The sequence below is a fragment of the Coregonus clupeaformis genome, chromosome 19, assembly GCF_020615455.1.
Source record: "Coregonus clupeaformis isolate EN_2021a chromosome 19, ASM2061545v1, whole genome shotgun sequence".
Taxonomy (NCBI): Eukaryota; Metazoa; Chordata; class Actinopteri; order Salmoniformes; family Salmonidae; genus Coregonus; species Coregonus clupeaformis.
In genome coordinates, this window is record NC_059210.1 from 44,000,139 (window position 1) to 44,072,227 (window position 72,089).

General features: G+C 45.1%; 1 protein-coding gene across 1 annotated transcript; it reads left to right on the forward strand.

The window, feature by feature from the left end:
- Positions 1–384: 384 nt before the first annotated feature.
- On the forward strand, positions 385–40,569 carry LOC121531952 (hepatocyte growth factor-like). The gene is made up of 18 exons (XM_041837546.2): positions 385–529; positions 2,210–2,366; positions 9,193–9,305; positions 9,681–9,795; positions 10,739–10,881; positions 11,995–12,115; positions 12,575–12,693; positions 29,736–29,901; positions 32,073–32,206; positions 33,070–33,157; positions 37,910–38,046; positions 38,154–38,186; positions 38,297–38,402; positions 38,558–38,632; positions 38,906–39,055; positions 39,157–39,263; positions 39,389–39,531; positions 39,651–40,569. The coding sequence occupies exons 1-18, from the start codon at positions 481–483 to the stop codon at positions 39,828–39,830; spliced, it is 2,136 nt and encodes a 711-aa protein (XP_041693480.1). The 5' UTR covers positions 385–480; the 3' UTR covers positions 39,831–40,569.
- The last annotated feature ends 31,520 nt before the right edge of the window (positions 40,570–72,089 follow it).

A 72,089-nucleotide genomic window follows, 5' to 3' on the forward strand; every position in this document is an offset into this window, starting at 1 on the left:
ACTTGCACAATTGGTGGCTGACTAAATACTTTTTTCCCCCACTGTACATGATCCATGTCTCATGGCTTAAAAATCATTATTTAACCTGTGTCCTCCCCTTCATCTACACTGATTGAAGTGGATTTAACAGTTGACATTAATAAGATTTCACCTGGATAGTCTATGTCATGGAAAGACCAGGTGTTCCTAATGTTTTGTTCACTCAGTGTACCTTCACTACTCAATATGTTGTTAAACAGTGAGTGAGTGTAGTAGAGGAGTAAAGTGGGAGGAGAGCGCTGAGAGAGAGACAGAGAGAGAGAGAGAGAGAGAGAGAGAGAGAGAGAGAGAGAGAGAGATATCCATGGTGTGTTTCTACTCAGAGGCATCTGTGCTGTAGCTGAGTGAACAACCCCAGTCCCTCTGTCCGAACGAATTCCACCGTTACTATTATTGGGATATCAATAATAGTTTATATCGTGAACAGCCTTAGCAGCAACTATGTGGATTTACAACATTATTTTTACTCTCTTAATCGTCCGTTATTCTGGTAAGTTTGGGAGACAGTCGCCAGGGCATTTCAGCCTTTATGGTTGTAGGCTAATTGAGATTCATCAGTTTGTTGTTTAACTTTTCTCCTCTCCCTCTCCACACCTGGCATGTTGCAAAATCTTATGTTACGTAGTCTAATGTGGAATGGTGGATGTGATTTTCTACAAAACAACACATAAAAAAAACCTGTGTAAAATCCATTACCTTTCAAGTTAGCTGCCCAGCTAACAAGGAACGTAACTGAGACATTTGTTACATTCCCTGTAAGTCTTCCAGAGGTACTGAATGTCATAGCCCGTTTGGGACATTATAGGCACATTCATAACGTTTCTAATAAGTATTATAGAGGTTATAAATATCAGGTCGCTATACAGACATCATGGGAACATTAAAAACGTTCCTTGGTAGTCCATGAAAGTTTCTGAATATCATGTTATTTTGGAGATATCCTAGGAACATTTCATAACGTTACATTTAGAGCTATGGTTTGTCTTCATATGATAGAAATACATTTTGGAACATCGTCTGTATGTTTCACAATAACGTTATCATGACTTATGTGGGGACTAAAATAACTTTGTGGTCACGTCCTGGAACGTAATTTTGTTAGCTGGGTGGACAACTTTAAACTGTAAAAAAATGTAGACCCCATCTCTATACTTTTTGTGATGCTTCTACAGCAAACGTGCGTAACATCTTTTTTTAAAGCCAATTAAGAGAAGAACCCTGTGCGTGTTATGTAAAACTATGTTTATCGAGCTGAAGCGTGAGACATAACCTCTTTGGTAGGAGCGCGTCCGGTCTCATGTCTCCCACCGCAAAATGTGTTGGTGAAAATAGGCTAAATTCATGCAGGTTTCACTCAGGATAAACACTAATTCTAATGCTTCTAGACGAGTCTAACGTGAACTCGCTGATCCCGGTCAGCTTTCACTATTTAGAAAGAAAGTAATGTTTGCTATAGGCAATTGATAATACTTGTATAGGTTTTCTTCCAAATTGTGGCTCATATTAGGTCATACGTTTATGCACTTTTTTCTCTATTACTTTTATTGAGGAGGAGAATACTGGAGTATTAAGACTAAACAGAGATAGCTATAGCCTGACTGTCTGCTACTGGGCTGTTTATGTACTAGTCAACACAGCATGGTGTGTGTGTAGTGGGAGGGGAGGGGGGGGCGGCGGGGGGGGGAGACAGAGGGTGGAAAGAAACTGTGTGTGCATGCGTGTGTGAGAGAAAGAGAGAGAGAGAGAGAGAGAGAGAGAGAGAGAGCGAGACGAAGGGTAGGGGGTAAGTGAGTGTGTCTCAGCTGAAACGGAGGAGAGGAGAAGAAAGGGAGGTATCTGTCAGTCCGTGAGTGTGTCAGTAAGGGGACAATGAGTGATGAATGTACATCCCATTAAGCCATTCATATTAATGGTAGTAGAACCAGGCTAATTGACACCTCGTGATGCTGCTGGGTTTGTCTCAGTCCTGATGGGAACATCAATACAGCCTCACTGGCCAAGGGGTGGACACTGCATTCAACACCTTGTCATACTGTGTGTGTGTGTGTGTGTGTGTATGTGTGTGTGTGTGTGTGTGTGATGTGTGTGTGTGTGTGTGTGTGTGTGTGTGTGTGTGTGTGTGTGTGTGTGTGTGTGTGTGTGTGTGTGTGTGTGTGTGTATGTGTGTTAGAGTGCAGGAGGAATGCATTACAGGACTACCAGAGGACTGACGGCGTGCGATTGGTCCATTTGCCAGACACTGCCCTCCATACTAAAAGCAGGAAGTTGAGCGTTGTGAAGTGTGCCCGTGGCTGCAGCCACAACAAGATACTACCATTCACCTGCAGGTAGGTATTGTGCCTCTGTGACCAACTCCTGGGTTTGAACTATAGCAACAATTTCTGCACCTGTAGCTTCACATGCTGTGTCTCTGACCACGTTTACATGCAAACCAATATCCCGTTATTATTGGGGATAGTCAAGTATTCTGTTTTTGAGTTGATGCATATATATCCTGTTTACAATAACCCGAAAAAGTTTGTATCCCGGTTATGAGAAACCCGGATAAATGCCTGGGATATGCTGATCTAAGACGGGATACTGTGGCATGTACATTTTTTTTCCCGTTTACTGTTGTTTTTGTGGTCTGCACAGGCTCAGTTTCACATATCATGGGTGTTGTGTGATGATGTTTTCATCTGATTGTCAAACAAATCACTTCAAAGTAGACTACCTGCACAGTTCGATCCCCCATAATTCCATAATAATTTAGCCTACTATAATGAATTTACTGTAATTTACTACTGCCGACTTTCACCCCTAATTTAGACAAGTTTCTGCTTATCATTTACAACATTTGGTAGGCCATTTGTTTGTCAAATATAGTTTGATACATGCAACTTCTCTTCTGTCATAACTTTTGTTGCCCCAGAAGACTAAATAAAGTAGTGCTCACCAGAATAATGTCTTCCATTGATAGTTAACACCGGTAACAGTGGCAGTAGGTGCAGTTTAAGATGAGGGAGGAAGATAAAAAATTTTATGAGCATGGCCTTATTTCTATTACAGCATATTGGATGACTGTCATTCATATTCCATTCACCCAGCTCAATGTAAGATTGATAGGTTTAGGCTACTACATGATACGCACATTTTCCCTATACCCATCATGAGGTTGCTAGAACCTAGCCTATGAATGAAAGTTTACAATGTAGGTGCACAGGTCAAGAGAAATGTAAGTAATCAAGGTGACAGACATTGACACAATCTTGCCTGCATCTAGCTGATCTAGGTTGTAATCATTAGTCCAACAGTTGCAAACAAGAGTTTCTATTGGACAAATTCAGGAATGTTTATCCTGGTTTCGTTCTGTTTGCTTCCGTTTATCAACAGAATTAACATGAACATTATTAACCATTTAGCAGATGCTCTTATCCAGAGTGACTTACAGGAGCAATTAGGGTTAAGTTCCTTGCTCAAGGGCACATCGACAGATTTTTCACCTAGGCAGCTCGGGGTTTAGAACCAGCGACCTTTCGGTTACTGGCACAACGCTCTTAACGACTAAGCTACCTGGCGGTATGAATACACCCCAGATCACACGCAAACACAGTTCACTTTCATAGCAGCCAGATCGTTGTATAATTCCTTCTCGCATCTACACGCTCTCCTCCTCTCACCTTTTCCCTTCTATTGTGGACTTCAGTGCACAACACATCACCTTTCCAAGCCAAACCTTCATTTCATAACCGCTAACCACTACACACAGCCTACATCGTTGTCACCATATTAGCTAACGTCAAGGCAACAACATAGCTAAACCCGCTACAATCATGCAGTACAGTTAGCAAGCAGTTTAGCAGTTACACCAGTGGGCCCCAGTGGCAAAAAAACAAAAGCTTACCTTTTGTTCCAGTGTTGGATAGCCATAGCCAGCTAGGTAACATAACATCCCTCTCTGTTTGAGCTGGGTGTTTGAGTAGGCTAAACTAGCTAGCTGCATTTGCTAGCTAAGTAAGTGAAAGTAAAAAAAAAAAAAAATATATATATATATATATATATATATATATATATTGTGACGTCACGAGAGGCTACACAGCTTTCAGCGGGATTGCTCAAGTAGTGCAAGGAGACAAGGTTCAAACAAAACAAGGATTTTATTATAGGTCTTGGGAAATTAACGAAAATATAACAAAATTCTGTTCTCTTGTGGCTCTTTAAGGGTTAACAGTTCAGGGATGTCTCTTCCACATCCAAAATCATAATTCTCACTCGCTCAGATAACTTTTCCCCAGCCTTACTGTAGTCCACGTTGCAGCTAGTGGCCAACCCAGCAAAAAGTCCTTCCAAATGTCTCTCACGTATTTCCACAGGTGCATATATCCAACGGTGAGTATTTCCCAAAGGTAAGTATCTCCAAATCCTTATATTCCTCATGGAAGTGGACGTGCAGCACTCTTGTCCTCTAGAGAGCCCAGGTTGGAGACTGTGTCTCTTCCCTTCCCAAACCTTCAGCTCATCAGCTCCTCATTTGTTTCAGCTGCGTGGGAAGATTGGTCATAGAGGGGTGGAGTTCCCGACCATACCAGCAGATGGAGCCATAGCTGTCTGGGTTTGCAGCCACCTCAGGGGGATGTAACGTCCCTCCAGGACACAGCCTCTCGTGACATCACACATCCCCCTCCTCGGGACCGACGTCCTCGTCGGGGTAAAGGCAGCGAAGAAGGCATCACGCCGGGAGAGGGCGTCCGCATTGCCGTGGTGCTTGCCAGACTGCTCTCTCTTCAACTCCTCCAACTCTAGGACCAGGGACTCCGCCTCCTGTTGTCTCTCCTTGAGTTTCTTACTGAACGCATCAGCCTTGGTTTTAGCAGAGTTTAGCTTCTGTTGAGCAGCTTTCAGTTCCTTCTCTCTCTCTGCCTCCGCATTCTTCATCTTGTTCTCCAACACCTTGTACTTCTCCTCTGCCTTCTTCTGGACCTCCTTACTACTGCGCAGGGTCTCCTCACACTCCTCGATGGTCCTGCGCAGCCTCTCCAGCTCCTCCTGTTGCTTAGGGAAGGAGCTCTGTTGGAGTTTAGCCTGGAGGATATCTAACTCTTCTGTCTTCATGTCTAACTGTTGCTTTAACAAACGATACCTCTCAGCGGTCCCCTTCAGACCAGACAGTTCTTTGTCCAGATTCTGTAGCTCCGTCTCTGTGTCGGTCTGGGCACCTGCCATCCCTATCAGAGCCCGGGCGGGAGTGAGTAACTCGGAGGATTGCACCGGAGCCTTCCCAGGATGAGTCTTGCCTCTCCGTTTCCGAGGTACTCGGGTTATCCTCTCCTGAGACTCTCTCCAGAGCGGGTAAAAGGCTGGGCAGTCTCGTCCAATTAGGACAGGAACGGGAGGGAATCAACCACCCCGCCGTCGTGTGTATGGTTCCCCGTGTGCTGGTCATTGTAAGTTCAGTAATGGGGTATTCTCTGGTGTCCCCATGGACACAGGAAACTGGGAAGACTTTCCCCGGGGTCAGACACGTTGGGCCCACCAAATCCTTACGCACCAGGGTGGCCCGGCTACCAGAATCCAGTAAGGCCTCCACATCATGGTGATTCACAGTTACCGGGCAGGTGGGGGGTCGATCTGGGCCGCCATCTACGACTCCCAAGAGCGAGGCAAAACGGTGTGTGGGTGCTGAGCTGGAGGACTCCGCAGTGGGCATAGGTTCATCGGCTGGTTTCCCACACTGCCAGGAGATATGTCCCATCTCCCCACACCGGTAACACTGTCGAGTTTCCCCCTCCTGGTGTACTCTTCTTGGACCCGTCTGGTTTCTGGCTCCCCCTGGAGCCGGGATAAGTCCTGACGTGGCTGGGTTCGAGACCTTGGGGTCCTTTGGACGGGTTCTTCCCCTTTGTGGTGGGGCCGCACTCCTGGGGTCTTTTCGGGAAGCATTCAGCATCTCCGCTGTGGCCTGGTACTTTTCCACAGCTTCCACGGTCAGATCAGCCGTGGTCAAGGCCTGTTGACTGATGAACCGTTTTGCCTCATAAGGCAGGGCGCGTGAGGGTAACGATCCACCACAACGGCCTCCACCACCGCCGCTGCTGTATTCCTCTGCGGATCCAGCCATTTCCTTGCGATTCGGACAAGTTCATGCATCTGCGCCCGAGGAGGTTGGTCTGGTTGGAAGGTCCAGCCGTGAAAGCGCTGGGCCATACCAAACTTTGTGAGTCCATCTCTGCTGAGGATCTCAGACTTCAGGGCATCATAGTCAGTAACCTGGTCAGGGCCCAGGTCCCGGACAGCATTCAGCGATTCCCCGGTTAGAAAGGGGGCTAACAGACCAACCCACTGTTGCTTGGGCCAGGCTTCCCTAGTGGCCGTGGCCTCAAATGCATGCAGGTATGCCTCAATGTCATCGGTAGCTCCCATCTTAGATATAAAGTCACTTGCCTTTATTGGGCGGGTATTTTGGACCACCCTCTGTCTCTGCAACTGCAATTCCTCTGCCTTCAGAAGGTTGGCTTTCTTTTGCTCCTCCAAGAGAGCCACGTTTACTTGCATCTGGGCTTGCTGGCCAGCAACAAGGGCTTTCAATATGTCCTCCATTTCAGTCGGCGGGGAGCCTACGGCCAACTTGGAAAACTGGGTGATCAAACCTTCGGTATCCTCCTCTGACATGCACTATTAACGCTTGAGCGTGCCCGTATTCTCCACCATCTGTGACGTCACGAGAGGCTACACAGCTTTCAGCGGGATTGCTCAAGTAGTGCAAGGAGACAAGGTTCAAACAAAACAAGGATTTTATTATAGGTCTTGGGAAATTAACGAAAATATAACAAAATTCTGTTCTCTTGTGGCTCTTTAAGGGTTAACAGTTCAGGGATGTCTCTTCCACATCCAAAATCATAATTCTCACTCGCTCAGATAACTTTTCCCCAGCCTTACTGTAGTCCACGTTGCAGCTAGTGGCCAACCCAGCAAAAAGTCCTTCCAAATGTCTCTCACGTATTTCCACAGGTGCATATATCCAACGGTGAGTATTTCCCAAAGGTAAGTATCTCCAAATCCTTATATTCCTCATGGAAGTGGACGTGCAGCACTCTTGTCCTCTAGAGAGCCCAGGTTGGAGACTGTGTCTCTTCCCTTCCCAAACCTTCAGCTCATCAGCTCCTCATTTGTTTCAGCTGCGTGGGAAGATTGGTCATAGAGGGGTGGAGTTCCCGACCATACCAGCAGATGGAGCCATAGCTGTCTGGGTTTGCAGCCACCTCAGGGGGATGTAACGTCCCTCCAGGACACAGCCTCTCGTGACATCACAATATATATATAGCTCTCTCTCGATTCTCCTTCATTTTTGAAGAAATTAATTTGTTCAAAACTGTTCAACTATTGTCTTTCTCAACTACTCACCACATTTTATGCACTGCAGTGCTAGCTAACTGTATCTTAATATAGTCATTCTCTGATCCTTTGATTGGGTGGACAATATGTCAGTTCATGCTGCAAGAGCTCTGATAGGTTGGAGGATGTCCTCCGGAAGTTGTCATAGTTACTGTAAGTCCATGGAAGGGGGTGAGAACCACGAGCCTCCTAGGTTTTGTATTGAAGTCAGTGTACCCAGAGGATGGAAACTAGCTGTCCTCCGGCTACACCATGGTGCTACCCTACAGAGTGCTTTTGAGGTTACTGTAGACCTTCATTGCAAAACAGTGTGTTTTAATCAATTATTTCGTGACGTGAATATATTTAGTATAATTGAATCTAAAAATGAAAACTTTTTGATTGTTTCACTATTTTTATGAAATTAGCTGAGGATGGTCCTCCTCTTCCCCCTCTGAGGAGCCTTCACTGACCGGTAAAGTTGTCTGTTTCGTTTAGGGACCGGGGAGAAAATGCAATAACTACAAAACAATGGAAAGATTGGTCCTGTGCGAAATGTCCAAATGTCATCAGTTTGACCGGTTTTAAGGAAATGAAAAGCTGAGAAAATGACGAAAAAAGTTTCTGATAAGACTTAAATTCGTCTTGGGTGCATATTTTATGTGGTTGAAATACTGTCTGCTTGCATAACACATTACACGTACATTTGCATTTTCTCGAGAGATGCTGAAAGAAATAAACCATATTTCTCCACTCCTGTTCCTGAGACAAAATTAATGTGTTTTATAATTTCACTGCAGGAAAGGCATAGCCTAATTCTGCAGGAGTTAATATTATATTACACTACATGTGAGAGGTTATAGGCCTACAGTCAGTGTCCATATTTCAGTTACTATTCCATTTAACCCATACTTAAATTAGGAATATTCTGTTAATTCATGGATACAGGAATACTAATGAGCGGGATATCAAAGGTGCATGTAAACGGCTTATCCCAAATAAGCCCTTAAGTGGGATATGAGCTGCTATCCAGAATACTGTGTGCATGTAACTGTCCCATCTTATGATGTTTTGGCTTCAATAAGAGTTGTTTTCCACCTGTAGTTAGATAATGTCGCTGTCAATTTTTGCCCATTTTCTTTTTTCTTTATTGAATGCAGTAACTCCCCTCAATGTACTCTGCACATTTTATGACTCTAGAACCAAGACAATGTATTCAAAATAGCTTCTGAAGTTTCATAATTGTGGTCTTTTTTTTTATTTCCTGAAAAGGTTATATTTAGGAGAAAATAGGTTTTCATCAGACAGCGACAATATACTGTATTTCTTGTCCAAGTCAGCCCAAACTCTCTATAGTAAACATGTGGGTTGGGGTCAATTCCATTTCAATTCCAGTAAATTCAGGAAGTACACTGAAATTGAAATTATTTTCAATGAGGAACATTTGGAATTGGAATTTGGTTTTCTTTTGACTGGAATTTAAATGGAATTGTCCCCAACCCTGCTTAGTGTAATACACTACCACTTTGTAATGAGAAGTCTGGTTTCCCTTAGTGTCTTTCAGCAGCAGCATGAGTCTGGTATGCATGTCTAGCTTTGCCCTGACAGACTCAGTCCTCTCTGCAGTAGCAGGCTTGGGTTCAGTTATATTTAAATTCAGGACACATACTGTATAGTCTGCATGTTAATTGTAAGTCACTTTGGATAAACATGCCTGCTAAATGATTATATTACATCAATTGATCAATATTCCCCTCTCTTCCTTCTCTCACTCTCTCTCTCTCTCTTTCTCTCTCTATCTAGAGCGTTCCTGTATGATCAGAAAAACAGGAAATGCCAGTGGCTGTCATTTGACAGGAACTACACAGGAGTCCATAGCCAACACAACTTCAACTACCAACTCTACCAGAAGAAAGGTACTGTACACAATCTCCCTGTCTCTCTCTCTTTCTGTCCTCCAGCCCTCTCCCCCCTTCTCTCTCTCCAGCAGTAGAAAGGCACTGCTTACAAGTGTCTAAAGTGTCTCTTTCTCCTTGTTCTCATCATAGTTTGGTACCCGGGTTAGTAGTGTTATGTATGTGTACAGTAAAATTGAACAGTATGGTGGATGTGAGACCCAAACTAACATGCTCTGTCAGATGAGTAAAACAGAAATGTTCTTACAAACAGTCCTTTTTTTGTTGGCTGTCTTCTCTCTCTCTCTCTCTCTCTCTCTCTCTCTCTCTCTCCCTCTGTCTCTCTCTCTCTCTCTCCCTCTGTCCCTCTCTCTCTTGTTCTCTCTCTCTTTCTAGCCTATGTGCAGGAGTGCATAGTGGGGACAGGAGTGAACTACAGAGGGAGGAGGTCTGTAACAGCTAGTGGAATCAGGTGCCAAGCCTGGGCCTCTCCTATCCCTCATGAACACAAGTAAGCTAGAACCTGTGTTTGTGCATGTGGTGTGTGTGTGCGCCTGTGTGCGTGTGTGTATAGTGATACATTAGCTGGTGATTAGTCCTAAGGGACCAGTCATTCATCAGTTGTAGTCCTCTCTGACACTTTACACAGTCAGGGATCATTTCCTGTTGTAGTCTAACTGTTTATGTAGGGTGTGTGTGTGTGTGTGCGCGTGCGTGCGTGCGTGTTCAAGAGAGTTTATACTATAGAGAGAGAGAGAGAGAGAGAGAGAGAGAGAGAGAGAGAGAGAGAGAGAGAGAGAGAGAGAGAGAGAGAGAGAGAGAACACAGGGAGAGAGAGAGAGAACACAGGGAGAGAGAGAGAACACAGGGAGAGAGACACTCGTGCCAGAAGTTCATTAGAGTAGCACAACCATCCACCCCTTCCTCTTGTTCTCCTCCTCCTCGCCCTTCTCATCTTTTCTCCTCCAATTTTCACCTTTCTTCCCTGTGCCATCCCAAGGTATTAAATTACTTTGAAAGTATTTTTACTGAACCATCAGAGAGAGAGATGTTCTGTTAAGGCTTGGTATGTCAAGCAATTACAGCTAAACTGTGTGCATGTGTTCTTTATCAGTGAGTTTACACTGGGGCACATACACACACACACCTCCATCACACCGTTACCATATGTTGCATTATGTTGCCTAACTCTGTGCCTTCCGAACTGTTTTAGCTGTGACCCATATAAACCCTTCCAATTGATCATGTGACTCAGCAAACAAAACCTCAATTGAGTTGTTCCTCAGTCAATACGTAGATGTGTATGACTCAGTGTTGTAACACATGCCATGTTCTACGCTACACCATGGAGATTTCCCTTCTGCCTTTCAACTCTGCACCAGATAGAATGAGAATATGTTTGTGATTGAGTGAGATATTGATGAACACTAATTGAAGTCCTTCTCTCCCTCCAGTTTCCTACCGAGGAGGAACAGGAAGAAGGACCTGAGAAACAACTACTGTCGTAACCCTGACAACGCTATTTCAGGACCATGGTGCTTCACTACAGACCCCAACGTCAGACACCAGGACTGTGGAGTACCTGAGTGCTTACAGGGTAGGACACACGCATGCACATACACATACACACACACACATTGACCACTGTCAACAACTAGTGGCTCTAACATGGTGGATTCTCTCCCTCAATGCCCCTCATTGATGTCCACTTAACTGTGGCAAACTGCAGCCAAGTGGAATATCAGGTGCGGTCTCAGTAATGTAGTAATTATCAACTGTTTGTGAATTGGCCTGAATTGCTGCATGCAGAAGTGTGTTTCAGTTTATGTTGTCGATTCTCATTTAATCTTTCCCTGGCTTTGTTAATTGTTTTAACCCAAAGGGACTCAGTTTGCTTTTTTGCTTTTCAGTCAATACATAATCCATGTTCCTAGTGGGGATTCTGACTAGTAGGTCAGTTAAATGGCTTTCTCAAAATAACTAATACAGAATGCCTCATTTAGGCATGGAGCAGTTTTCCCACCACAGCCGACGGGCTGCACCATTTATCTGTACTGTGATCCCTTCTCCCTGTGGCACTAGATCATGGCCTGTGGTATCTAGAACTGGATGACGCAAACTGTCACAGGAGAAATCACTGTTTCTCAGATAGTGTCTAGAGGACAAAGGTCCTCTGTGGATAATAACATGTATCTAGTTAATAAACAACTGACAGTGATGTGATAAGGGGTGTATGAAAATACACAGGACAACCAGAGATGTGTGTGGGAGGGAGGAATCCACAAGGTTGTTATAAGAGAAAAAAATAAAAATGACTGGAAAGGTTCATTTGAAAGAAAGTTTCCAGTAATGAGGAACACTGGGACATCACACACACACACGCACACACACATTCATATACACACATACTGGGAATAGTAGACTCATAAACATCTGTTTCTAATCTGATCTGCTCTGCTGTTTACATTGCTCACACACACACACACACACACACACACACACACACACACACACACACACACACACACACACTGATTGTTGACTCATTTGACTTAAGGGGAGACATTTTACATTACCTTTTAAATAGTTGGGACAATTATCCAGAAACAATTGTGGTATTGCACCACATGCTGTTTATGTAGTATCTGCATAAATAATGTCCATGGCATGTTCAAATATCACCTGTGTGTGTGTGTGTGTGTGTGTCCAGTGGAGTGTGTGAGCTGTAACGGGGAAGGCTACAGAGGTCCTATGGATCACACAGAGACGGGACGGGAGTGTCAACGCTGGGACCTAGAGGAACCACACAAACACCTCTTCCACCCCAAGAGGTAACACTCACACACGCATCCATGCGCACATGCGCGCACACACTCAGTATGAGGTTGAATATGCATTACAGAAACACAGGGATGACTAAAGACGTGTTAACGAGTCTAACACTAATCCACACCACCTGCCGCTGGGGCAGGACACACACACACACACCCTTCAACTCTGTGATGAAGAGGTTCTCAGCACCTCTGAGGCTCTGTTAGTATACCTGGAGGAGGAATTAGATGCAAAACACCTGCAGTGACCAGTATACTCTGCCCATGTAGGCCCTATGGCCAACACACACATATTATAGATACACACACAAACGTATAAATGCGCTTGCACTGATGCAGACACACGCACGCACGCACACACACACACACACACCGGCATACCCATTTGCTCACTGCTCATATGTATCTACATCTGTCCCAATGACTTTTTGAAAACCTTCACTTCTGTTTGGGTTGTAGGTATCCTGATAAAGGCCTAGACGATAACTACTGTAGGAACCCAGATGGACGTCAACGACCGTGGTGTTTCACCCTGGATGCACACACATCCTGGGAGTACTGCAACATCACAGCCTGCCGTGAGTGTGTGTGGGTGTGTGTGCATTCGGAAAGTATTCAGACCCCTTGACTTTTTCCACATTTTGTTACGTTACAGCCTTATTCTAAAATGGATACAATTATTTATTTTTCTCGTCCATCTACACACAATACCCCATAATGACAAAGCGAAAACAGTTTTTTTTTTTTTTTATTACAAATGTATTACAAATAAAAAACAGAAATACCTTATTTACGTAAGTATTCAGACCCTTTGCTATGAGACTCGAAATTGAGCTCAGGTGCATCCTGTTTCCAGTGATCATCCTTGAGATGTTTCTACAATTTGATTGGAGTCCACCTGTGGTTAATTCAATTGATTGGACATGATTTGGAAAGGCACACACCTATCTATCCCACAGTTGGCAGTGTATGTCAGAGCAAAAACCAAGCATGAGGTTGAAGGAATTATCCATAGAGCTCCGAGACAGGATTGTGTCGAGGCACAGATCTGGGGAAGGGTACCAAAACATTTCTGCAGCATTGAAGGTCCCCAAGAACACAGTGGCCTCCATCATTCTTAAATGGAAGAAGTTTGGAACCACCAAGACTCTTCGTAGAGCTGGCCGCCCGGCCAAACTGAGCAATCGGGGTAGAACGGCCTTGGTCAGTGAGGTGACCAAGAACCTGATGGTCACTCTGACAGAGCTCCAGAGTTTCTCTGTGGAGATGGGAGAACCTTCCAGAAGGACAACCATCTCTGCACCACTCCACCAATCAGGCCTGTTTGATAGAGGCACTCCTCAGTAAAAGGCACATGACAGCCTGCTTGGAGTTTGCCAAAAGGCTCCTAAAGGACTCTCAGACCATGAGAAACAAGATTCACTGGTCTGATGAAACCAAGATTTAACTTTTTGGCCTGAATTTTTTATTTGTTTTTATTTAACCTTTATTTAAGTAGGCAAGTCAGTTAAGAACAAATTATTATTTACAATGACGGCCTACAACAGCCAAACCCGGACGACGCTGGGCCAATTGTGCGCCAAACGTCACGTCTGTAGGAAACCTGGCACCATCCCTATGGTGAAGCATGGTGGTGGCAGCATCATACTGTGGGAATGTTTTTCAGCGGCAAGGTCTAGGAGACTAGTCAGGATTGAGGGCAAGATGAACGGAGCCAAGTACAGAGAGATCCTTGATAAAACCTGCTCCAGAGTGCTCAGGACCTCAGACTGGGGCGAAGGTTCACCTTTCAACAGGACAACGTCCCTAAGCACACAGCCAAGACAATGCAGGAGTGGCTTCTGGACAAGTCTCTGAATGTCCTTGAGTGGCCTAGCCAGAGCCCAGACTTGAACCCGATCGAACATCTCTGGAGAGACCTGAAAATAGCTGTGCAGCAACACGCCCCATCCAACCTGACAGAGCTTGAGTGGATCTGCAGAGAAGAATGGGAGAAACTCCCCAAATACAGGTGTGCCAAGCTTGTAGCGTCATACCCAAGAAGACTCACGGCTGTAATCGCTGCCAAAGGCGCTTCAACAAAGTACTGAGTAAAGGGTCTTAATACTTATGTAAATGTTATATTTAATTTTTTAATTTTTAATAAATTTGCAAAAATGTCTAAAAACCAGTTTTTGCTTTGTCATTCAATGGTATTGTGTGTAGATTGATGAGGATTATTTTTTTTAAATCCATTTTAGAATAAGGCCATGTGTCCATGTGTCCATGTAAATACCCTGTTTTTTTGTGATTTTTTTATTTTACGTATATATTTCCCTATTGTCACGCCCTGGCTCTGGGGACTGTAGTATGTTGAGCCAGGGTGTGAGTTTTCATTTGTGTTTGTTCTAGTTGTTGTATTTCTATGTTGGCCAGGATGGCTCCCAATCAGAGACGGCTGTAGCTCGTTGTCTCTGATTGGGAGCCATACTTAAGTAGTCGTTAGGCATTCATTTGGTGTGGTTTCTTGTTCCGTGTTGGTTGTGAATTAACCAGGGACGTCACGTTTTCGTTTTGTTGTTTTGTTCGTGTGATCATTCAAATTAAATAAATATGTTCGCATTCCATGCTGCGCCTTGGTCCTCCTCTGTTCCCGACGAACGTGACAGAAGAAACCACCAAGACTGGACCAAGCAGCGTGTCCAGGAGCAATCGCCAGGGAGATCTCTAGCAGATCTCCTTCGCCTCCTCGACTGGGTCAAGCCGGGTGAGGAAGAGAAGGGCCGGACTTGGAAGCAGAAGGGCGAAAGTCTGGCGAGGGACATGGAGATCTGGTCCACGGGTAGGAGAGACGCCCATAAATTTTTTAGGGGGGGGCTCACGCCGTGGACGACGGGGCAGCAGGGGGCCGCGATGGAGCGGTTAGTAGAGGAGGCCGCCAGGTTACGGGGGCCACTGGTCACAAAAGGGGAGGAAAGTGTAGAGGCACGGCGAGAGGTACTGGGGTGTGTTACCAGTCCGGTCCGGCCCGTTCCTGATCCCCCGCGTGGGGCCAGTGGTGTGTGTCCCCAGTGCGGTCCGGCCTGTTCCTGTCCCTCGCACCGAGCCTGTGGTGTGCGTCGCCAGCCCGGTTCGGCCTGTTCCTGCTCCCGCACCAAGCCAATGGTGCGCGTCGCCAGCCCGGCCCGGCCTGTTCCTGCTCCCCGCCACAAGCCAATAGTGCGCCCGTCAGCCCAGCCCCCCGCCCAAGTCAGTGGTGCGTCGTCAGCCCAGCTCGCCCGGCTCCTGCTCCCCGCACCAAGTCAGTGGTGCGCGTCAGCCCAGCTCGGCCCGCTCCTGCTCCCCGCACCAAGTCAGTGGTGCATTTCGTCAGCCCAGCTCGGCCCGCCCTGCTCCCGCACCAAGTCAGTGGTGCGCCGTCAGCCCGGCTCGGCCCGTTCCTGCTCCCCGCACCAAGCCAGTGGTGCGCCCGTCAGCCCGGTCCGGCCCGCTCCTGCTCCCCGCACCAAGTCAGGGGTGCGTTTCGTCAGTCCGGCTCGGCCCGTTCCTGCTCCCCGCACCAAGTCAGTGGTGCGCTTCGTCAGCCCGGTCCGGCCCGCTCCTGCTCCCCGCACCAAGTCAGGGGTGCGTTTCGTCAGTCCGGCACAGCCCGTGCCTGTTCCACCGGTGCCTGGTTCAGCACGGGTCAGCTGCTTCACGCCGGAGCTAGAGCAATCCGCTCCACCAGTGTGCAGTCCAGCTCCGGTCAGCAGGGCCAGACCGGACCAGGGGTACTTTGGGGGGTTAGAGAGGGAGTGGGGATCATGCCCGGAGCCGGATCCGCCGCCAAGGTGGAGTGCCCACCCGGTCCCTCCCCTGTGGTATTTGGTTGGCGCGGTCGGCGACCGGGGTACTGTCACGCCCTGGCTCTGGGGACTCTAGTATGTTGAGCCAGGGTGTGAGTTTTCATTTGTGTTTGTTCTAGTTGTTGTATTTCTATGTTGTCTCTGATTGGGAGCCATACTTAAGTAGCCGTTAGGCATTCATTTGGTGTGGTTTCTTGTTCCGTGTTGGTTGTGAATTAACCAGGGACATCACGTTTTCGTTTTGTTGTTTTGTTCGTGTGATCATTCAAATTAAATAAATATGTTCGCATTCCACGCTGCGCCTTGGTCCTCCTCTGTTCCCGACGATCGTGACACCTATCACACTTTTCATCCTTCTAAATATACTTTTCTGCAACCCACCTCACTCAATGTAGAACAGATTCTATTATTTACTCACCTTTATCTAGAATCTCCAGTTGAAACTAGCCAGCCAGCTAACTAGCTAACTAGTTACTTGTTATTAGCCACCGTTAGCGGTTTTCACCCAGAACATCGGATTTTCTGCCGAAATAACTGAATCACTGGACCTTAACACCGGATCGCAACTAGCTAGCCGCAATTGAATGGATGTCGAATGGATGTTGCTGTAGGCGAATAACCACTGCCCCCGAAGCAAGAATCAGTTAGCCTTGAGCTAGCCTCGAGCAGGCCCATATCCCGGCTATCTACCTCTCTGTCTACCGGACGGGAGTAGCCAGCTAACCAGCTAACTAGCTACTTGCTATTAGCCACCATTAGCGGTATTTCACCATTGTCCTTGGCCTGCACTACATACCAGCCAGCTCTAGCCTGGACTATTATCGGCCAGTCTGCACTGTCTGCTCAGCGCGTTATCACATATTGCTGTTCACTGGACCTTATGATCACAGCCTGCTAGACTGTTCCTTTACACGGTACCCTGTCCTGTTTATCTGTTTAGCCTCAGCCCAAACTTTATCGCCATTACCAGTTGTTGTCTTAGGTCTCTCTAATAACACCTGTGATTGCTTTATGACTCTCTCCCATGCCAATATGCCTTGCCTATTGCTGTTCCAGTTAGTTCTGTATTTTCACTGTAGAACCCCAAGTCCCTCTCAAACTGCCTCAAATAGTTCCTTTGTTCCAGCCCCCATACACGCAGAGACCGGCTCAATCGGTGCCTCCAGTGATGCTATCTCTTTCATTGTTACCCAACGCTTAGGTTTACCTCCACTGTACTCATATCCTTCCATATCTTTGTCTGTACATAATGCCCTGAATCTATTCTACAACGCCCGGAAATCTGCCCCCTTTATTCTCTGTACCCAACACACTAGAAGACCAGTTCTTAAAGCCTTTAGCCGTATCCTTATTCTAGTCCTCCTCTGTTCCTCTGGTGATGTAGAGGCTAACCCAGGCCCTGCAGCCCCCAGTATCACTCCTACTCCCCAGGAGCTATCATTTGGTGACTTCTGTAACCGTAAAAGCCTTGGTTTTCTGCACGTTAACATCAGAAGCCTCCATCCTAAGTTTGAGTTATTCACTGCGTTAGCACACTCCGCCAACCCTGATGTTCTTGCAGTGTCTGAATCCTGGCTTAGGAAGGCCACCAAAAATTCTGAAATGTCCATCCCCAACTACAACATTTTCTGTCTAGATAGAACTGCCAAAGGGGGTGGAGTTGCAATCTACTGTAGAGATAGCCTTCAGAGCTCTATCATACTATCCAGGTCTGTGCCCAAACAGTTTGAGCTTTTACTTCTAAAAATCCACCTTTCCAGAAATAAGTTTCTCACTGTTGCCGCTTACTACAGACCCCCCTCAGCCCCCAGCTGTGCCCTGGACACCATATGTGAATTGATTGCCCCCCATTTAGCCTCAGAGTTCGTACTGCTTGGTGACCTAAATTGGGATATGCTTAACACCCCGGCCGTCCTACAATCCAAACTAGATGCCCTCAATCTCACACAAATTATCAACGAACCTAACAGGTACAACCCTATATCCGTAAACATGGGCACCCTCATAGATATCATCCTGACTAACTTACCCTCTAAATACACCTCCACTGTCTTCAACCAGGATCTCAGCGATCACTGCCTTATTGCCTGCGTCCGTAACGGGTCCGCGGTCAAACGACCACCTCTCATCACTGTCAAACGCTCCATAAAACACTTTAGCGAGCAGGCCTTCCTAATTGACTTGGCCCAGGTATCCTGGATGGATATCTATCTCATTCCGTCAGTAGAGGATGCCTGGTTGTTCTTTAAAAGTAATTTCCTTTCAATCTTAAATAAACATGCCCCATTCAAAAAATACAGAACTAAGAACAGATATAGCCCCTGGTTCTCCTCAGACTTGACTGCCCTTGACCAGCACAAAAATATCCTGTGGCGTACTGCATTAGCATTGAATAGCCCCTGCGATATGCAACTTTTCAGGGAAGTTAGGAATCAATATACACAAGCAGTTAGGAAAGCAAAGGCTAGCTTTTTCAAACAGAAATGTGCATCCTGTAGCACTAACTCCAAAAAGTTTTGGGACACTGTAAAGTCCATGGAGAATAAGAGCACCTCCTCCCAGCTACCCACTGCACTGAGGCTAGGAAACACTATCACCACCGATAAATCTACAGTAATCAAAAATGTCAACAAGCATTTTGCTACGGCTGGCCATGCTTTCCACCTGGCTACCACTACCCCGGCCACCAGCTCTGCACCCTCTGCTGCAACTTGCCCATGCCCCCCCCGCTTCTCCTTCACACAAATTCAGACAGCTGATGTTCTGAAAGAGCTGCAAAATCTGGACCCCTACAAATCATCTGGGCCAGACAATCTGGACCCTTTCTTTCTAAAACTAGCCGCCGAAATTGTTGCAACCCCTATTGCTAGCCTGTTCAACCTCTCTTTCGTAACGTCTGAGATCCCCAGAGATTGGAAAGCTTCCGCGGTCCTCCCCCTCCTCAAAGGGGGTGACACTCTAGATCCAAACTGTTACAGACCTATATCCATCCTGCCCTGCCTTTCGAAAGTTTTTGAAAGCCAAGTTAACAAACGGATCACCGACCATTTCGAATCCCACTATACCTTCTCCGCTATGCAATCTGGTTTCTGAGCTAGTCATTGATGCACCTCAGCCACGCACAAGGTCCTAAACGATATTATAACCACAATTGATAATAGACAGTACTGTGCAGCCATCTTCATCGACCTGGCCAAGGCTTTCGAATCTGTCAACCACCGCATTCTTATTGGCAGACTAAATAGCCTTGGTTTCTCAAATAACTGCCTCGCCTGGTTCACCAACTACTTCTCAGATAGAGTTCAATGTGTCAAATCGGAGGGCCTGTTGTCTGAAACTATGGCAGTCTCTATGGGGGTGCCACAGGGTTCAATTGTTGGGCCGACACTTTTCTCTGTGTATATCAATGATGTCGCTCTTGCTGCTGGTGACTCTCAGATCTACCTCTACGCAGACGACACCATTTTGTATACATCTGGCCCTTCATTGAACACTGTGTTAACAAATCTCCAAACGAGCTTCAATGCCATACAACACTCCTTCAGTAGCCTCCAACTGCTCTTAAACACTAGTAAAACTAAATGCATGCTCTTCAATCGAACGCTACTGGCACCCGCCCACCCGACTAGAATCACTACACTCGACGGGTCTGACCTAGAGTATGTGGACAACTACAAATACCTAGGTCTCTGGTTAGACTGTAAACTCTCCTTCCAGACTCACATTAAGCATCTCCAATCCAAAGTTAAATCTAGAATCAGCTTCCTATTTCGCAACAAAGCCTCCTTCACTCATGCTGCCAAACATGGCCTCGTAAAACTGACTATCCTACCGATCCTTGACTTCGGCGATGTCATTTACAAAATAGCCTCCAACACTCTACTCAGCAAATTGGATGTAGTCTATCACAGTGCCATCCGTTTTGTCACCAAAGCCCCATATACTACCCACCACTGTGACCTGTATGCTCTTGTTGGCTGGTCCTCACTACATATTCGTCGCCAAATCCACTGGCTCCAGGCCATCTCTAAATCACTGCTAGGCAAATCACCGCCTTATCTTAGCTCATTGGTCACCATAGCAACACCCACCCATAGTATGCGCTCCAGCAGGTATATCTCACTGGTTATCCCCAAAGCCAACACCTCCTTTGGCCGCCATTCCTTCCATTTCTCTGCTGCCAATGAATGACTGGAACGAATTGCAAAAATCTCTGAAGCTGGAGACTCTTATATCCCTCTAACTTTAAGCATCAGATGTCAGAGCACCTTACCGATCACTGCACCTGTACACAGCCCATCTGAAATTAGCCCACCCAACTACCTCATCCCCATATTGTTATTTATTTTGCTCATTTGCACCCCAGTGTCTCTATTTGCACATCATCTCTTGCACATCTATCATTCCAGTGTTAATACTAATTGTAATTATTTTGCACTATGGCCTATTTATTGCCTTGCCTCCATAACTTGCTACATTTGAACACACTGTATATATATTTTCTGTTGTATTTTTGACTTTATGTTTTGTTTTACCCCACATGTAACTCTGTGTTTTTATCGCACTGCTTTGCTTTATCTTGGCCAGGTCGCAGTTGTAAATGAGAACTTGTTCTCAACTGGCTTACCTGGTTAAATAAAGGTAAAAAAATAAAAAGGCTGTAATGTAACAAAATGTGGAAAAAGTCAAGGGGTCTGAATACTTTCCGAATGTACTATATGTGTGTGTGGTATGAGTAACTACTCCAAATGTACAGCTTCCTGTACCTGTCATTTATCTCTACATGCCCTTACAACTGTCTTGTAATATTATAACTTTTCACACAAACACACACGCTTACAAACACACATGCGTATGCACACACACTTTAGAAAGCTCAGTTACTCTGCTATATAAACCTCCTGTCAGACACACAGACACAACACTAGGGTCACACGCACTATGCTCCAGTTACATACAAGATGAGTGGTGTGTGTGTGTGTGTGTGTGTGTGTGTGTGTGTGCGCCTGTTTATGCGAGAAAGGGAGAGACCGAAAGAGATCTCTGCAGTCATCACATCTCTGCTTGTGAGCTGAAGTGAAGTGGGTCTATAGAAGGTTGACAAAGAAGAGCACTTTAAGGCTGTGTGAGTGTGTTTGTTGTTTCTTTGTTGGGCTCTTCTCTGCTCTGTTAGTCATCAGCAGCACTGGAACTGGAACTTTACAAGATAGCATCTTATCGGTTGGACTCTCTCTTTCTTTGTCTCTCTTGTGTAGTATCTGATACAGGCCTTGGAAGTCAACCCAGTCCAGTTTTATGGTCTAACCCTTAAACATTGTGTTAATGAAACCAAGGCAGAAGAAAGACGTAGAAACAAAGAGTTGAATTGTTTTGGCCTTTTCTATTCCCTGGTCCTGTCTTTATAATCCTCACCAGTAGCACTCTATTGTTAGACAGATCCACAAAATACTGTCTGTGGAGAGACAAAAGGCTTTTTATTTTATTTTATTTATTTCACCTTTATTTAGCCAGGTAAGCCAGTTGAGAACAAGTTCTCATTTACAACTGCGACCTGGCCAAGATAAAGCAAAGCAGTGTGGTAAAAACAACAACAACAACACAGAGTTACATATGGAATAAACAAAATGTACAGTCAATAACACAATAGAAAATATATATACAGTGTGTGCAAATGTAGTAAGTTATGGAGGTAAGGCAATAAATAGGCCATAGTGCAAAATAATTACAATTATAATTTAGTATATAACACTGGAGTGATAGATGTGCAGAAGATGATGTGCAAATAGAGATACTGGGGTACAAATGAGCAAAATAAATAACAATGTAAATAACTAAGCAATACGAACTCTGAGGATAGATGGGGGGCAATCAATTCACATATGGTGTTCAGGGCACAGCTGGGGGCTGAGGGGGGTCTGTAGCAAGCGGCAACAGTGAGAGACTTATTTCTGGAAAGGTGGATTTTTAGAAGTAGAAGCTCAAACTGTTTGGGCACAGACCTGGATAGTATGATAGAGCTCTGCAGGCTATCTCTACAGTAGATTGCAACTCCGCCCCCTTTGGCAGTTCTATCTAGACGGAAAATGTTGTAGTTGGGAATAGACATTTCAGAATCTTTGGTGGCCTTCCTAAGCCAGGATTCAGACACTGCTAGAACATCAGGGTTGGCGGAGTAAGCTAACGCAGTGAATAACTCAAACTTAGGGAGGAGGCTTCTGATGTTAACATGCAAGAAACCAAGGCTTTTACGCTTACAGAAGTCAACAAATGATAGCGCCTGGGGAGCAGGAGTGATACTGGGGGCTACAGGGCCTGGGTTAACCTCTACATCACATTTACATTTACATTTACATCATATAGCAGAGCAACTTACAAATTGGTGTATTCAACTTATGATAGCTAGTGGGACAACCACTTTTTATTTTTTTAATGGGTGTGGGGGGGGTAGAAGGATTACTTTATACTATTCCAGGTTTTCCTTAAAGAGGTAGGGTTTCAAGTGTCTCTGGAAGGTGGTCAGTGACTCCGCTGTCCTGGCGTCGTGGGGAAGCTTGTTCCACCATTGGGGTGCCAGAGCAGCAAATAGCTTTGACTGGGCTTGATGGGAACTGTGCTTCCGTAGAGGTAGGGGAGCTAGCAGGCCAGAGGTGGATGAACGTAGTGCCCTCATTTGGGTGTAGGGTCTGATCCTGAAGGTAAGGAGGTATCGTTCCCCTCACAGCTCCGTAGGCAAGCACCATGGTTTTGTAGTAGATGCAAGCCTCAACTGGAAGCCAGTGGAGTGTGCAGAGGAGCGGGGTGACATGAGAGAACTTGGGAAGGTCGAACACCAGACGGGCTGCAGTGTTCTGGATAAGTTGTAGGGGTTTAATGGCACAGGCAGGGAGCCCAGCCAACAGCGAGTTGCAGTAATCTAGACGGGAGATGACAAGTGCCTGAATTAGGACCTGTGCCGCTTTCTGTGTAAGGTAGGGTCGTACTCTGCGAATGTTGTAGAGCATGAACCTGCAGGATCGGGTCACCGCTTTGATGTTAGCGGAGAACGACAGGGTGTTGTCCAGGGTCACGCCAAGGTTCTTTGCAATCTGGGACAAGGACACAATGGAGTTGTCAACCGTGATGGTGAGATCATGGAGCGGGCAGTCCTTCCCCGGGAGGAAGAGCAGCTCCGTCTTGCCGAGGTTCAGCTTGAGGTGGTGATCCGACATCCACACTGATATGTCCGCCAGACATGCAGAGATGCGATTGACCACCTGGTTATCAGAAAGGAGAAAATTAATTGTGTGTCGTCTGCGTAGCAATGATAGGAGAGACCATGTGAGGATATGACAGAGCCAAGTGACTTGGTGTATAGAGAGAATAGGAGAGGGCCTAGAACTGAGCCCTGGGGGACACCAGTGGTGACAGCACGTGGTGCGGAGACAGATTCTCGCCACGTCACCTGGTAGGAGCGACCTGTCAGGTAGGACGCAATCCAAGAGTGAGCAGCTCGGAGAGGGTGGAGAGGAGGATCTGATGGTTCACAGTATCAAAGGCAGCGGATAGGTCTAGAAGGATAAGAACAGAGGAGAGAGAGTTAGCTTTCGCAGTGCAGAGAGCCTCCGTGACACAGAGAAGAGAAATCTGACTGGTTTAGATCAAGAAGGTCATTCTGAGAGAGATAGCAGGAGAGTTGGCTAGAGACGGCACGCTCAAGAGCTTTGGAGAGAAAAGAAAGAAGGGAAACTGGTCTGTAGTTGTTGACATCGGAGGGATCGAGTGTAGGTTTTTTGAGGAGGGGTGCAACTCTCGCTCTCTTGACGGAAGGGACATGGCCAGCGGTCAAGGATGAGTTGATGAGCGAGGTGAGGTAAGGGAGAAGGTCTCTGGAAATGGTCTGGAAAAGAGAGGAGGGGATCGGGTCAAGCAGGCAGGTTGTTGGGCGGCCGGCCGTCACAAGTCGCAAGATTTAATCTGGAAAGAGAGGGGAGAAAGAAGTCAAAGCATAGGGTAGGGCAGTGTGAGCAGGACCAGCGGTGTCATTTGACTTAATAAATGAGAATCGGATGTCGTCAACCTTCTTTTCAAAATGGTTGACGAAGTCATCCACAGAGAGGGAGGAGGGAGGGGGAGGAGGAGGAGGATTCAGCAGGGAGGAGAAGGTGGCAAAGAGCTTCTTAGGGTTAGAGGCAGAGGCTTGAAATTTAGAGTGGTAGAAAGTGGCTTTAGCAGCGGAAACAGAGGACGAGAATGTAGGGGAGGGAGTGAAAAGATGACAGGTCCGCAGGGAGTCTAGTTTCCCTCCATTTCCGCTCGGCTGCCCGGGGCCCTCTTCTGTGAGCTCGCAATGAGTCGTCAAGCACGGAGCAGGAGGGGAGGACTGAGCCAGCTGGGAGGAAAGGGACATAGAGGGTCAAAAGATGCAGAAAGGGAGGAGAGGAGGGTTGAGGAGGCATAATCAGGAGATCGGAGGGAGAAGGATTTAGCAGAGGGAAGAGATGATAGGATGGAAGAGGAGAGAGTAGCGGGAAAGAGAGAGTGAAGGTAGGAGGAAGAGAGGAGGAGTAGAATAAGGATACGGCTAAAGGCTTTAAGAACTGTTCTTCTAGTCCGTTGGGTACAGAGAAAAAAAGGGGCAGATTTCCGGGCGTTGTAGAATACAGTGAGGGAAAAAAGTATTTGATCCCCTGCTGATTTTGTACGTTTGCCCACTGATAAAGACATGATCAGTCTATAATTTTAATATTAGGTTTATTTGAACAGTGAGAGACAGAATAACAACAACAAAATCCAGAAAAACGCATGTCAAAATTTTTATTAATTGATTTGCATTTTAATGAGGGAAATAAGTATTTGACCCCTCTGCAAAACATTATTTAGTACTTAGTGGCAAAACCCTTGTTGGCAATCACAGAGGTCAGACGTTTCTTGTAGTTGGCCACCAGGTTTGCACACATCTCAGAAGGGATTTTGTCCCACTCCTCTTTGTAGATCTTCTCCAAGTCATTAAGGTTTCGAGGCTGACGTTTGGCAACTCGATCCTTCAGCTCCCTCCACAGATTTTCTATGGGATTAAGGTCTGGAGACTGGCTAGGCCACTCCAGGACCTTAATGTGCTCCTTCTTAAGCCACTCCTTTGTTGCCTTGGCCGTGTGTTTTGGGTCATTGTCATGCTGGAATACCCATCCACGACCCATTTTCAATGCCCTGGCTGAGGGAAGGAAGTTCTCACCCAAGATTTGATGGTACATGGCCTGTCCATCGTCCCTTTGATGCGGTGAAGTTGTCCTGTCCCCTTAGCAGAAAAACACCCCCAAAGCATAATGTTTCCACCTCCATGTTTGATGGTGGGGATGGTGTTCTTGGGGTCATAGGCAGCATTCCTCCTCCTCCTCGATTTTGGTCTCATCTGACCACAACACTTTCACCCAGTTCTCCTATGAATCATTCAGATGTTCATTGGCAAACTTCAGACAGGCCTGTATATGTGCTTTCTTGAGCAGGGGGACCTTGCGGGCGCTGCAGGATTTCAGTCCTTCACGGCGTAGTCTGTTACCAATTGTTTTCTTGGTGACTATGGTCCCAGCTGCCTTGAGATCATTGACAAGATCCTCCCGTATAGTTCTGGGCTGATTCCTCACCGTTGTCATGATCATTTCAACTCCACGAGGTGAGATCTTGCATGGAGCCCCAGGCCGAGGGAGATTGACAGTTATGTTGTGTTTCTTCCATTTGCGAATAATTGCACCAACTGTTGTCACCTTCTCACCGAGCTGCTTGGCGATGGTCTTGTAGCTCATTCCAGCCTTGTGTAGGTCTACAATCTTATTATTATTATTTTTTTTGTATTTTTTTTTTGTATTTTTTTTTTTCTTATTTTCTTTTTTTTTATCTTGTCCCTGACATCCTTGGAGAGCTCTTTGGTCTTGGCCATGGTGGAGAGTTTGGAATCTGATTGATTGATTGCTTCTGTGGACAGGTGTCTTGTATAAAGGTAACAAACTGAGATTAGGAGCACTCCCTTTAAGAGTGTGCTCCTAATCTCAGCTCGTTACCTGTATAAAAGACACCTGGGAGCCAGAAATCTTTCTGTTTGAGAGGGGGTCAAATATTTATTTCCCTCATTAAAATGCAAATCAATTTATAACATTTTTTACATGCGTTTTTCTGGATTATTTTGTTGTTATTCTGTCTCTCACTGTTCAAATAAACCTACCATTAAAATTATATACTGATCATTTCTTTGTCAGTGGGCAAACGTACAAAATCAGCAGGGGATCAAATACTTTTTTCCCTCACTGTAGATTCAGGGCATTATGTACAGACAAGGATATGGAAGGATATGAGTACAGTGGAGGTAAACCTAAGCGTTGGGTAAAGATGAAAGAGATAGCATCACTGGAGGCACCGAATGAGCCGGTCTCCGCGTGTGTGGGGGGTGGGACAAAGGAGCTCTCTGAGACAGGTTGAGCAGGACTGGGGCTCTACATTGAAAAAGTACAGTTACAACTAACTGAAACAGCAATAGGCAAGGCATATTGACATGGGAGAGAGGCATAAAGCAGTCACAGGTGTTATTCGAGAGAGCTAAGACAACAGCTCGTAATGGCGACGAAAGTTTGAGCTGAGGCTAAACAGATAAACAGGATGGGGTACCGTATAAAGGAACAGTCCAGCAGGCATCAGCTGTGTAGCTGAGTGATCATAAGGTCCAGTGAACAGCAATAAGTAAGTCCAGGAGCAGTTCAGTGGCTGCTACGCTACAGGCGAGTTGGAGGCACGGCTGTTGGTTGCGAGTGCTAGCGGGCCGGGGCTAGCAGAAGGATCTTCGTTGTCGTCGCAACGGGAAGCCTGTTGAAACCACATCAGACGATTACGTTGGCAGACCAGTCGTGATGGTTCGGCGGGGCTCCGTGTCAACACTAGGAGGTCCCGTCTGGTTGACAGAGAGGTAGATAGCCGGGAGATGGGCCAGGCTCAAGGCTAGCTCAAGGCTAACTGGGGTTAGCTTCAGGACAGTGGTGATTAGCCAACAACGACAACAGCCATTCGGTTGCAGCTAGCTAGTTGCGTTGATCCGGTGTTAAGGTCCAGTGATTCAGTGATTCCGGCAGAAAATCCGATATGCTCTGGCTCGATAGCGCGATGTGCAGACTGTACAGACTGGCCGATAATTGTCCAGGCTAGAGCTGGCTGGTAGGTAGTGCAGGCCACGGCCACGGACAATGGTGAAGCCCGCTAACGGTGGCTAATAGCAAGTAGCTAGTTAGCTGGCTAGCTGGCTAGTTTCAAATCAAATCAAATCAAATTTTATTGGTCACATGCGCCGAATACAACAGGTGCAGACATTACAGTGAAATGCTTACTTACAGCCCTTAACCAACAGTGCATTTATTTTTAACAGAAAAAGTAAAAATAAAACAACAACGAAAAAAGTGTTGAGAAAAAAAAGAGCAGAAGTAAAATAAAATAACAGTAGGGAGGCTATATATACAGGGGGGTACCGGTGCAGAGTCAATGTGCGGGGGCACTGGCTAGTTGAGGTAGTTGAAGTAATATGTACATGTGGGTAGAGTTAAAGTGACTATGACTATGCATAAATAATTAACAGAGTAGCAGCAGCGTAAAAAGGGTGGGGGGGCAGTGCAAATAGTCCGGGTAGCCATGATTAGCTGTTCAGGAGTCTTATGGCTTGGGGGTAGAAGCTGTTGAGAAGTCTTTTGGACCTAGACTTGGCACTCCGGTACCGCTTGCCGTGCGGTAGCAGAGAGAACAGTCTATGACTAGGGTGGCTGGAGTCTTTGACAATTTTGAGGGCCTTCAGCCAGAGGTTCTGGATAAAAATGTATGAAGAAATAATAGAATCCGTTCCACATTGGGTGAGGCGGGTTGCAGGAAAGTATATTTAGTTAAAGGATGGAAAGTGAGATTGAGAAATATATACGAAAAATACAAAAAAACAAAAAACAGGCTATTTACATGAGTACAGTACAGAAAACACGACCACACTGCTATGCCATCTTGGAACTATTTTTGTTACAGCATATACAGTACCAGTCAAACGTTTGGACACACCTACTCATTCAAGGGTTTTTCTTTATTTTTACAATTTTCTACATTGTTGAATAATAGTGAAGACATCAAAGCTATGAAATAACACGTATGGAATTATTTAGTTACCAAAAAAGTGTTAAACAAATCAAAATATATTTTATATTTGAGATTCTTCAAATAGCCACCCTTTGCCTTGATGACAGCTTTGCACACTCTTGGCATTCTCTCAGCCAGCTTCACCTGGAATGCTTTTCCAACAGTCTTGAAGGAGTTCCCACATATGCTGAGCACTTGTTGGCTGCTTTTCCTTCACTCTGCGGTCCAACTCATCCCAAACCATCTCAATTGGGTTGAGGTCGGGGGATTGTGGAGGCCAGGTCATCTGATGCAGCACTCCATCACTCTCCTTCTTGGTAAAATAGCCCTTACACAGCCTGGAGGTGTGTTGGGTCATTGTCCTGTTGAAAAAAAAATGATAGTCCCACCAAGCCCAAACCAGATGAGATGGCATATCGCTGTGGAATACTGTGGTAGCCATGCTTGTTAAGTGTGCCTTGAATTCTAAATTAATCACAGACAGTGTCACCAGCAAAACACCCCCACACCATAACACCTCCTCCTCTATGCTTTACGGTGGGAAATACACATATAGAGATAATCCGTTCACCCACACCGCGTCTCACAAAGACTCTTTGGACTCCAGACCAAAGGACACATTTCCACTGGTCTAATATCCATAGCTCATGTTTCTTGTCCCAAGGAAGTCTCTTCTTATTATTGGTGTCCTTTAGTAGTTTTTTTTGTTGTTGCAGCAATTCGACCATGAAGGCCTGATTCACACAGTCTCCTCTGAACAGTTGATGTTGAGATGTTTCTGTTACTTGAACTCTGTGAATCATTTATTTGGCCTGCAATTTCTGAGGCTGGTAACTCTAATGAACTTATCCTCTGCAGCAGAGGTAACTCTGGGTCTTCCATTCTTGTGGTGGTCCTCATGAGAGCCAGTTTTATCATAGCGCTTGATGGTTTTTGCAACTGCACTTGAAGAAACTTTCAAAGATCTTGAAATTGTCCTTATTGACTGACCTTCATGTTTTAAACTAATGATGGACTGTCGTTTCTCTTTGCTTATTTGAGCTGTCCACCTTGTGACAATACAACTGATTGGCTCAAACGCATTAAGAAGGAAAGAAATTCCACAAATTAACTTTCAAGAAGGCACACCTGTTAATTGAAATGCATTCCAGGTGACTACCTCATGAAGCTGGTTGAGAGAATGCCAAGAGTGTGCAAAGTTGTCATCAAGGCAAAGTGTGGCTATTTGAAGGATCTCAAATATAAAATATATTTTGATTTGTTTAACGCTTATTTGGTTACTACATGATTCCATATGTGTTATTTCATAGTTTTGATGTCTTCACTATTATTCTACAATGTAAAAAATAGTGAAAATAAAGAAAAACCCTTGAATGAGTAGGTGTGTCCAAACTTTTGACTGGTAGTGTTCTTGTGGACAAAATGAGTCAGCATTGTTTCCTTGTTATTTCAACCTAATCAGCTACATGACTGCAATGTAATCTATAGAATTTGAGGAGTTTTAGTCCAAGTCAGTCTTGTTCTTGCTACTGTGTCTGAGTGGCACTGTGGCCTCAAGGAGAAGCTGGTGTAGTTTAACAGATGGTACAGGTGATGTGGCTATATTTAACCATGGTGAATTTCCCTCTCTCTCTCCTTCACTGTCTCTTTCTCTTTGCCTCTCTCAGCCTCAGACAGTGTGGGAGAGGTGGATGTGACTACTAGTTGTTTCCGGGGTCGAGGCGAGGGCTACAGGGGGACAGTAGCAGTAACACCCAGTGGAGTGACCTGTCAACGCTGGGACTCACAGTACCCCCACAACCACACATACATACCCCGGGACTATCGTTGCAAGTGAGTGACCCACGCTTGTACGGACACACATCGACAACCCTACACACACTATATTACATGTTAAAGGGCATTCAAATATAACGTAAAAAAGTTATTCCCAATTACATCTTAAAAACAGTGATTTTCAAATACTATGTGATTTGTGGTGACATGTGGAGCAAGAAAATACCCTCCCTCTGGCTAGAAACTCATTGCAGGTTTTGAAAATCACATTTTGTCTTACTTTTAATACTACCCTTTGATGTCACAGAGAATAATTTATTTTAAACACCCGACAAGGCCCAAATCCCCGTCATTCGCAGGAGAAAGAGACGGTCGGAGTGCCTTGTAAGGATCCGACAGCGAGTGGGTAATCTGCCTCTACCATCAGTCCTATTAGCCAATGTACAATCATTGGATAACAAAATAGACAAGCTACGATCACGAATATCCTACCAACGGGACATTAAAAACGGTAATATTTTAGGTTTCACCGAGTCATGGCTGAACGACGACATGGATAACATACAGCTGGCTGGGTTTACGCTGCATCGTAAGATAGAACAGCCGCCTCCGGTAAGACAAGGGGTGGCGGTCTGTGTATATTTGTAAACAACAGCTGATACACGAAATCTAATATTAAGGAAGCCTCGAGGTTTTGCTCGCCTGAGGTAGAGTATCTCATGATAAGCTGTAGACCACTCTATTTAGCAAGATTGTTTTCATCTATATTTTTCATAGCTGTCTATTTACCACCACAAATCAATGCTGGCACAAAGACCGCACTCAATGAGCTGTATAAGGCCATGAGCAAACAGGAAAACACTCATCCAGAGATGGCACTCCTAGTGGCGGGAGACTTTTATGCAGGGAAACTTACATCCGTTTTACCTCATTTCTACCAGCATGTTAAATGTGCAACCAGTGGGAAAAGAACTCTAGACCACCTTTACTCCACACACAGAGACACGTACAAAGCTCCACCGGCTCCGACGCTCGTGGCAGGGCTTGCAAACTATTACAGACTACAAAGGGAAGCACAGCCGCGAGCTGCCAAGTGACACAAGCCTACCAGACGAGCTAAATTACTTCTATACTTGCTTCGAGGCAAGCAACACTGAAGCATGCATGAGAGGATCAGCTGTTCCGGACGACTGTGTGATTACACTCTCCGTAGCTGATGTGAGTAAGACCTTTAAACAGGTCAACATTCACAAGGCCGCAAGGCCAGATGGATTAACAGGACGTGTACTCCGAGCATGCGCTGACCAACTTGCAAGTGTCTTCACTGACATTTTCAACCTGTCCCTGACTGAGTCTGTAATACCAACATGTTTCAAGCAGACCACCATTGTCCCTGTGCCCAAGAACACTAAGATAACCTGCCTAAATGACTACAGACCCGTAGCACTCACGTTTGTAGCCATGAAGTGCTTTGAAAGGCTGGTCTTGGCTCACTTCAACACCATTATCCCAGAAACCCTAGACCCACTCCAATTTGCATACCGCCCCAACAGATCCACAGATGATGCAATCTCTATTGCGTGCCACACTGCTCTTTCCTACCTGGACAAAAGGAACACATACGTGAGAATGCTATTCATTGACTACAGCTCAGTGTTCAACACCATAGTGCCCTCAAAGCTCATCACTAAGCTAAGGACCCTGGGACTAAACACCTCCCCTCTGCAACTGGATCCTGGACTTCCTGACGGGCCGCCCCCAGGTGGTAAGGGTAGGTAACAACACATCTGCCACGCTGATCCTCAACACGGGGGCCCCTCAGGGTTGTGTGCTCAGTCCCTTCCTGTACTCCCTGTTCACCCATGATTGCATGGCCAGGCACGACTCCAACACCATCATTAAGTTTGCCGACGACACAACAGTGGTAGGCCTAATCACCGACAACTGTTATTTTGCTGCTGCTCTTTAATTATTTCTTTGTATATTATTTTTTTACTGATCTATCTTTTACTTAACACTTATTTTTCTTAAAACTGCATTGTTGGTTAAGGGCTTGTAAGTAAGCATTTCACAAGGTCTATACCTGTTGTATTCGGCGCATGTGACAAATACAATTTTATTTTATTTGGTTTGGTGCTGGAGATAATGAATAGGAGGTTGAAAAGTGGCAGAGTTGCTCTTTAACTTGTTTAGAGAATATATATTTATTGTGTGTGTGTATGTTGCAGAGACCTGAGGGAGAACTACTGCAGGAACCCTGACGGCCTTGACCTCCCATGGTGCTTCACTTCAGACCCTAACGTTCGCAATGCATTCTGCACCAACATCCCCCGCTGTGGCACACAGAACACTGAACCCAAGGGTGAGAGCATAATCAAAACCACAGTAGACCCCTGAGCTAAAGCCTAGCCTATAGCTCCAGGAGCTAATACTGGTCTTCAGGTCTCAGACAATGGTAGTGCAATGGATATTTACTGCTTTTGGTTAAACTAACAAGTGAAGTGGGCGGCGGGTAGCCTAGCGGTTAGAGCGTTGGGCCAGTAATCAAAAGGTCTCTGGTTGAAATCCCCAAGCCGACTAGGTGAAAAATATTCCGATGTGCCCTTGAGTAAGGCACTTAGCCCTAATTGCTCCTGTAAGTCGCTCTGGATGAGAGCGTCTGCTACATTTTTATTTTGACCCTGCAAAATAGATGGATTCCTGATGCAGATATGTTTTCTCTGTTTAATGCAAATTTACTTGGCATTCAGTGTTGTCCCTGAAGTATGATCTCCTGAGCAACTTATAAAGTATGTTTCTATAGAAGTATTACTGTAGGACTCTGGGAATCACAGCCCACTGCACATAAATAAACTAGCTCTGACAGCATTACAACATCGCTCTGTCCCATTGGACAGTGAGGGTGGAGGCTCTGTCCCATTGGATAGAGAGGACAAGGAAGCGCTGTCCCATTGGATAGTAAGGGGATCTGGAATACAGATTCTTTAGGGTTGTGTTTTTCCCACACTCAGATTAGAATCTCGGGGCTGAGACAGTTTTGTGACTGGTGTTTTGTAGTCATGTTCTGGTCTACCAGTCAGGACAGCAGAGATTTGTACAGTTTCAATACTATATTTCCATGGGGTTGGTGTGGTCTGTAGCATTCTGACTTATATTACAGGAACATAAATATGTTTTCATATTTTATTAGCCTGGTATCATACTGTGTGTGTGCGTGCGTTCCAGACTGCTACGAGGGCAATGGAGAGAGCTACAGAGGAGAGGTGTCAAGGACCAGGTCAGGTCTTCCCTGTTCCATCTGGAGAGACCATAGGTAACAAAACCACATGCTACACATCTGTGTGTGTGTTGGGGGGGGTGGGGGGAGGAGGGGGGACCATAGATGGGAGTAGGGCTGTGGTGGTCATGAAATGTTGTCAGCTGGTGATTGTCAAGCAAATAACTGCCGGTCTCACGGTAATTGACCGTTAATTAACATAAACACGTTTCGCATATCCTGGCTTCCACGCATTGCCTACAAGCCACTGATGCAGACCTTTGGAACAATCAATATTTTAAAAAGTCAAATAAATCCATTTGATATAGCCTACACCATCACAATAAACCATTATTTATTCACATGATATTGTCACGATCGTCATGGAGAGACCAAGGCGCAGCGTTGCAGGTGAACATATTTATATTTATTTAATGATCATACGATCAAAACAACAAACGAAAAACGTGACGTCTATGGTTTAAACACAAACCAACACGAACAAAATCCCACCAACACAAAGTGAAAGACAGACAGTTAAATATGGCTCCCAATCAGAGACAACCAACTGACACTCGTTGCCTCTGATTGGGAGTCACTCAGGCCAACATAGATAGACAACGACTAGAACCTAAACAAAATAAACACCCTGGCTCAACATACGAGAGTCCCCAGAGCCAGGGCGTGACAGTACCCCCCCCCAAAGGCGCGGACTCCGACCGCGCCAACCAACCACAACAGGGGAGGGACCGGGTGGGCACTCCGCCTCGGCGGCGGATCCGGCTCCGGACATGACCCAGGCACGGGTTGTGCTGGACTGACGACGCGCACCCCTGCCTTGGTGCGTGGAGGAGGAACGGGCCTTACCAGGCTGACGACGCACACCGTAGGCTTGGTGCGTGGAGCAGGGACAGGCCGGACTGGGCTGACGAAGCACACCACTGACTTGGTGCGGGGAGCAGGAACGGGCCGAGCCGGGCTGACGAAGCGCACCACTGACTTGGTGCGGGGAGCAGGAATGGGCCGGACCGGGCTGACGAAGCGCACCCCTGACTTGGTGCGGAGGGCAGGAATGGGCCGGACCGGGCTGACGAAGCGCACCCCTGACTTGGTGCGGGGAGCAGGAATGGGCCGGACCGGGCTGACGACGCGCACCACTGACTTGGTGCGGGGAGCAGGAATGGGCCGGACCGGGCTGACGACGCGCACCACTGACTTGGTGCGGGGAGCAGGAATGGGCTGGACCGGGCTGACGACGCGCACCACTGACTTGGTGCGGGGAGCAGGAACGGGCCGCGCCGGGCTGACGAAACGCACCACTGACTTGGTGGGAGTGGCAGGAACAGGCCGGACCGTACTGGGAACACACACCACTGGCCCTACGTGGGGATCAGGAACAGGCCGGACCGGACTGGCAACACACGCCAGTACCTCTCGCCGTGCCTCTACAACCTCCCTCCCCCTGGTGACCAGTGACTCCCGTAACCTGGCGGCCTCCTGCTGCCCCGTCGTCCACGGCGTTAGCCCCCCCCTAAAAAATTTCTGGGCGTCTCCCCTACCCGTGGACCAGGTCTCCATGTCCCTCGCCAGCCTTTCGCCCTTCTGCCACAAGGTCAAGCCCTTCTCTTCCTCACTCGGCTTGACCCAGTCGAGGAGGCGAAGGAGATCTGTTAGGGATCTCCCTGGCGATGGCTCCTGGACACGCTGCTTGGTCACATCTTGGTGGGATTTTCTGTCACGATCGTCATGGAGAGACCAAGGCGCAGCGTTGCAGGTGAACATATTTATATTTATTTAATGATCACACGATCAAAACAACAAACAAAAAACGTGACGTCTATGGTTTAAACACAAACCAACACGAACAAAATCCCACCAACACAAAGTGAAAGACAGACAGTTAAATATGGCTCCCAATCAGAGACAACCAGCTGACACTCGTTGCCTCTGATTGGGAGTCACTCAGGCCAACATAGATAGACAACGACTAGAACCTAAACAAAATAAACACCCTGGCTCAACATACGAGAGTCCCCAGAGCCAGGGCGTGACAGATATGAAGAAAATGTAGTCTATTTCAGAAGAACAGAATAGCATACAATGAGTTGTCCTTATGTTAGGCCCTGATCTGGCAGTGCCATTTGGCTGTAGGCTAAACTAGTTAATTTAGCAGAAAGATTTTCTTAGAATTCTGTGGCATTATTTTATATTATTTTATAGTATGAAGAATACAATTGAACATACTGTATCTGAATAAAATAGAAAGGATATTTTCTCCAAATGATTTCCAATGGAGTGCGCTCATGCAGCTATTCTGTGTTGAGTGGTTAACAAAGAAACAGGTCCTCCTATATGCTTAATTTAGATGTATTTATGCAACTTTAGTTGTGATACAAACGTTGGGCTATATGTTTAGATTTTTAATACATGCGACTAATGATGAGTTGAAAACGTTGCATCAAAGGCATGAGCTCTGCTTTGTTTCTTGTGCAGGCTGCGCACACTTAATCAGTCTCTCATTCACAATTTGTCAAGCACTTGATAATATTCTCACAAGGCTTTTAATTTCCTGGCGGCATCCCCCTTGTGTGGCTGTAATGCCCCCTAAAAAAATCCATGGCTTATGTGGCCAAAATGGCCATTGTGCCTTTGGGCTGAATATAATAATTATAATTCCCTTCTCCCAGCTGCCATTCGCCGTGCTCCGAAGCACCTCTCACTCACATGGCTCCCTCAGATATCTCAATTGTTATTAGCCAATGCCTGTCACGTGATCGGCTCCTTCTCACAGGCATCTCAGCTCAGAAGTAGGCTACAAGTGAAGACAGACACATCGGGCAATTGCGCGCGTCCTTATTATCGAATTCCGAGGTGCATATTGAAGATGTTAGAAGAACTGTCCACATTTACTTTTCATCAGCCAACAAGATGAGTAGGCCTAACAAACAAGAAAAGCACTAGCCTATGTCAATCTACTATCCCCCATAGTACAAAACTTGACCTATTCTATTGGTCAACTTGGCCTTCTGTGCGAGAAATAAATATTCCAAACATACTCTGGGACAGTTGTGGGATGCAATAGATCCCAAATTAATACAACCACTGCATAAAACAACTTTAAAAGCAATGAGGCTGATGCAACAGATCAACAGAAAATGTTGATAAACTATTAGGCTATTTCTTCACATTATAAGCCCAGCAATGCCCACACGGCAGTAGGCTATAAGCGCGAATGTGCCTAAATGCAATCAATTAGCAGGAAAACACGTTCTCAAAAGTGAACGCAAATGTGATTATGCATGTAATGCTTTATTATAAAGGTGCATTTTTGTGGTGAAAATGATCTTCCCCAAACTTGAAACTCACGTGCCGCCTATGTATGCCAGTTAGGCTTTACACCGGTTCTAAAGCGGATTAATATGCCTAATTTTAAGAAGTTATTTGGCCACTTTAGTTGCGATACAAACCTTATCAAAACATATAGGCCTATGGGATAGGCTACATGAGATGTGTGATCATGATTTGAAAAAGTCACAAAAAAAGCCATGCGCTGTTTCTTGGCTTACTGCACATGATGGGCATCATTCACAAGTGATCATTTATCTTTCACCAGTGATAGGCTAATATTGTCACCCATCAGACTATTCTTAATTTAATCTTGTCTTTACATATATACTAAATAATATATGTGTGAAATTAGTTTTGATTTAGAATGGACCATTATCATGCACCTGTCTCGGAACAGGGGCAGGGGGAAAAAAATACATGTAATCTATGCACTTAAATAGCGAATGGAGGACGCTTTTCCCGTAGTTCATTTTCATGCCAGCCAGGTAGGTTATACTCTTATTTTAAAGCAAAGCATGGTGCTTAATATTAGGAAAGTACAGAAATAAATATAGTAGGCCTAGCCTATAGAAAGCTGATGGGTTCCTCCTCTTTTTAATAGAGGCCATCAAAACGATGTTTTCTCGCGCAGTTGCATAGCCTATAGAAATGTTGCGCAACATGAGTTTATGGGTTCTGATACAGTGTTTGATTTGATTTTCGATCACATTACCAGGCAGTTAGCAAGTTTGGTAGGCTACTAATGACCATCAGAATCATCACGTGGAATTTGACTGCGGTCATAACTCATGACTGCCAGTGTGGCGGTAATACGGTCACCGTAACAGCCCTAAGAGGGAGTGCCCTATTCAGAAACACATGGTTGAACCTAAGAGGTCATGGGGGAGTTAACCTGTAGCTGACCTGTGGTCAAGTCATATTGGTCTAACAGAGAGTCAGAGCTTGGCTGTTCTCAAGGAGAGAAAAACTGGTCCATTACTCCACTCCACTGTAATGGATGGTTGTGTGGGTGTGTAATAAAGCATCTGGGGGACATGATGCAGGCCTCCTCTGACCCTGAGCCTCTTCCCTTCTCGGAATACTTCAAAGCCAATCGGTTCCTCTGCTTGGCTCCCGCCCAGAGGTTAGAGGTCAGAGGTCAGTGGTTATTGTTTATGTTTGAGAGACTCAGAGGAATCACACTCTCAGCACTCATGCACGCACACGCACACTGTGCGTCACACTGAACTCCTCTGAATTCCCCTATTATCATCCTGGAATGTCTGGGAAGAAATTCTGTTGGTGACGTTCCAAACATTACGATCATTGCCCTGTGTCAGTGTAGGTGTGTGTGTGAGAGAAAGAGAGATGGGGAAAGAGAGAGAGAGAGGCCATACACAGCTGTGGCTCCTCTCATAATGGTGGGCTGACAGTCTGTCTTTAACCGTCTCTAATACTCTCCTTTGCTTTTTGTGTGTATAGTCGGGACAGAGATGCAGCGGTGCTGACTGTGGGACAGGAGGGGAGTTTCTGTAGGAACCCAGACAGAGACACACACGGCCCCTGGTGTTACACTAACAACGCTGCTATACCCTGGGACTACTGCAGCGTCAAACCTTGTGAGCCATACACACACACACACACACACACACACCACTGCTGTAGTAGCACTGTCACTGTGTTGTCACTGAGACCTCCATCTTGTGTTTCATCCTCTGTCATACAGGTGAACCATCAGAGAACACCATTCCACAGAGAGGTCAGTCTCTCTACTACTGCCGCCTTCTGGTTTTCATGTTTTCATCTTGTACTTCTCTTTGGGTATAAAATGGTTGTTTCAACATAGTTTCCTCTTTCTCAACTTGTCAGTGGAGGTGTCCAAGGTGTCATGTTTCATCCATAAGACGACCAGGATAGTAGGAGGCGCTCCAGTCGCCATCACAGACGGAAGCTGGATGGTCAGCATACAGAAACGGTACACACACACACACACCTGGCTTTGCTTCTCTGTGTTATCAAGGTATAAACTCTGCTCTAATGGCAGATGTATAGACCATCTGTCCAAGTGTTGGAGTTAGCCAAGGTTCATTCCCAGTGTGTAATATCATGTGTGTTGTGTTCCCTCCCCAGGTCCAGTCACTGGTGTGGAGGTTCTCTCATACGAGAGGAGTGGGTCCTCACTGACAGACAATGCTTCTCCTCATGGTAACTGCATCTCTCTCTCTCTCTCTCTCTCTCTCTCTCTCTCTCTCTCTCTCTCTCTCTCTCTCTCTCTCTCTCTCTCTCTCTCTCTTTACCTTTCTTCCCTCTCTCTCTCTCTCTCTCTCTCTCTCTCTCTCTCTCTCTCTCTCTCTCTCTCTCTCTCTCTCTCTCTCTCTCTCTCTCTCTCTCTCTCTCTCTCTCTCTCTCTCTCTCTCTTTACCTTTCTTCCTCTGCCCTTTCTCTTTACTATGCTTACATCCACCCGTTTCCCCACAGTGTTCCAGACCTGAGTGAGTACCGTGTGTGGTTGGGTGTATCAGACCTCCGTGGCTCGGCTCCTAACAGCTCCTTCAGACAGGAAGTCTCCATCTCCCATGTGATCTGTGGTCCTGAGGGCTCCAACCTGGCCCTCATACGGCTGGCCCAGTGAGTGCCTGAACAGAAATATACAAACACTCCTGGTCGTATATCATACGTTTTCTATTCTTGAGAGGATTCTTTTTTCTTATTTTCTTTCTCTCTGTCAGGCCTGCCCTCCCTGCAGACAGTGTCCACACAATTCAGCTGCCGGTGGCTGGGTGCTCCATTGCTGATGGCTCGATGTGTAGCATGCATGGATGGGGCGAGACCAAAGGTACACACACATACCATCACATCCATCAGGATTGTATCATCCAGGAAAGGAACTGGTTACTCATTAGCTGTACTGATGTCTTGTTGTCATGACTATAATCCCCCCTCCTCTCACCTATCACTCAGGTACGGGTCATGAAAGTGTACTGAAGGTGGTCCATCTGCCCATGGTCAGTAATGAGAGGTGTAGTGAACAACACAGAGGGAACCTCCACATCACAGACACCAAGATTTGCGCTGGGGGGAGGAGGGATGAGGGGGTCTGTGAGGTAAGGAGGCTGGTGAACTACAAATGAAATGTGCACTGAAACACTTGAACAGTTCGCTCTCACCAGGAGTTGACTGTATGTTTTTACTAATGTATGCTTTATGTCTCTCCCCCTGTCAGAGGGACTATGGCGGTCCCTTGGTGTGTCAGGAAGGAGAGAGCAGGGTCATAGTGGGGGTCAGTGTCCATGGCAGAGGCTGTGCCCGTGCCAACCGGCCTGGCATCTTCATCAACGTCCCCTTCTACACCCAGTGGATCCACAAGGTGTTCAGACACTACCCCGAACCTCAGCTCAACTAGGCACTACCCTCAGATCAACTAGAGATAAACCTTTATCCCATCATCAACTAGAGACTCATTAGACCCAACCTTTAGACATCCTACACCCAGTGGATCCACAACTAGACCCCCCTTGATATAGACACACATTGTTGTCACTACTCTTACCAGTGGCTCAGTCAGTTAAGGACCAACTGAGTCCCTGTGCATTTGAAAGGGGGAAAACTCCAGCCGTACCGTAAATATCAGACGCAACTCCAAACTTGATTCTGGACTTCAGACTCATGGGCTTCTATATGTCTATGGAGTGGACCTGTGAAGTGGAATGCAATTGTGTTGATCAGACTGCTGGATTGATCCTTTAGATAATATAAATGTGTAGTGTTACAAACATGCTACTAAGGACAACAGAGGTGTGGATATGTGGATATGTGGTCGGCCAACCACCATGTCCTGAAGCTGGTAAGGTTTGGATGTTCAGGACTCGTATTGTACACAGTCAGTAAGAAGATGTAGATGAGGTGGTAATAGGGGAGAGTGGGGTAAGTTGAGACACCCCTTGTTTCTAGGAAAACATATACAAAATTAATAATGTGACCAAATTTTTAGGAAGAGGTCATCATTTAATGGAGTCAGAAGGAAGAAACCACAAACCAATTTTCACAAAGTCAATGGATTGTATTGTGTTACAGGTTTCATGATGCTTGTATCTAAACCAAAGTAGATCGTTTTCAGATTGTTTTGTACATCAGTTGGGGTCTCTATAAGCTACAATATGAGGTCCTAAACCTAGCATGAAAGTGCATCCTTGTAGCTGTGTGGATCAAATATAAAATCAAAATGTTTGCCTTGGGGTAAGTTGAGCCAATGGCCACCATACCCCATTCAAATTATGATTACATTTTGTCAGTTTTATGCATAATATTTTTGCAATGTGTCATGCATATAAACTCAAGATAGTGCATTTGTATTATTACAGAGCAGACATCATCATGCCCCTTGTATACAAACATAAAACAAACAGGGGTCTAGCCCCCATTGAGTTTATTGAGAGAGCAGCCAAGGAAGTGAGAGAAGGGAAGAAGTCAATTTGAGCAGCAGCAAAGGATGAAAAAATAGACCTTATGACACTGAAGAGGTACATTGACAAGAAAGAAAGCAAACATGTACCTGTGTGAAAGAGAGGCTATGATAGAGTAGCAGAGGCACACAGGGTCTCACCAGTCTCAGCTTGCTAAACATATAAAAAATCTCGCAGACCAATTTCATGGGCTTAGTAGCCTCAAATGCAGAGAAGTTGCCTACGAATTGGCACATTGAAACAACATCTCTGTCCCAGACAGCTGGTCAAGAAATGGAAGGGTCAGTGATATTGAACAGAGAGATCTATATCTGAATGTAGGCATACATTTAAGATATATAATATACCACACCCCCATTCCATGAATTAAACTTTGACCTACCAGCACCATCACCCACTATCACAGGACACGATCACCCACTTACCCAAAGGCGGCTGAATTTACCCTGTTCCTATGCTCAATTTACCCCAAACCCGGGGTAAATTGTGCCAAGAGACCACTTTTTTTGGACAAGCTATGTTTTCAAAACTGTTATGTTTACATTAATTCTGATTATTTCCAGGGATACACAACATCCTGAAATACACTACAAAAGTATGTGCTCGTCAAACATCTCATTCCAAAATCATGGGCATTAATATGGAGTTGGTCCCCCCTTTGCTGCTATAAAAGCCTACACTCTTCTGGGAAGGCTTTCCACTAGATGTTGGAACATTGCTGCTGGGACTTGTTTCATTCAGCCACAAGAGCATTAGTGAGGTAGGGCATTGATGTTGGGCGATTAGGCCTAGCTCGCAGTCGGCTTTCCAATTCATCCCAAAGGTGTTCGATGGGGTTGAGGTCAGGGCTCTGTGCAGGCAAGTCAAGTTCTTCCACACCCATCTTGACAAACCATTTCTGTATGGAGATCGCTTTGTGCACGGGGGCATTGTCATGCTGAAACAGGAAAGGGCCTTTCCCAAACTGTTGCCACAAAGTTGGAAGCACAGAAGCTGTAGCGTTAAGATTTCCCTTCACTGTTACTAAGGAGCCTACCGCTAACCATGAAAAACAGCCCAAGACCATTATTTCCTCTCCACCAATATTTACAGTTGGCACTATGCATTCGAGCAGGTAGTGTTGTCCTGGCATCCGCCAAACCCAGATTTGTCCGTCGGACTGCCAGATGGTGAAGCCTGATTCATCACTGCAGAGAACGTGTTTCCACTGCACCTGAGTCCAATGGCGGCGAGCTTTACACCAATCCAGCTGACGCTTGGCATTGCGCATGGTGATCTTAGGCTTGTTTGCACCTGCTCGGCCATGGAAACCCATTTCATTAAGCTCCCGACGAACAGTTATTGTGCTGAAGTTGCTTCCAGAGGCAGTTTGGATCTCTGTAGTGAGTGTTGCAACAGAGGACAGACGATTTGTACGCGCTACGCGCTTCAGCACTCGGCGGTCCTGTTCTGTGAGCTTGTGTGGCCTACCACTTTGCGGCTGCGCTGTTGTTGCTCCTAGAAGTTTTCACTTCACAATAACAGCACTTACAGTTGACCGGAGCAGCTCTAGCCGGGCTAAAATTGCACGAACTGACTTGTTGGAAAGGTGGCATTCTATGACGGTGCCACGTTGAAAGTCACTGAGCTCTTCAGTAAGGCCATTCTACTGCCAATGTTTGTCTATGGAGATTGCATGATCGATTTTATACACCTGTCAGCAACGGGTGTGGCCGAATCCACTAATTTGAAGGGGTGTCCACATACTTTTGTATATATTGTGTATATTTAGATATCTTTGGTAGAAACAATACTATTTTTTCCTTGACATAGTGATGCTGAATGTAAAAAATGGCTCAACATACCCCACTCTCCCCTACACTTGATTCCTGAAGTTACTTGAATTACTGAAAAACAAAAGGCAGTAGCTCTCCACTTTTGTAGTGTGCTTCTGTAGGGCACTGTCAAGGTCACTAAAGCACAGCTCTGTACTTCTTATGGCCTAATGAGGGCATTATACTGTAGTATGCCTGTAAGTGTCTCAGTGTAAATAGTTTGCTGGGTGTGACTCTAACACTCGGAATGTGATATGGGTCTTATAGACCTGTGAGAGGATGGTGACGTTGGACTTTTAGGAATATGGAAAGATCAATATGAAGCCATTGAATGTAAATATGTTGTATTTCTGTATATGTACAGTCTTTTAAAGGTAAAAGGGAATGTATTGCAACTACAAGCCTTACCAGTGTCTGCTCTCCCCCCCCCTCCTTTCTTTCTTTCTATTCCACTTTGCTCGTCATCTCTCCTCCCCGCCTCTCTTACTGCACTAATGTATTCTGTTTGATAAACACACAGAACTCATTACCACAGGCCAGTATGACTGATTCCAAGCGCGCGCGCGCGCGTGTGTGTGTGTGTGTGTGTGTGTGTGTGTGCGCGTTCTGTGAATTCTATTGGAGTGAGTTATATTCCCTCCCCTCCCACAGCCTCTGGCAGACATCCAGTAACTATCTACTCTGGAAATTAACTTTCACAGCATCTGTTACTGCAAACTGTTATCTAAATGGAGGTGTACTGTATTTTCAGTGTTATAATTGTGAAAGTATTAGCCTCTATATCTATCACACATTGGTCTGACTATTTCACCTGGGAATGTGAGGGGTCCCTCAAACAAGTACGCCCCACTTTATAGCTTTTGTTATATTTCATGCATTTCTATTTGAACATTTAGTGAAGTCATATTCTGTGTGTTTGTGTAATGTAAATGTGTTATGCTGCTATACAATGTTAAGTATTACATGTTAAGTATAACATTATATGTACCTGTATACTCTAGGCTACTGTACATGTATTGTTTATAATTAGAATACTCAATTTCAATACAGTACTATCATATAACTGTAATAGCCTACACCGTGTTCCTTTCTCAATGTATCTGTAAGTTAATCATTGAATACTATGTCTCTGTCTTAGTGTTACAGTATATTACGTCATGGCACCATACCCATATACAATCAGTTTGTCCATTTAAATATCATTAGGAGGTTGTGAGTGTGATCATTAGACCTAATTTCCATTTCAACCTTTCGGGGAGAATTTCTTGCATGCACAACAAGGCGTTATAACAGTAGGGCGTAGGTCTAGGCTTCTACAGGTGTCTATGTTAAATTATCTTCAGAAAGCGTCCATAAATTAACAGAAGGAAATTGTCTTTGACACATGGTTCACATATAAAGCACATTAAAAGCACCAATGCTAACATACATGGGACAAGAAAATTAAAAAGGTAGGCACTAAGCGCAGCATTAGCATTTGTGTCTAAATGTACTGTTTATAATTGTTATTGCAGAGCGAGGATTTGTTGTGGATGTTCGCTTTCGCTTTGACTTTGTACTGTACAAGTGGCCTGGTGCATTAGCATTTGTGTCTAAATGTACTGTTTAAAATTGTTATTGCAGAGCAAGGATTTGTTGTGGATGTTCGCTTTCGCTTTGAGTTTGTACTGTACAAGCGGCCTGGTGGAAGCAATTTGTTAACTGAGTAGGCTAGTTTACAGTTGGTTATGAAGCTGCTCTCTGAAGCTAGATAGACTGAAGCGCTGTGAGAGGTATCACCTGTCTAGCTTATTTCAAGACCAGCAATTATCTGTGGAATCATGTTTTATGTTTTGTGTGGACCCCAGGAAGAGTAGCTGCTGCTTTCGCAACAGCTAATGGGGATCCTATAAAATACCAAAATGCCATTATGGAACTCTGCTGCGGAGACACTGAGTGCCCACTGGGTGGTGGTAGCGTATAGGCAACATGTGGAGGGTGAATAGTTAAATAAAGGTAAAATAAAAAAATGTGGCCTTACTGCTATAAGCCCATACAAACGCATAGAATATTGAATACATGTTCACTACATGGAGCAACAGATAGATCCCCTAAAGGAAGTTTGTTCTGAAGTGTCTGTCCTATATCTGAGAGATGTAAGAAAGATTTATTTTTTATTTTTTACATGTATTTAACTCCTTATTTTTGGCACTAAACAGTCTCCATAAATACTTCCATTCATTTTTTCAACTGGTACCAGGGACCTTCACACGAGTCTTGTGAGGCCTGTGGGTGTCCTAGAGCAAAACAAGCGACATGTACAGTTGAAGTCGGACGTTTACATACACCTTAGCCAAATACATTTAAACTCAGTTTTTCACAATTCCTGACATTTAATCCTAGTAAAATATTCCCTGTATTAGGTCAGTTAGGATCACCACTTTATTTTAAAAATTTGAAATGTCAGAATAATAGTAGAGAGAATGATTTATTTCAGCTTTCATTTATTTCATCACATTCCCAGTGGGTCAGAAGTTTACATACACTCAATTAGTATTTGGTAGCATTGCATTTAAATTGTTTAACTTGGGTCAAACGTTTCGGGTAGCCTTCCACAAGCTTCTTACAATAACTTGGGTGAATTTTGGCCCATTCCTCCTGACAGAGCTGTAACTGAGTCAGATTTGTAGGCCTCCTTGCTCACACACGCTTTTTCAGTTCTGCCCACATATTTTCTATAGGATTGAGGTCAGGGCTTTGTGATGGTCACTCCAATACCTTGACTTTGTTGTCCTTAAGCCATTTTGCCACAACTTTGGAAGCATGCTTGGGGTCATTGTCCATTTGGAAGACCCATTTGCGACAAAGCTTTAACTTCCTGACTGATGTCTTGAGATGTTGCTTCAATATATCCACATAATTTTCCTTCCTCATGATGCCATCTATTTTGTGAAGTGCACCAGTCCCTCCTGCAGCAAAGCACCCCCACGGCATTATGCTGCCACCCCCGTGCTTCACGGTTGGGATGGTGTTCTACGGCTTGCAAGACCCCCCTTTTTCTTCCAAACATAATGATGGTCATTATGGCCAAACAGTTCTAGTTTTGTTTCATCAGACCAGAGGACATTTCTCCAAAAAGTACAATGTTTGTCCCCATGTGCAGATGCAAACAGTAGTCTGGCTTTTTTATGGTGGTTTTGGAACAGTGGCTTCTTCCTTGCTGAGCGGCCTTTCAGGTTATGTCAATATAGGACTGGTTTTACTGTGGATATAGATACTTTTGTACCGGTTTCCTCCAGCATCTTCACAAGGTCCTTTGCTGTTGTTCTGGGATTGATTTGCACTTTTCGCACCAAAGTACGTTCATCTCTAGGAGACAGAACGTGTCTCCTTCCTGAGCGGTATTACGGCTGCGTGGTCCCATGGTGTTTATACTTGCGTACTATTGTTTGTACAGATGAACGTGGTACCTTCAGGCGTTTGGAAATTGCTCCCAAGGATGAACCAGACCTGTGGAGGTCTACAATTATTTTTCTGAGGTCTTGGCTGATTTCTTTAGATTTTCCCATGATGTCAAGCAAAGAGGCACTGAGTTTGAAGGTAGGCCTTGAAATACATCCACAGGTACACCTTCAATTGACTCAAATGCTGTTAATTAGCCTATCAGAAGCTTCTAAAGCCATGACATCATTTTCTGGAATTTTCCAAGCTGTTTAAAGGCACAGTCAACTTAGTGTATGTAAACTTCTGACCCACTGGAATTGTGATACAGTGAATTATAAGTGAAATAATCTGTCTGTAAACAATTGTTGGAAAAATTACTACTTATAAAGTAGACTTGCCAAAACTATAGTTTGTTAACAAGAAATGTGTGGAGTGGTTGAAAAACTAGTTTTAATGACTCCAACCTAAGTGTATGTAAACTTCTGACTTCAACTGTACGTGTTCGTGAGAGTCTCACCATTAATGTGTAGCCCAAACTGTTCGGACGCTACAGACAGAAGTTGGCATATCGGCTGTACCGACTTCAGACGAGTCCCAAGATGCTTGTGGGGATCATAGAGCAAAACAGAGAACACCACTGTCTTCGTGAGAGTCTTATCTTTCCATAGTATATTCTTTCCATAGTTTGTGGTCCAAACCGTTCGGACACTACAGACAATTCTGTGAGAAGACCGATTTTCGGGATGTCTCATGGACTAGCAAACACCGCTCTAGCTCTGCCACCTTAGGGGCTTAAATATCTATGAACCACAAACACACCTCTGGCTCAGGGCTGTGTGTATGTCACAGCTGTGATGCTGTGCTAGAGCAGGGTTCTGTCCCTGACTGACAGTGTCTTTCATGTTGGCTGCTCTTATAGCCCTGCACACACGTCATTCCCCACATAAGCCACTCTGCATCCAAACACACTTAAACAGGGGCATGCCTGAGAGACACTGAAACGCAAGGGATGTAGATGGAAGGGAGAGAGAGGGAGAGGGGATTAAATGCTGAATCCATTGTTGTAGCATTAAAGGAGTTACAGCCAGCAGAAAATACACAGAATATATATTTTCTGTTGTGTGAGTTCTGCATGCTACTGCTGACATGCACAACACACACACACACACACACACACACACACACACACACACACACACACACACACACACACACACACACACACACACACACACACACACACACACACACGGCCACCAGTGTCCCAGCAGACGTGTGGGGGCCATGCTCACAAACTTTTGCTTAGAACTGAGGTTTATACTTGTGGTTTAAAATAGCTAGTTGCTATCTTTTCTCATAGGCCAACCTTGCACAATAAGCCACTATGCTGAGGCCAACCAGCTGAGCACATGATTATATCTGGTAACAGAATAACAAATCAACCTATCAGATACCTTACACGATAAAGCCACCATCCAATTGCATTTGTTAAACAGGTCAATTTGGCCACCAGAGGGAGATTCTAAAACCTCCAACTTCAAGGTATATTTTGTTACCCGTGCCTCGGTCATAAGTAAAGCGTGCAAATATACATTGCATGATGATTCTTTGACTAGGCTACTGCACATTTGTGCATATATGAGAAAATTCAATATTTCTGCTTACTGTTTCACACACATCCATGTGCTTTTAGAGATAAAACATGTATGAGGATTTAATACATTTATATATCGTAGCTACACCGTATAGAAAAGTCAAAGAAGATGGTGGTCTTGTCAAATAGCTGATTTCATCCCTACTACTATTCCAAATTGGTGTTACAGTATGCTAAGACAGTTAGCATGAAGTTTGAGAGATATCACGGCTGTAAGTTCAAACCCCAGTTTTTTAAAGGGTATAACGCTCCACTGCTGGTCCTCAAGTCAAATAGTGCATATGTGACGAGGTAGATAATTATACAAATGCATAGAAAACTATGTAGGCCTGTATTTAATATGTCATCTAATATCATTATTAGGCCATTTCATATCAGTGTGTTTGTCTACAAGGCTGGAGAAAGACGTAGCTCCTTATTAAATATTTTTTTTTAACTTTATTTTCAAGGTGTTGATGCCACTTCTCTTCCTCAACACACTAACAACATAAATGTAATTCTACATTTCAAAAGGTTAAAAAAATACATCCATTGGAGATTCAAATCTATGCTGCAACTTACAGCAATTGGGCGCTCTACACTGTGAGCTATTTGTGCAGTCACGTACCACTCATGATCTATACTGAACAAAAATATAAACGCAACATGTGAAGCGTTGGTCCCATGTTTCATGAGCTGAAATTAAAGATCCCAGAAATGTTCCATACGTACAAACAGCATATTTCTCTCAAATATTGTGCACATATTTGTTTACATCCTTGTTAGTGAGCATTTTTCCTTTGCCAAGATAATCCATCCACCTGACAGGTGTGGCATATCAAGAAGCTGATTAAACAGCATGATCATTACACAGGTGCACCTTGTGCTTGGGTCAATAAAAGGCCACTCTAAAATGTGCAGTTTTGTCACACAACACAATGCCACAGATGTCTCAAGTTTTGAGGGAGCGTGCAATTGCCATGTTAACTGCAGGAATGTCCACCAGAGCCTTTGCCAGATAATTTTATGTTAATTTCTCTCCAACATCGTTTTAGAGAACTTGGCAGCATGTCCAACCGTCTTCACATCCGTAGACCACGTGTAAACACACCAGCCCAGGACCTCCACATCCGGCTTCTTCACCTGCGGGATGGTCTGAGACGAGCCACCCGGACAGCTGATGAAACTGTGTGTTTGAACAACTGAATAATTTCTGCACAAACTGTCAAAAACAGTCTCAGGGAAGCTCATCTGAGTGCTCATCGTCCTCACCAGGGTCTTGACCTGACTGCAGTTCGGCCTCGTAACCGACTTCAGTGGGCAAATGCTCACCTTCGATGGCCACTGGCACGCTGGAGAAGTATGCTCTTCACGGATGAATCCCGGTTTCAACTGAACCAGGCAGATGGCAGACAGCATGTATGGCGTTGTCTGGGAGAGCGGTTTGCTGATGTCAACGTTGTGAACAGAGTGCCCTAGGGTGGCGGTGGGGTTATGGTATAGGCAGACAACGAACACAATTAGATTTTATCAATGGCAATTTGAATGCATAGAGATACCGTGACGATATCCTGAGGCCCATTGTTGTGACATTCATCCGCCGCCATCACCTCATGTTTCAGCATGATAATGCACAGCCAATGTCGCAAGGATATGTACACAATTTCTGGAAGCTGAAAATGTCCCAGTTCTTCCATGGCCTGCATACTCACTAGACATGTCATCCATTAATTGAGCATGTTTGGGATGCTCTGGATCGACGCGTACGACTGCGTGTTCCAGTTCCCACCAATATCCAGCAACTTCGCACAGCCATTGAAGAGGAGTGGGACAATATTCCACAGGCTACAATCAACAGCCTGCATGAGGTAAATGGTGGTCACACCAGATACTGACTGGTTTTCTGATCCACGCCCCTACTTTTCTTTAAGGTATCTGTGAACAGCAAATTCATATCTGTATTCCCAGTCATGTGAAATCCATAGATAAGGGCCTCATGAATTTATTTCAATTGACTGATTTCCTTATATGAACTGTAACTCAGTAAAATCTTTGAAATTGTTGCATGTTGCGTTTATATTTTTGTTCAGTGTAGTTTATTTTGTGAAAAAGTTTTGGATCAAATCCAACTACATCAACAATTTTATTGGCTGATACGGAATCTGTTATCGGATATAATTATGTACTCAGCTAGTCGTCCTCAGCATAGTGGCTTATTGTGCCAGGTTTCCCTATGAAAAATGATAGAAGCTAGCCATTTTAGACCACAGGTCTCAACCCCGGATCTAAGCAAAAGCTTGGTGTGTCCTCTAGAGGCTGAGAGCAGCGTGACTACCCTGGCTCCTGTCTGCTTAATGACCCGTAGCACACAGCTACTGTCACAGACCATCATGCCTGGCTGACTGCTGACTGCTCATACACGTAGGAGGGAGGGAAGGAAGGAGGAAGGGAGAGGGAAGAGAGAGAGACAGAGAGGGCTATATGGCTGATGAAAGTGCTCTCTATCATTACGATATTAACTCTTGGTTTAAAGGCCAAGTGCAATCAAAAACGTATTTTTCCTGTGTTTTATTTATATTTCCCCACATTGAGGTTGGAATAATACTGTGAAATTGTGAAAATTATGATAATGCCCTTTTAGTGTAAGAGCTGTGGACGACGGACGTTGAAATTAAAGCCAGTCCAGACCAAATTTCAACTACTTTTCAACGTCTATGGACATCGAGTGTCGGTCGGTGCTCAGTGGGTAAGGATGCTGGTTACAGTAAATGGAAAGAGAGGGGGCTCATGGGTAGGTGTCAGTAAGAGCAGGGAGAGATGACATTAACTGGAGAGAGAGAAGGAAGAGAGAGAGGGATAGAGAGAGGGAGGGGTTTTCACACTTGCTTGGACCACCAGAAAACAGTTATCAGCTTGACAATGCATTATGCCAGTGGAAGCGAGGACTGTAGCAGGTGACACAACTGTGGTTTGAAACTACTATGATTTCCCATTGTAGCGAATTCAATTGCAGTAATTCCATTACCGATTTTTCTGCATTTTGCTACCAATTTGGTAACAGAAATTCAAATTTGAATCACTTAATAATGAATAAACCATATAGATACCAGTAAAAACACTGTAACTAATTGGTAGGTCTACCTTTACTTATTTCTTCTGTGAACTTTCATTATTCTCCCTCCTCATGAGGGAGAGAAATTATAAATTATATTAAAGATATGACAGGACAGGAGGAGAGATATTTAAACCACAGGACTCCTATTACAGACATTGAGTTTTAGACTCAAAAACATATTTCATAATGTAATTGTCTTGTCTTTTGAACTGCATTAAGGCATTCACTTTCTGACACTTTCTGGGAAGCCTCTCTTCCTCTCTCCATCTATGTGGTCCTTCTCTCCGATGAAGCCATCTAGGACGGATGGGTGGATGGATGGAGGGGTTGGAGGTGTGTGTCTGCAGGTGGCATCTCTTAGTCTCCTGTTCTAGTATCATGTGATAAAGACTGACCACATGAAAGGTCTCTTACAATTTGAAGTGTGTGTGCGTGTATCTGCACGTTTGTGCGTGTGTGTGTGTGTGTGTGTAAGTGAATGCATGCCTCCGTGTGTGTGTGTTCGCGTCAGTGAGTTTCCTCGCCTGTATGTGTACAGTTCTCCTGCGGTGTATGAGTGTGTGTAGTGCGTCACCCTGCTCTCTCTGTTCCAGGTGCCCAGTATGAATGGGCATATGTTAACCCTGGGATACGGGCTGGACTTAATGACATTACTGCCACCACAAAAAACTTCTGACGTCACTGGCCTCCTCCTCAGACTGAGGCAGAGAAACCAGAGCCCTGTAAGCATCCTTACCCTGCCACAGAGGAGCTTGGGATGGAGGGAGGGATGGGTAGGTGATAGAGGGAGAGACCCTAACAGGCTTATTTTAACCTCTGTAATTAGAGTGAGTGAGTGATGATGGGAGGTAGAAAGAGTGAAAATCGCTAGTACTGTCAGCATATCACAGCATGAAATTCACAGCCAGGTCACCCGTAATACAAGTCAGTATTCGACGTTCATCCATGTCTGAGGATGTCGGGAGATGATGTGGAAATAGGCTCTCCTTCTTGGTAAAATAGCCCTTACACAGCCTGGAGGTGTGTTGGGTCATTGTCCTGTTGAGCCCACTAAGCCCAAACCAGATGGGATGGCGTATCGCTGCAGAATGCTGTGGTAGCCATGCTTGTTAAGTGTGCCTTCAATTCGTGGTCCTCTGTAGCTCAGCTGGTAGAGCACGGTGCTTGTAACGCCAAGGTTGTGGGTTCGATCCCCGGGACCACCCATACACAAAACATTTTTATGCACGCATGACTGTAAGTCGCTTTGGATAAAAGCGTCTGCTAAATCGCATATTATATATTATTATATTATTATATTATTAATTCTAAATATATCACAGACAATGTCACCAGCAAAGCACCCACACACCATAACACCTCCTCCTCCATGCTTTTTGGTGGGAACAACACATGCAGAGATCATCCGTTCACCCACACTGCGTCTCACAAAGACACCATGGTTGGAACCAAAAATCTTCAATTTGGACTCCAGACCAAAGGACAAATGTCCACTGGTCTAATGTCCATTGCTCATGTTTCTTGGCCCAAGCAGGTCTCTTCTTATTATTGGTGTCCTTTAGTAGTGGTTTCTTTGCAGCAATTCGACCATGAAGGCTTGATTCACACAGTCCCCTCTGAACAGTTGATGTTGAAATGTGTCTGTGACTTGAACTCTGTGAAGCATTTATTTGGGCTGCAATTTCTGAGGCTGGTAACGCTAATTAACTTATCCTCTGCAGCAGAGTTAACTCTGGGTCTTCCATTCCTGTGGCGGTCCTCATGAGAGCCAGTTTCATCATAACTCTTGATGGTTTTTGCGACTGCACTTGAAGAAACTTTCAAAGTTCTTGACATTTTCCGGATTGACTGACCTTCATGTCTTAAAGTAATGATGGACTGTCATTTCTCTTTGCTTATTTGAGCTGTTCTTGCCATAATATGGACTTGGTCTTTTACCAAATAGGGCTATATTCTGTATACCCCCCCTACCTTGTCAGAACACAACTGATTGGCTCAAACGCATTAAGAAGGAACGAAATTCCACAAATTAGCTTTTAACAAGGCACACCTGTTAATTGAAATGCATTCCAGGTGACTACCTCATGAAGCTGGTTGAGAGAATGCCAAGAGTGTGCAAAGCTGTCATCAAGGCAAAGGGTAGCTCTTTGAAGAATCTCAAATTTAAATTCTATTTTTATTTGTGTCAAACTTTTTTGGTTACTACATGATTCCATATGTGTTATTTCATAGTTTTGATGTCTTCACTATTATTCTACAATGTAAAAAATTGTAAAAATAACTTTTGACTGGTAGTGTATATATTTGTATGTTTAGTGTTAGAGAAAATTTGCATATTTTCTAAAGGACTCTCTTGATCAAAATGTCTGCCCCCATCGCTATGAATGTCTCACAGAGCTCTAGCTTGGCTTCCTGAACTCGTTAAGAACTCACTTTCCATCTCATATTAATATTGTCTGTGTATGACAAACAGAAAGTGCCTTTTGTTTAAAATGTATGAATTATTTTAGATTAATGGCTATAAATCGATCTCTAAATGTGCTACAGTGATGAAACCACTTTGTCCTGCTGCGCTACGATTGCAGGCATGTGCTTTGCCAGTGGCTGTGAGGTAAGGTTCAGCCAGGAGTTGATGGAGAGTCAGAAGAGCAAATGAAATGGTAGGAAGGACATCCCAGCTTCAAGTTGTTTCAGATTTCACATCCTGTGTCACACGGTGTCCACAGATCTATTTATAAGCAAAAATGTCAGTCATAACCGGTACCAGAACCTCGCAAGTCCCCTAAACAGGGGACATTATATCTATTAATGCCTTATTAAACACTTCTAAATTTGGGGTTTGCAACAACTTCTAAATTTGACGTTTGAGAAACATTGATGAATGTCTAATTCTGACGTGAGACTGTGAGAGCTAGTTGGAAATTCAAAGCTTAAAACATATGTGTGTATGTGTCTGCTCGAGAGTAGCACACACTTGAACACTTCTCATTGTCATCAATCATTGCTCTTCTGTTGCCCTGGTGACGACCTTTAAGAGAACCGGAGGCGGGGCAATTACTGTAATTTGTAGTTCCACGTTTTTTATTGGCTATTGCTACTGAAAACACTTTCTCTTCTGCTCTCTCCATCTCCCCCCTTTCCTCCCCCCTCTCTCTCCTTTTTCTCTCTTCCCTATCTACAGGCTGTTTCGCTTACACACACAAACACACACACACATTGTGACAAACACTGTGACACACACACACCAATAGTAGACCCTACAGGTTATGAGCATCCAGAATACATCACTTTATGTGTTGACTTCTCACAAAGCCCTCTGCTCTACTCTGTTTTCTCTCTCTCTTACCAGCCTGCATCCATCACTCCATTCTCTCCTTCATTACTACCCTCCCTCTGTTCTGTGTGATTTAAACCAGCTGTTAATGTCTGTGTATAGGCTCTGCTGTGTGTTTCACTTACAGGGTATACTTAGAGGTAGAGTGATCAGAACATGGAGAGAACTCAGGGCAATCACCAGTTAAACTGAGACACATCCACAGACATTTACTGCCACTGTGATGAGAGCGCTAATCTGCTGTGTCTGTCTGTGTATCTGTATCAGTTCATTTGTGTGTGTGTGTTTGTGCGTGTATGTGTGTGTGTGTGTGTGTGTGTGTGTGTGTGTTCCCTTAGGGTAGATTCTCTGTAATCTCTCTCCCACTGATCTGATACAGGCTGACTGCTGGTGACCTTGTGAGAGGACTAGTGTTCACTGCCAACCCTGCTACATGCTTTACCAAGTCTCTCTCTCTCTCTCTCTCTCTCTCTCTCTCTCTCTCTCTCTCTCTCTCTCTCTCTCTCTCTCTCTCTCTCTCTCTCTCTCTCTCTGAGTGTGTGTGTGTTTACACAGCTTTAACACTGTTTTCCATTAACTCCACACTAATCAGTCAACTGTAGTCTAACTCTAGAGTACTACTAACTCTGAAGACAACACACGTGTCAAACTGTGGTTGATTCCTGAATTCCATATTACAGTCAGCTAGACTAGATTAGACTAGACTTGACAACGCTACTCATAGGGACAGGCTCCAGGTCAAGTTTAGGACTGAGGATCACTTAATCTCAGACACAAACAAACACACACACATACACACACACACACACACACAAACACATACACACACAGCTACGTGTCCCCTGTCGTCAGGCTGCTGTCTTGTGGGTTCAGCTGGAGTTTGAGGCTCTCTCTGTTCTTTCTCTCTCTCTCTCTGTGTGTGTGCGTCCTTGTGCTTGCGTAAATGTGAGCGTGTGAGTGTGTGTGCATGAATGCACTTGCGTAACGCCTCGATCACACTGATAGCATCATTGCATTTTGGTACACCAGAAGTACATTCATTTCCAATGGAACGCTGCGTTTGCCTTGCAGCATTGCATTGCAGAGGCAGTGTGTTCTGTGTGGTGCATACGTTGGATTTATCGAACGTATGCACCAAACTGTATGCGTAGACGGCTTAACAGAAATGGTAGCAGAAAGTGAATGTTGAACTTTTGTTGCAATCATATCCACATGACGCTGTGTACTGTTTTGCGCAATGACGCTGTCGGTGTGATCAAGGCGTAAGTGTTTGTGTGTGCGTGTGTGGGTGCGTGCGCTTGCGTAAGTGTTTGTGTATGTGTGTGTGTGTGTGTGTGTGTGTTTGTGTGTGCATGTGTGGGTGCGTGCACTTGCGTGTTTGTGTGTGTGTTTGTGTGTGCATGTGTGGGTGTGTGCACTTGCGTGTTTGTGTGTGTGTTTGTGTGTGTGTGTGTGTGTTTGTATGTGTGTGTTTTTGTGTGCGTGTATTTTTGTGTGCGTGTGTATGTGTGTGTGTGTGTGTGGGTCAGGCTGCCTTTTTCTTCCTGTCTTTTACATTCCAAAATATGATCTTCTGTGTTCTGTTGTTTATGTGACTCTATTGATTCTGGATAATTGTTTGTTGATGAGGGAGGGGTCATTCCCTCTGTGCTCTGACAGGTCAGATCATCATATTTCACAGCTAGCCTGCTCCTAAAGGAAATGGATAGATTGAAAGTCACACAAACATTACTCTTACATGATGTGATGTGATGTGATGCAGTGAAATAAAGCAATAGGAGTTTTTCCTCCCTCATCTACTCTAACCTGAAAACACAGGCCTAGTAACAGCACTATGGATGAGTTCCCCTTCTTGTGAGAAGGGGATAAGCAGAGGAAGCCACTTTAGATTATTGAGATGTACTTTATTATCACTATCCTACCACAGTAGTCAGACCTTTATGTTGTATACAGAGTAGTAGATTTACAGTGTATATCATAGTAAACACAGCTTATACACACATAGTCGATAAACAATTGGCAATACTCTCTTTCTTGAATGTCTTCTTGCCCGTGGTAACTAAGCTATCCCATAACACGCAACATCTTGATTAACAGCTATCACCCACTATAACAGCTGACGTTCAAGAGAGAGACAGAGAGAGAAAAGGAGAGGGAGAGAGAGTATTTAGCATTTCAGAATGATTTAATGAACAGATAAAGGCTGTGTCAGTCCGCTAGCAATAGGCCAGACAGTGTTAAGGCTAAATATCTGTCAGTCTGTAAGAAAACAAACATGAATACACTAACACAGAAACAACATTGTGTTTCACTATACAGATGCCATATCTTAATTTGATCATCCTGTTGTTGCAGAAATGTTCCTGCACTACAGGAAATGCAAACTTGTTGTGTATTTGAGGATTAAAAAGGCTTCTAAAGTTTGTAATTTCCACTTGTTTTGCCCTAACAAAAAAATGTATCAACCCCTACAGAAAATGTCCATTAATTATAATACACATAATAATTCACATTTATTTTTGCTGCAGGACTATTTTCCTGCTGTAGCAAACTGGCTCAATTAAGTTCCTACAGCTGTAGCTTGGTGTATTGCTGTTCCACTGGCTGTCCCCTAGGTTGTCTCCTAGGTTGTGCCATGGTGATAAGTGTTGAGTGGTGGTGTGTGTGTTAATATGGCAGAGTGTGTCTGAGCTCCTTCCCATCAAGTAGAGAAAATCCATATGTCCTTCAATATAGCTTTGTGTGTGTTTGTGTGTGTGTGTGTGAGTAAGAGAGAGAGAGCGAGAGAGAGAGAGAGAGACAGAGTGTATACTATGTCCTTGAAGGATGTTACGTCAGAACATGGCAATCCTTATCTCTCTGTCTCTTTATCTGCCTCTCTCTCTCTCTCTAGATGGAGGAATAGAGAGAGAGAGAGAGAGAGAGAGAGAGAGAGAGAGAGAGAGAGAGAGAGAGAGAGAGAGAGAGAGAGAGAGAGAGAGAGAGAGAGAGAGAGAGAGAGAGAGAGAGAGACATTGAGAGTGGGAGTTTGGATCTGATATCTCTTAAATAACAGAGTGATTAGATAAAGAGAATGAGAGAGTGAAAGAGAGAGAAGGAGATATAAAGAGAGGTGGGGAGACAGAGAGAGTGGGAGTGGGAGTGGGAGACAGAAAGAGATGGCGATATTATCATTACTATCAAGATTTCAGAAAGGTGTGTGTATGTGACCTCCCGTGGTGTGGTGTGTGTTATGGTACTCTGTTCATGTCAGGATCATGACCCTGGTCCCTATGTTAAAGGCATCTAATCAGAGATAACAGGTCACTCATTGGGGATCATCTAGTGATGTACTGGTCAAATATGAGGTGGCTAAACTCAGAACGCATGTCCAGATGACAGATGATGAAATGCCCAATGCGATCAGTGCTAAATTTAGCATATACAGTGCCTTCGGAAAGTATTCAGACCCCTTGACTTTTTCCACATTTTGTTACGTTACAGCCTTATTCTAAAATTGATTACATATGTTATTTAAATCAGCCATCTACACACAATACCTCATGATGACAACGCGAAAACATGTTTTAAGACATTTTTGCAAATGTATTAAAAATAAAAAACAGGAATACCTTATTTACATAAGTATTCAGACCATTTTCTATGAGACTCGAAATTGAGCTCAGGTGCATCCTGTTTCAATTGATCATCCTTGAGATGTTTCTACAACTTGATTGGAGTCCACCTGTGGTAAATTCAATTGACTGGACATGATTTTGAAAGGCACACACCTGTCTTTGTGACAGTGTATGTCAGACCAAAATCCAAGCCGTGAGGTCAAAGGAATTGTCCGTAGAGCTCCAAGACAGGATTGTGTCTGGGGAAGGGTACCAAGAAATGTCTGCAGCATTGAAGGTCCACAAGAACACAGTGGCCTCCATCATTCTTAAATGAAATAAGTTTGGAACCACCAAGACTCTTCCTAGAGTTGGCCACCCAGCCAAACTGAGCAATCGGGGGAGAAGGGCCTTGGTCAGGGAGGTGACCAAGAACCCGATGGTCAATCTGACAGAGCTCTAGAGTTCCTCTGTGGAGATGGGAGAACCTTCCAGAAGGACAACCATCTCTGCGTCACTCCACCAATCAGGTCTTTATGGTAGAGTGGCCAGACGGAAGCCACTCCTCAGTAAAAGGCACATGACAGCTCGCTTGGAGTTTGCCAAAAGGCACCTAAAGACTCTCAGACCATGAGAAACAAGATTATTTTGTCTGATGAAACCAAGATTGAAACCAAGATTTTTAAGCGGCAGGGACAGGGACACTAGTCAGGATCGATGCAAAGATGATCGGATCAAAGTACAGAGAGATCCTTGATGAAAACCTGCTCTCAGGACTTCAGACTGGGGTGAAGGTTTACCTTCCAACAGGACATCGACCCTAAGCACACATCCAAGACAACGCAGGAGTGGCTTCGGGACAAGTCTCTGAATGTCCTTGAGTGGCCCAGCCAGAGCCCGGACTTGAACCCGATCGAACATCTCTGGGAAGACCTGAAAATAGCTGTGCAGCAACGCTCCCCATCCAACCTGACAGAGCTTGAGAGAATCTGTAGAGATGATTTGGAGAAACTCCCGAAATACAGGTGTGCCAAGCTTGTAGCGTCATACCTAGAAGACTAGAGGCTGTAATCGCTGCCAAAGGTTATTCAACAAAGTACTGAGTAAAGGGTCTGAATACTTATGTAAATGTGATTTTTTCTTTTTTTTCTTTTTTTTGCAAAGATTAATAAAAAACTGTTTTTGCATTGTCATTATGGGGTATTGTGTGTGGATTGATGAGGAGGAAAAAAACAATTTAATCAATTTTAGAATAAAGCTGAATACTTTCCGAATGTTATGTTTTTTTAATGCAAACTTGAGACATGACATGGTGATTGGTGCTTGCCATTTGACAAATAAAAAGATTTGTCAGAGTGCTGTGTGTGGATGAGTGTAGGGAATCAAGCGCAGGAACAAGGATGACTTCAACAGACTTTAGTAAATCCAAATCAGGTAAAGAGTCGCCAACCCAACCGGGCGGCGCGAACAATTACGCACAACACACAGTGCGGAAAACAAGAAAAGCGCACGCAGTGCGAACTCTCGAAAATTACAACAAACGAGAGAGAACAAACTCCTCTGTGGCAAGCTGACAAAATACAATCACGCATAACACCTGACCCAAACAAACGAAACTAAATAGGGAACACAATCAAACACAAACAAGGGACAGGTGTTACAAAGAGACAAAACCAAACGAACATGAAACATAGAACGGTGGCAGCTAGTACTCCGGAGACGACGACCGCCGAAGCCTGCCCGAACAAGGAAGAGGAGCAGCCTCGGCCGAAACCGTGACAAGATTACACTTTTTTCCTATCCGTCTCATCATGACCAGAGTGGGGAAGTTGGTAGTGGGATAGTTCTATTCACATCTGAATAATTGTTTAACTTTTTGAATGGAGCACAATTCAGTAAAACATGTGATGGAAATTCACCCAGTGAACCCTTTGTTTTGTCAGTAAAATAAAGATTATGTGACGGAGTGTTTTTTCATAGTGTAACAGAGAGCACGTGTGGGTATGTGTTTTTGATTTTACTATCCTTGTAGGGACCAGAAAACCTCACAAGGATAGTAAAACAAGGAACATTTGGACAAGTGGGGACATTTCGCGGTCCCCACAAGAAAAAAATATATTTAAGGCTTAGGGGTTAGGTTAGAATTAGGGTTAGGGTTATGTTAAGGGTTGGGGTTAGGTTAGAATTAGGGTTAGGGTTATGTTACGGGTTAGGGTTAGGGTTAATGTTAGGGTAAGGTTAGTGTTAGGGGTTAGGGAAAATAGGATTTTGAATGGGAATATTTTTTTGGGGTTTCCACAAGGATAGTAAAACAAACATATGTGTGTGTGTGTCTGTATCCATGTCCGTGTCTTTGTGTGTGTGTGCGTGTGTGTATGAGTGTGTGTGACGTGTTTTTTTGCTGCAGTGCAGAGGCCTGATTCGCCTCTCTCACAACTTTCTACTGGTTTCCCAGGCAACCAGGGTGTCTGCACATGGACAGCAACTTCCCCAGACAGGTCTTTGTCAGTGCAGTCACGATCTGAGAGACAGAGAGAGAGAGAGAGAGAGAGAGAGAGAGAGAGAGAGAGAGAGAGAGAGAGAGAGAGAGAGAGAGAGAGAGAGAATGGATGTGACTGCAGGTGAATGTGTCATAAGTGTCAGAGTTACCATGATTTAAAAAGTGGATTTTAAAGGTGTTCTTTTTTTATTTCAGTCTCAGTACAAATACAGTCAAATATCAAATCAAATCAAATCAAATGTTATTTGTCACATGCGCCGAATACAACAGTGAAATGCTTACTTACAAGCCCTTAACCAACAATACAGTTTTAAGAAAGAATATCAAAAATAATCACATAAAAAAATACAATATTAAATAAGACAAATAGTCTGGGTAGCCATTTGATTAGATGTTCAGGAGTCTTATGGCTTGGGGGTAAAAGCTGTTTAGAAGCCTCTTGGACCTAGACTTGGCTCTCCGGTACCGCTTGCCGTGCAGTAGCAGAGAGAACAGTCTACGACTAGGGTGGCTGGAGTCTTTGACAATTTTTAGGGCCTTCCTCTGACATCGCCTGGTATAGAGGTCCTGGATGGCAGGAAGCTTGGCCCCAGTGATGTACTGGGCCGTACGCACTACCCCCTGTAGTGCCTTGCGTTCTGAGGCCGAGCAGTTGCCATACCAGGCAGTGATGCAACCAGTCAGGATGCTCTCGATTGTGCAGCTGTAGAACTTTTTGAGGATCTGAGGACCCATGCCCCTCCTTAGGGGGAATAGGTGTTGTCGTGCCCTCTTCACAACTGTCTTGGTGTGCTTGGACCATGTTAGTTTGTTGGTGCCCTCTCCACTACAGCCCTGTCGATGAGAATGGGGGCGTGCTCGGTCCTCTTCTTTTTCTTGTCGTCCACAATCACCTCCTTTGTCTTGATCACATTGAGGGAGAGGTTGTTGTCCTGGCACCACACGTTTTGGACTGTTTTGGAGTGCATGCGTGTCTGCATGTGTGACTCACCCTGCTCTAAGGTTCATTGCTACTGTTAGCTTCTGTTCTGTGTTGTTCCTAACTCACCCCAACAGGCCTGAGATCTTCACAGCAGGTTAGGGTCTTGCCAGCACCAAAATGTTTGGAGATTGAAAACCAAAATGGAACGTTGTTAGGGACAAGGTGTTTGGTACTTACGTTATGCACAATGTTTTTCCACATGCAAACTTTTACTATACCACAGGTATACACTGAATGTACAAAACATTAGGAACACCTTCCTAATATTGAGTTGCACCCCGTTTTGCCCTCAGAACAGTCTAAATCCGTTGGGGCACGGACTCTACATGTTGACTCCAATGCTTCCCACAGTTGTGTCAAGTTGGCTGGATGTCCTTTGTGTGGTGGACCATTCTTGATACACACAGGAAACTGTTGATCATGAAAAACCCAGCAGCGTTGCAGTTCTTGACACACTCAAACCGGTGCACCTGGCACCTACTACTGCCATACCCCGTTCAAAGGCACTTAAATATTTTGTCTTGCCCATTTACCCTCTGAATGGCACACATACATAATCCATGTCTCAATTGTCTCAAGGCTTAACAATTATTCTTTAACCTGTCTCCTCCCCTTCATCTACACTGATTGAAGTGAATTTAACAAGTGACATCAGTAAGGGATCATAGCTTTCACCTGGATTCACCTGGTCAGTTAATAACCACGTTTCCATCCACAGTTTTTATGCGAGTAAAGTCATACCTTATTTAAAAACTCATGACAGCTGTGATGGAAACAGGTAGTTTCAGTACAATTTTATAAATGCTGACAGATAATTTGTTCACTCTACATGGTGGGATCTTTTTGTGTCTGTAAATTTTATTATGCGAGAAATGGTGGTGGAAACTCCTTTATGCCCAAATATGTATATAATAACCATCACAAATATTGATATAATAACCATCATATGGAAGTAAACTTTGAGTCACGCAGTGATATGGTGTGTGGTCCTCCCACTATGACTCAGGAAACCATACAGTTTATTAGGCTGCAGTTGAAATAAGTTATGATGAACTTCACAGGGTGGTGAAAGTGCATGGTAATCTTGACACTCCTTTCCAATAAATATCAAGGGTCTTATTCTGGTGACATTATGATTGATGCTTGACTGCTGTTTAAAAAATTTAACTGATCTTGCTCTTATCCATAATAATCTCATTATGTAGACTAGCCTATCCGCACAGCCAACCCGCACTGTATCTGCGAGCTGTGGCTAGAGCGCACATGCCAAGACCAGAGTAGAAACATTTGCTATTTAATGCAACAGTTTTTGTGACAAAACTATTGGTAGAGTTGAAATTGCTACGGAAACACATTTAGGCGAAGTTTTATCCCCAACAAGTACTGACTTTTATCCCCAACAAGTCCATTTGGTGGAAACACTACTGATGGGAAAATTCACATATTTTCTTTATGCGGATTTTAGAACAATCGCAGGCAGATCTGTCGCCAAGTTGATGGAAACCTAGCTATGTCATGGAAAGAGCAGGTGTTCCTAAAGTTTTGTACACTCAGTGTAGTCTACCAGTCTAACTGTCTATCCTGCCCTCTATCCACCATTCATAGTGACAATAGTGGTACAGTGCCATGCTAAATAAAATTGTTTTATTTTGTTGCATAACAACCTGTAATTTAAATGGATTTTTATTTGGATATCATGTAATGGACATACACAAAATAGTCCAAATTGGTGAAGCAAAATTTTGTAAAAAACGTTTCAAACATTTCTAAAAAATACATAACGGAAAAGTGGTCAATGCATATATATTCACCCCCTTTGCTATGAAGCCCCTAAATTAGATCTGGTGCAACCAATTACCTTCAGAAGTCACATAATTAGTTAAATAAAGTCCACCTGTGTGCAATCTAAGTGTCACATGATCTGTCAGATAATCTCAGTATATATATACACCTGTTCTGAAAGGCCCCAGAGTCTGCAACATCACTAAGCAAGGGGCACCACCAAGCAAGCGAGACCATGAAGACCAAGGAGCACTTGCAAACAGGTCAGGGACAAAGTTGTACAGATCAGGGTTATAAAAAATATCAGAAACATTCCACGGAGCACCATTAAATCCATTATAAAAAAAATGAAAAATATGGCACCACAACAAACGTGCCAAGAGAGGGCCGCCCACCAAAACTCACGAACCAGGCAAGGAGGGCATTAATCAGAGAGGCAACAAAGAGACCAAAAATAACCCTGAAGGAGCTGCAAAGCCCCACAGCGGAGATTGGAGTATCTGTCCATAGGACCACTTTAAGCCGTACACTCCACAGAGCTGGGCTTTAAGGAAGAAAAAAAGCCATTGCTTAAAGAAAAAAATAAGCAAACACGTTTGGTGTTCGCCAAAATGTGGAAGACTCCCCAAACATATGGAAGAAGGTACTCTAGTCAGATGAGACCAAAATTGAGCTTTTTGGCCATCAATGAAAACACTATGTCTGGCGCAAACCCAACACCTCTCATCACCCCGAGAACACCATTCCCACAGTGAAGCATGGTGGTGGCAGCATCATGCTGCGGGGATGTTTTTCATCGGCAGGGACTGGGAAACTGGTCAGAATTAAAGGAATGATGGATGCCGCTAAATGCAGGGAAATTCTTGAAGGAAACCTGTTTCAGTCTTCCAGAGATTTGAGACTGGGACAAAGGTTCACCTTCCAGCAGGACAATGACCCTAAGCATACTGCTAAAGCAACACTTTAGTGGTTTTTGGGGAAACATTTAAATGTCTTGGAATGGCCTAGTCACACCCAGTCCTCAATCCAATTGAGAATCTGTAGTATGACTTAAAGAAAGCTGTATACCAGCAGAACCCATCCAACTTGAAGGAGCTGGAGCAGTTTTGACTTTAAGAATGGGCAAAAATCCCAGTGGCTAGATGTGCCAAGCTTATAGACACATACCCCAAGAGACTTGCAGCTGTAATTGCTGCAAAAGGTGGCTCTACAAAGTATTGACTTTGGGGGGGGTGAATAGTTATGCACGCTCAAGTTTTCTGTTTTTTAGTCTTATTTCTTGTTTGTTTCACAATAAAAATATATATTTTGCATCTTCAAAGTAGTAGGCATGTTGTGTAAATCAAATGATACTAACTGTCACGCCCTGGCTCTGGGGACTCTTAATTGTTGAGCCAGGGTGTGGATTTTCTATGTTTAGTTTTCATATGTTTTAGTGTCTAGATCGTGTGGATCTATGTTGGCCAGGGTGGATCTATGTTGGCCATGTTGGCCATGTTAGTTTTGTGGGATCTTGTTCTGTAAGGTTTGTTTTGGTGTTAACCTAGGACTTCACGTATCGTTTGGTTTGTTGTTTTGATCGTGTGTTGAGTACGTTAAATAAAATGTACCGTTATCACACTGCGCCTTGGTCCGAGTCTTCCTGTAACGATCGTGACAGAAGATCCCACCACCAGAGGACCAAGCAGCGTGCCCAGGATGAGAAGTTGGCAATGTCCCAGGTGGGCGAATGGTGGTCATGGGAGGACATATTCGCGGGCAGAGGGCCATGGGCAAAAGTAAATGCCCAGGCAGGAGAGGAGAAACGGCGGCAACCGTGCCGATGACGGACACGCGAGAGGCAACCCCAGTAAAAAAATTTTTTTGGGGGGGCACACGCCGTGGACGACGGGGCTGCTGGAGGCAGCTACAGGGCGAATTGGCGGAGCCTAGAGGTAGAGCAGAGCCAACTCCCCGTACTCAGGCTAGGCAGCGTGAGACTGGGCAGGTTCCGTGTTATGCGGAGCCACGTACTGTGCCGCGAGTGTTCCGGCACAGTCCTGTACGTCCTGTGCTAGCACCACGCACGTGTCGTGCTAAGGTGGGCATGCAGCCAGGACGGAGTGTGCCGGCTCAACGCTCGTGGCCTCCAGTACCCCTCCTCGGTCCCGGATATCCTGCGCCAGTGCCACGTGCTGTAGTGCCAGTACGAGTGCACAGCCCTGTACGTCCTGTGCTGATGCCTCACACAGATTGTGTGGAAGTAGGCATTCAGCCAGGACGGGTTGTGTCAGCTCTCCGCTCCAGACCTCCAGTCCGTCTCCACAGTCCAGCCCGGCCTGTTCCTGTCCCTCGCACCAAGCCTGTGGTGCGCGTCGTCAGCCGGTCCGGCCTGTTCCTGCTCCCGCACCAAGCCTGTGGTGCGCGTCGCCAGCCCGGTCCGGCCTGTTCCTGTCCCTCGCGCACCAAGCCTGTGGTGCGCGTCGCCAACCGGTCCGGCCTGTGCCTGCTCCCGCAACAAGCCTGTGGTGCGCGTCGCCAGCCCGGTCCGGCCTGTTCCTGCTCCCGCACCAAGCCTGTGGTGCGCGTCGCCAACCCGGTCCGGCCTGTTCCTGCCCCCTCGCACCAAGCCTGTGGTGCGCGTCGCCAGCCGGTCCGGCCTGTTCCTGCTCCCGCACCAAGCCAATGGTGCGCGTCGCCAACCGGTCTGGCCGTTCCTGCTCCCCGCACCAAGCCAGTGGTGCGCGTCGTCAACCGGTCCGGCCCGTTCCTGCTCCCGCACCAAGCCAGTGGTGCGCGTCGTCGCCGGTCCGGCCCGTTCCTGCTCCCCGCGCCAAGCCAGTGGTGAGTGTCGCCAGCCCGGTCCGGCCCGTTCCTGCTCCCCGCGCCAAGCCAGTGGTGCGCGTCGTCAGCCCGGTCTGGCCCGTTCCTGCTCCCCGCGCCAAGCCAGTGGTGCGCATCGTCAGCCCGGTCCGGCGCGTTCCTGCTCCCCGCACCAAGCCAGTGGTGCGCGTCGCCAGCCCGTTCCTGCTCCCCGCACCAAGCCAGTGGTGCGCGTCGTCAGTCCGGCACGGTCCGTGCCTGTTCCACCGGTGCCTGGTCCGGCACCGGTCAGCTGCTCCACACCGGAGCCAGAGCAATCCGCTCCACCGGTGTCCAGTCCAGCTCCGGCCAGCGGGACCAGACCAGACCAGGGGCGCAACGGGGGGGGGGGTAGAGAGAGAGTGGTGGTCACGCCCGAAGCCGGATCCGCCTCCGAGGCGGAATGCCCACCCGGCCCCTACCCTGTTGTGTTGGTGTGGCGCGGTCACAGTCCGCGCCTTTGGGGGGGGGGTACTGTCACGCCCTGGCTCTGGGGACTCTTAATTGTTGAGCCAGGGTGTGGATTTTCTATGTTTAGTTTTCATATGTTTTAGTGTCTAGATCGTGTGGATCTATGTTGGCCAGGGTGGTTCCCAATCAGAGGCAGCTGTATCTCGTTGTCTCTGATTGGGGACCATACTTAGGCAGCCTTGTGGCATGTTAGTTTTGTGGGATCTTAATCCGTAAGGTTTGTTTTGGCGTTAACCTAGGACTTCACGTATCGTTTGGTTTGTTGTTTTGATCGTGTTTTGAGTACGTTAAATAAAATGTACGCTTATCACGCTGCGCCTTAGTCCGCTTCATCTGTCGACGAACATGACACTAACCCCCAAAAAATCAATTTTAATTCCAGGTTGTAAGGCAACAAAATAGGAAAAATGCCATTTGGGGGTGAATACTTTCGCAAGCAACTGTAGTTGGATTGTTTGTCCAGATTTGCAATAGGCTAACTAGGAATCATACCACACATAAAAACATTTAAAGCTGCACAAAATGTCAATATGAATCCACAAGAACAAATAGGAATAGCTGATAGGCAGTGGAGAGGCCAGGTGCATCAATGCGCATGAAAGAACAGTGAAGACATGAGACGCCAGCTCAAAAGCTCACCTATTGATCTGGATTAGGGACAATACAATATTCCTACCTAGACTAGCCTATAAGACCACAACGCAATGAATAATTGCATTATCGTTTTCAAGTTAGTACAAAATTCTACTCTAGGCTGCAGTGAAAATATCATTGAAATAACGTCGCAAAAGCACTGTGATTTGAATGTTTCATTCCATTTGGTTCAGTTGTCGTCTACTCTTGACAGTTTATAAGGTCTAGAATGGCACAGTAGCAGGCCAGTCTGGCTGTATTTTTACTTCTGATAAGTCAAATCAAATTTTATTGGTCACATACACATATTTAGCAGATGTTATTGCGGATGTGGCGAAATACTTGTGTTCCCAGCTCCAACAGTGCAGTAGGATCTAACAATTCACAACAATACACAAATCTAAAAGTAAAAGAATGGAGTTAAGAAATATTTAATATTAGGACGAGCAATGTCGGAGTGGCATTGACTAAAATACAGTAGAATAGAATACAGTATATACTGTACATATGAGTAAAGCAGTTTGTAAACATTATTAAAGTGACTAGTGTTCCATTATTAAAGTGGCCAGTGATTCCATGTCTATGTATATAGGGCAGCAGCCTCTAAGGTTCAGGGTTGAGTAGCCGGGTGGTAGCCGGCTAGTGATGGCTATTTAACAGTCTGATGGCCTTGAGATAGAAGCTGTTTTTCAGTCTGTCAGTCCCAGCTTTGATGCACCTGTACTGACCTTGCCTTCTGGATGATAGCGGGGTGAACAGGCCGTGCCTCGGGTGGTTGATGTCCTTGATGATCTTTTTGGCCTTCCTGTGACATCGGGTGCTGTAGGTGACCTGGAGGGCAGACAGTGTGCCCCTGGTGATGCGTTGGGCAGACCGTACCACACTCTGGAGAGCCCTGCGGTTGCGGGTGGTGCAGTTGCTGTATCAGGCGGTGATACAGCCTGACAGGATGCTCTCAATTGTGCATCTGTAAAGGGGCCAGTCAGGAAGTCCAGGACCCAGTTGCACAGGGCGGGGTTCAGAACCAGGGCCTCGAGCTCAATGATGAGCTTGGAGGATACTATGGTGTTGAAGGCTGAGCTATAGTCAATGAACAGCATTCTTACATAGGTATTCCTCTTGTACAGATGGGATAGGGCAGTGTGCAGTGAGATTGCGATTGCATCTTCTGTGGATCTATTGGGGCGGTAAGCAAATTGAAGTGGGTCTAGGGTGACAGGTAAGGTAGAGGTGATATGATCCTTAACTAGCCTCTCAAAGCACTTCATGATGACAGATAGTCATTTAGTTCTGTTACCTTTGCTTTCTTGGGTACAGGAACAATGGTGGACATCTTGAAGCAAGTGGGACAGCAGACTGGGATAAGGAGAGATTGAATATGTCTTTAAACACTCCAGCCAGCTGGTCTGCACATGCTCTGAGGAAGCGGCTAGGGATGCCTTCTGGGCCGGAAGCCTTGCGAGGGTTAAAACATTGAAATGTCTTACTCACGTCGGCCACGGAGAATGAGAGCCCACAGTCCTTGGGAGCGGGCCGCATCGATGGCACTGTGTTATCCTCAAAGCAGGCGAAGAAAGTGTTTAGCTTGTCCGGGAGCAAGATGTCGGTGTCCGCGGCGTGGCTGGTTTTCCCTTTGTAATCCGTGATTGCCTGTAGACCCTGCCACATACGTGTTGTGTCTGAGCCGTTGAATTGCGACTCCACTTTGTCTCTGTACTAACATTTGTACTAACATGTTGCCTGTTTGATTGCCGTGTAAACGTCAATGTTATTCTCAGAGGCTCCCCGGAACATATCCCAGTACGCGTGATCAAAACAATCTTGAAGCATGGATTCTGATTGGTTAGACCAGTGTTGAATAGACCTTAGCACGGGTACTTCCTGTTTGAGTTTCTGTCTATAGGAATGGAGGAGTAAAATGTAATCGTGATCTGATTTGCCGAAGGGAGGGTCGGGGGAGGGCCTTGTAGGCGTCTCGAAAAGGCGAGGAGCAGTGATCTAGTGTTTTTCCTAAGGGAGTACTATAGTCAATGTGTTGATAGAACTTTGGTAGCATTTTCCTCAAATTTGTCTGTTGCAGGTCATCATTCTTCCAAGTCATCCTATAATAACGTTGCCACATATGCTCCCAGCAGGCCTAGTTATTCAGGAAAGCTTAACACAGCTCTGCCTCCTCTCTAATCCAAGCGGCTATTCCTCACACACCTAGAACCTAACGCTTCAATATATCCTAAATATTTATCATTTAACTTTGAAAATGTATTACCTTTTATATATGGCATAAACACAACCAGTCACAATGTTTTAATCTGATTAGGCTACTTCAAAAGTCTCCTGTAGGCATGCGCACATTCGTCCAAAATTCCAGCATCCTCAAAATGACTTGACATTAACCAGGTTTCCATCGAACCTTTTTATTTGACATTTAGCAGACGCTCTTATCCAGAGCGACTTACAGTGTTTTAGTGAGTGCATACATTTTCATACTGGCCCCCCGTGGGAATCGAACCCACAACCCTGGCGTTGCAAACGCCATGCTCTACCAAGTGAGCTACAATTGCTTGGACATGATTTTGAAAGGCACACACCTGTCTATATAAGGTCCCACAGTTGACAGTGCATGTCAGAGCAAAAACCAAGCCATGAGGTCGAAGGAATTGTCCGAAGAGCTCCGAAACAGGGTTGTGTCGAGGCACAGATCTGGGAAGGGTACCATTTTTTTCTTGCAGCATTGAAGGTCCCCAAGAACACAGTGGCCTCCATCATTCTTAAATGGAAGATGTTTGGAACCACCAAGACTCTTCCTAGAGCTGGCCACCGGGCCAAAATGAGCAATCGGGGAGAAGGGCCTTGGTCAGGGAGGTGACCAAGAACCTGATGGTCACACTGACAGAGTTCCTATGTGGAGATGGGACAAACTTCCAGAAGGACAACCATCTCTGTAACACTCCACCAATCAGGCCTTTATTGTACAGTGGCCAGACGGAAGCCACTCTTCGAACATCTCTGGAGAGACCTGAAAATAGCTGTGCAGCGACTCTCCCCATCCAACCTGACAGAGCTTGAGAGAATCTGCAGAGAAGAATGGGAGAAACTCCCCAAATACAGGTGTGCCAAGCTTGTAGTTTCACACCCAAGAAGAATCAAGGCTGTAATCACTGCCGAAGGTGCTGCAACAAAGTACTGAGTAAAGGGTCTGAATACTTATGTAAATGTCATATTTCAGTTTTTTTTTAATTATAAATTAGCACACATTTCTAAAAACCTGTTGTTGCTTGTCATTATAGGGTATTGTAGAATAAGGCTGTAACGTAACAAAATGTGGAAAAAGTCAAGGGGTCTGAATACTTTCCGAAGGCACTGTATGTATATATTTTTACTGACTAATAAAATCAACCCTCAACCTTCTGGCCTGTAGCCCTGTGTGGCATCTACTGTGCCACAAAAGCATGCTGAAGTGGCAATGTCAATATCCACCTTTATAAACACAACAGTGCAGATAGAAATGTATTGTATGGTGATGCAAATGGAAAATGTCCACACTGGATAGACAATAAAGTTACTTTTCTATTCGATTATATAGTATGAAGCTGATTATTCTACTAGACAGACAAGTGTGTCTGTTCTCCACAATGCACTGTGAACTTTCTGTAACCCCAGGACCCAGCTGGTTAGGATGAGAGGGGTTTATGTGACAGAACAGTTAATTGTCCATGTAATTATAACCTAGTTAGTGTAATGATGATGTAGCTATTGTCCAGGCAGTCTGTCCAGGGGGTTGATGACTGTATTTGTATTCATAAGGCACTAGGTCATTTAGTTATGTAATATCTCTTCTCTGCCTCCACTCATTACGGAAACTCATACCTCTTCATTATGGATAACAAGGAGGGTGGACCTGGTGTGTGTTTGTGTGTATGTGTGTGTGTATCTTCTTGTACTCTTCTCCTCTCATCTCCTCTCCTCTTCTCTCTCCTCTCTTCTCTCTTCTCTCTTCTCCTCTCCTCTCCTCCTCTCCTCTCCTCTCCTCTCCTCTCCTCTCCTCTCCTCTCCTATTCTCTTCTCTTCTCTTCTCTTCTCTTCTCTTCTCTTCTCTTCTCTTCTCTTCTCTTCTCTTCTCTTCTCTTCTCTTCTCTTCTCTTCTCTTCTCTTCTCTTCTCTTCTCTTCTCTCCTCTCCTCTCCTCTCTTCTTCTCTCTTCTCTCCTCTCATGGAGTTAGCGCATGTAAATAAGCTGAATTGTGCCAATAAAGGCTTTTTAGAATAGTCAAAAATCTATTCTCCTTCCTGGTTGAGGAGTAGAGACTATGTATAGTACAGTACTGTATAATGCTGACAGGCAGAATGAGAGCAGGAGATAGAGGGAGGGAAAGAGTGAGAGAGAGAAAGAGGGAGAGGAAGCTGGGCCACTGCTGTTAATCAGAACCTAAACCCTATGATTAGAGAGAGAAAGATGGAGAGAAGGAGGGAGGGAGAGATGGAGTGAGAGCGACGGAGAGAGGAGGCTATGACACTACCGTTGGTCAGAATGTATACCTTGTGATTAGAGAAGAAGAGAGAAAGAAATAGAGTTTCTCTATTTTCCTTTTGCTTGTGTACATGTAGCTCAGTTGGTAGAGCATTGCGCTTGCAATGCCAGGGTTGTGGGTTCGTTTCCCACGGGTGGCCAGTATGAAAAATATATGCACTCGCTAACTGTAAGTCGCTCTGGATAAGAGCTTCTGCTAAATAATTTAAATTTAGCCACAGGTTATATATATATATATAAAAAAAGCCCACGGATGGGAAGGTTCTGCCAGACCTACAGTAGTTGAACCTGCCATAGCTATGGTTTTCAACTGTTTCAATATGCTTTGTGTTATAGGCATCTTACACTTTCCCACCTTATGAATGCACAAGTCTGGTGTGTGTGTGTGTGTGCGTGTGTGTGCGTGCGTGCTCTCTTTGCTGATGAGCCCTGCTCTGTAAAGTGTTCACCTAGTTACATGATTTAACCAGCTCTCTCAGTTCTTCACATGTTCAACTGTATCATGGTTCAGTCAAGTGTGTGTATCTATGTGCACTATTATGTTAGCA

What these genes read in the sequence shown, in the direction of transcription:
- LOC121531952 (XM_041837546.2), top strand. Translation starts at nt 481, where the DNA reads ATGTGGATTTACAACATTATTTTTACTCTCTTAATCGTCCGTTATTCT. An exon ending in ATACTACCATTCACCTGCAG is followed by an intron (nt 2,367 to 9,192) that starts GTAGGTATTGTG and finishes CTCTCTATCTAG; the next exon opens with AGCGTTCCTGTATGATCAGA. An exon ending in ATGGTCAGCATACAGAAACG is followed by an intron (nt 38,403 to 38,557) that starts GTACACACACAC and finishes TTCCCTCCCCAG; the next exon opens with GTCCAGTCACTGGTGTGGAG.